Raw genomic sequence first — 70,214 nt, forward strand, 5'->3', positions numbered from 1 at the left:
CCGCCACCGGTGACGACGTCGCGCCGCCAGTGCTGGCGAAGCCGCGCCACGACGCTGGGACACCACGACGCCGCCGCGGCACGCCACCGCCACGCCGCCACGCCGCCGCCGCACCGCGCGCTTCGCCGCCGCTGCGCAACGCCGCCGCCGCGCCGCCAAGCCGCCGCTCCACTGCCGCCACGTGAACAAACGAACGATCGTGAACGAGAACGAACGAACGAACGTGAACGTAAATGTGAACGAACGAACGAACGTGAACGAACGTGAACGAACGAAACGTACGTGAACGAACGAACGTACGTGAACGTGAATGAACTTGAACGAACGTGAACCTAACGTGAACGTGAACGAACGTGAACTTAACGTTGTATGTGAACGTACGTAAACGCATGAACGTGCATGAACGAAAAGTGAACTTAACAAGAACGCGAACATTACTTAACGTATGTTAACATGAACGCACGTGAACGAACGAACGTAGGTGAATGAAACGTGAACTTAACGACAACGCGAACGTGAACGATCGTGAACGAAACGTGAACTTAACGAGAACGCGAACGTGAAATACAATATATGTTACTTTGTGTTTATCCTAATACATCTTTTTGTATGTTTTTAGAAAAGACGTTGTCGTCGCCGTCCCTCAAGCCGGAGTGGTCGCTAGCCCTCGAAGGAATTCGCGCAGGCAAGTGATGTAAATATATGATTGTTAGATTTTTAATGCAATTAAGACTATTAGATTTAATATACGACACTTAGACTTAGCAACATAATTAGAGTTTTAATACAATATTATTTGAGTTTTAATATAAGATTATTATAGTTTTAATATAAGATTATTATATTTGTAATTAGACTTAGCACATAAGATTGTGTAGGGTTCTAATATACAACAGTTAGACTTAGCATATATGACTATTTGAGTTTTAATATAAGATTATTAGAGTTCTAATGCAAGATTATTTGAGTTTTAATATAAGATTATTAGATTTGTAATTAGACTTAGTATATAATTATTGTCTAGGGTCCTAATATACGACACTTAGACTTAGCATAGTTGACTATTACAGTTTTAATACAATATTATTTGAGTTTTAGTATAAGACTATTATAGTTTTAATATAAGATTATTAGATTTGTAATTAGACTTAGCATATAAGATTGTGTAGGGTTCTAATATACGACAGTTAGACTTAGCATATATGACTTAGCATATATGATTGTTAGCATATAAGATTGTTAAAGTAAAAATGACCTATAGACTTAGCAACTATTTCTTGTATGAACAGATGGCTGATCGCGATGAGGAACAGATATTGTACGATACAATCGCGGAGGGAAGCAGCCAGTACTGGAACGAAGAAGAGGGGAACGAGGATCCAAACCAGTACTTGAATAAGGAAGGGAACGTGGAGAGGGATGCGGAGGGGAACCAGGAGGGGAACGTGGTGAGGGATGTGGAGGGGAACCAGGAAGAGGAGGCTAGTGGAAGTCAACCCTCCGCTGGACAGAAGAGGGCACGCGGGCAACGAGGTGCCGCGAAGAAGCTAGAGGGTCAGCACATCATAACGGAAGTGGACGAAGACGGCCGACCTAGTGCCCCGGCGGAAGCAGCCAAGAACTACGTACGACACAGCGGTTGGGTTGTGTGGGATAACGTGCCTGTCAGTACGGTGTACTGGCGCAGAACAAGGGCACGTGGAGATCATGAGAGCTTTGTCCTAGATTCGGAGAAAGAGATGTTGTGGACCACAATGCTCGAGACATTCACCCTTCCCGTGGGTACAGAGGACAAAGTGAAAAGGTGGACTCTAAAGAAAATGGCAGAACAGTTTCAGAGCTTCAAGGGAGATCTGTACCAGAAATATATCCTGAAGGCGCAGACACCGAACTTCGACACATTCCCAAAGCTAAGGGATCACTGGGACGAGTTCGTTGCATATAAGACAGGTCAACAAGGGCAGGCGATGATGGAAAGAAACAAAGAAAATGCCGCCAAGAAGAAGTACCATCACCACTTGGGGTCAGGCAGCTATAGCGTCGCGATGCCGAAGTGGGAGGAGATGGAGGCAAGCTTGCTTGATAGGGGTATCGAACCGGCCACCGCTAAATGGCTGGATCGATCGAAGTTCTGGTACTATGCTCACGGTGGAACGCTCAACCCAGTTGATGGCTCCTTGGTCTTCAGCGATCAGATACGCGAGGCTACGCGTCGACTAACGGACACAATGGAAGCCTTTTCTCAGGGCACGTTCCGACCCAACAGAGAGAAGGACGAGCTGTCACTCGCCCTGCAGACTCCAGAGCATCCAGGACGAACACGAGGGAAAGGGGTGATTCCTTGGAAGATTGGATTCAAGGAGGACATCCACACGTACAGGAGTCGGATGAGGAGCAAGAGAGATACCGAGGCGAAGATTGCAGATCTTGAGTACAGGGTACCGAGCTACGAGCTCAGCATGCAAGAGGAGGTGGCAAGGAAGGTTGATGAACGCATGGCCACACATCGGTCCCATGATCCCCAGCCGACCATTCCTCCTGCAATGGTGAGCCCTTCAGGAAATCGTAGCAGCTGCACCTCAACGGGGCAGGTAGGATCACAGAGCATGGACGCCATGCAAACCCAGGACGAAACCACCTGCCCGTTGATGACATCACTCAGCGGACACCATGTGAGCTGCATATTCCCTTCAAGAACTTATCAATAAAGGTAAGCTCGTAGTTTATAGATTTTAGATTTGTCCATTCCGCAAGTTGCTCCTTATATATGTTGATTACTAATAAATAACCTCTCACCACGTGAAGGTGGCGTCGGGCATGGCCATCCCAACGAACCCTTCAGGTACTTACCACTGCAGGCCGATTCCAGCAGGATACTCTAAGGTCGAAGTTGAGTTGGTCGAAGGCGCGTACGAGGACCTCGAGTTGGATTACCCTGGAGGAGACGGTGAGACGCATCTACGAAACACAAGCCACGCCATTATACTATGGCGCAAGCGGTACATCATCCTCCCTGAGCGACAAGCGGCGTCTCGTGCTCCATCTCCTCCAGCTCCGCCATCTCCTCCTCAGGCTCCTGCACCGACTCCTCCTCAGGCTCCTATACCGACTCCTCCGCAAGCTCCTCGTCCAGCACCTTCCAAGTCAAGGGGCCCCCAAGCTCCACCGCCTGCCCCCACAAGGGCAATGAAGAAGGCAAAAATTGACGCCGCCAAGAACAAGGACCCGGGGTACGATTGCACGCAAGAGGAGCTTGACGCTTATGTGGCATCAAAAGTCAGGAAACAATTGAAGCCTTGAAGTCCAGAAAAGAAGATTCCTATAGACCCGAGTGTCAGGAACTTCTTCAGGGGTATGTCTGCACCTGCCAAGGAGGCCATAAAGCTATCGGACTATGAGCGAACACTCAAGAAAGCATCTTCTGGGAAGTCCAAACCAGTCCCTCAGCTTGGAGAGCAACCAAACCAGGAGATCGAGCCGTTGGTGACCGGTGAAGATTTTGGAATAGAAGAATTTATTACTGACACCGGGCTAACTACGGATCAATTGCTACGAGGCGCACCAATCAAAAAGATGGAAGTGAAATACATGTACGAACTCGGTAAACCGCTTGTCAAGCCTGAGCAGCTGCAGTCCCTACCCACAAAAATGTACAAGTTCCATCAACTGTACATGGAGATGAGCACCACCGGTAGAGAGATGATCGGAGCGAGGATTAGGGACACGGACTTCTTGCAAGGAGATAACATTCTCTGAATCAATTTCAAGGGTATCTACGAACTATACCAGCTGGACGCCCTCGACGTCTCTATTATGAGTTGCTGGATTTTGTAAGTATCATTCAGTTAGATTTCTTATTACGTTTCCTTTAATTAATTAGGTCCTTGTATATAAGTAGACTATATATAATATATACTTCCTTCTATCGTTGTAGAATGGAGATTCAAAGGGCCCGACGGCGGGGTTTTTCGATACTGGATTCATCGACCCTCGGAAAGTAAACGTCGCAATGCTCGACCAGTATCTCTAAGCCACAGAGGACAATCTCGTCCATCTCCTGAAGGCGCAGCATTACAAGACGTTCATACTATTGCCATACAACACAGAGTTAGTTTAATTTTACTGTCTTCCTATACCAAATTTTATTTCCGTACGAACATGCTAAGTATTTCATATGTAATGCATCCCACGCACATTGCAGATTCCACTTGGTCCTTTTACTCTTCGACCTGGAAGCCTGCACCGTCAACGTATATGACTCAATGGATAAAAAAGAGTCTACGTTTGACAAGGTTTTCGAACTTATAGACAGGTAATGTCATAAGTTCCTATGTTAATTAAGAATCTTGTTATAATTAATTGCTACTACGAATCATAGCTTTAAACTCCATGTAGGGCTTTGTATCAGTTCCGTCATTTGGTCCGCGGCAAATGGAGAAAAAGACTTAGGTGGAAGTTCAATTTTCCTGTGAGTACACATGCTCTACATTTATATTGAATCTTCAATTCAAATGCATACAAGTGTATATTAATTAGATCTCTCGCCATTTATCATTTATTTATAGTGCGCAAAGCAAAAGTAGGGAACTAACTTGTGCGGCTACTACGTGTGCGAGTATAGCCACTGCCTTGCAGACCAAATCATCACTACAAGAGAGCTCGATGTACGTACAAATAAATTCAAAATTTCATTGCGTACGTATCGATTTGTTGTTTAATTACTAATTAATTTCATACATTCATATAGTTTATTCGCATGAGGGATAACCTGATCACACACAAGGAATTTATTGCGACGGTTTAAGAACAACTCATGGGATTTATCAACGAACAAATCCTTGATCCCAAGGGTGAATTCTACTACGACGGAAATACAATTCATAGGTCCTTAGCTTCTGAGATAACGACTACTACTACGTCGAAATCGTAGCTAGCTAGAACATCATAATGGATTGTAATTAATACATGTCTATTTTTCTATATGCATGTACACATTTTCTTTAATGTAAATATATATATTGGTCATATATATATATATATATATATATATATATATATATATATATATATATATATATAAACCATGCAACGACAGGGCCATGCAAAAAAAAAAGGTCAGCTCGTTCTTAAGATGGCTCAGCCTGCCACGTGGCTGAGCCATCTCTAGTTCCGGTTGGTGTTACCTCGATCTCGATCTTTAGTCCCGGTTATTTCACCCGGGACTAAAGATCGCTATCTTTAGTCCCGGATTGGTAATCCCGGTTTAAAAACCGGGACTAAAGGGGGATTACGAATCGGGACTACAAACGCTTTCTCCACCAGTGAGTGTCAATCTCAATGTGTCTTTTTTGTAGTAGTGACTTCCCCAATCCACCGGACGTGATGAATTTAACCCGCCCCCTTGATCCACGGAAGAGGCACAATGCGGGAGGTGATAGGTGTTGGCGACGGGTGTCAACGTTTGCAACTGCAGGTGCCACTCCGTACGCTCGGCCTAAAATAAGGGCAAAATTACAGTTTTTTCTTTTGATGTTCATATTATGTTCTCTCACATTTCTACTACTATTAATTATGATGGTACAATATAAATTCATCCAATCTCTTGGATGTAAAGATATTAATATGTGTTAGATTTATCTCTACTACGGGCCGCAAAGAGGCATAAGGAAATAAACTGCTAGGAGAATGCAGGGTATCGAACAAAGCTTGAACAGAGGTGGCAATTTAACTGGCAATGTGGGCGCGCGGAGTCATGGACCTTCTTCCCTCCGATCCTTACCCTTAACTTGAGCTTGTCGGTGAAGCTGAATCGGTTACTAAACCAAACTAATTATTAAACTCTGCTGATGAGTCTCACGGCCTTTTCCAGTTTCTCTATGCAGCTGACCAACAAATAGTGGTGTGGCTTCGACCATCTGAGGATCAGATCGATGTGCCGCTTTTTCTACAGAACACAGGACCATCTCAATATGTCTCATCGCATCGAATGTCCTATTTGGCGAATGACATGCAATGCATGTTAATTTCCTGCTAATTCTACCGTTCGCGTGTATATCGATCGAGCCCTGAAGAGAGATTAATTTAAGCGACGATTATCCGATCGAGACCAGTCGTTGCCAACGAACTCCTGCTCACCAAGTACATACGATCGAGCGAGTATATATATACGTACATTCATACGGCCTTGACGGCTGGGGCCCACACCAATCAACGCCGAAAAATACACCCCGTTCTACGTACACGCCGGAACATGCAGATGTATATACATACCGGCCAAAATGTGATGCAAATACAATAAAGTAATTAATAGTCGAGACGTCGACGCATGCATGCACGTTGCAGAGCTCGGAATTAAACATAACATGGCCTGTCAATTCTTAATCTCTCGATCACTGAATATATGTTATTCATGCTGAAGAATCTTTTTATATTTTATGTATATATATCCGAAACTAACAAACCATCATTATTGCGTTTGTGAACGAATGAAACCGATTAAACGAAAGCGACGGTGACGCACGCACGCAGCAGCTGCCAAACAAACATGTTAATACACACCGTACCTCACATGCCCTGCGTACACACACACGCACGCTGCTAGGTCGATCGATCAGCTCAAATTAGGGCGCGATTGCCTCGCCATGCAAGCAACTGCTCCTGGACGACAACTACCACGATAACGACTGTTCTTTTGTTCCTTTTTACTGTCTCCGTCCTAAAAAAAATTGTATTTTTAGCTCCAAAACTTTGTCCCACAAAAATTGTATTTGTAGTCATATGGGGCCCAGCAAATTGATTAATCTAGATAAGATTCCTAATGCGAGCAGCAAATTTTTGGTGCCAAATCCATTTGGCGCTAAAGCATGTAATTTGGACTGCTAATGCTTGTAATTAAGTATGCTAATTATATGGGTTAATTCTCTCAAACTTCCTTTTAATCATTTGTATATATGAAATGTGTGCATGCAGTGGGTTCATTAAATAAGGCTATTGTGGTCATTTTTCAATCATACTGTTTTGTCCTAAATTAGCTAGAAATGCAATTTTTATAGGACGGAGGGAGTAAGAAAAAGAACATATATAATTACTCGTAAATACGATTATCTATACAGAGTCAGAGAATTCGAACCAAATAAGCTACGTGAGTAGGTTTCTACTCGCAAATATACATGTCCAACTAAAGAAACCTAATCAAGTGAGCTACGCTTAACCCTCACGACGACGACAATTTTCATGTTCTCCGAGCTTTGAAAGAAAAAGGGTTAGAAAAAGAACACACCAAGTTGCTAGTTTAAGGAGCTTTCATGCAATTTAAGCCTAACACTTTCCATGGCATGTGCTGACAACGAGCTGAGGCGAGAGGCCCCCTGATTTGGATGAAGACTCATCCATCAACTTAATTTTTCTAATCCCTTTATAGCTGAAATGTTGGACTTGGCCTGAACTAGTCCATACACACACACACAGTGCGCACATATTTCTGCATGTTATACTAGCTGACCTGACAGCCTAATATACTGTACCTAATTTTGCTTTTGTGTTTGGGTCTAATTAATTAAAGTGGAGCCCTTTTCAGAGGGGGGGTTTGGATGCATCTCCAGGAGTAGTCATCGTCTTTAGCTATTTGGATCCACTTCTACTTGGAATAATAACACAATACCACATTGTGTGTGAATTTGTCTGCTCTCATGCATTTGAGGCCACTAGGCATGTGGGATGTTGTCCATCTTTGCGTGTCCTCGAGTTCACATATTTATTTGGGTATTAATTCATTTGCAATATGAGGCTCTGGGTCCTATCAATGTATGTGTACGTATGGGCATTGCTCCTGCCGTACAGTCCCAGACTTTGGCTGTCTTTGCAGCTTAATTCAATTTATTTTTGGATAAGTCGACCACAAGCAAATTAAATCATATGTCATCATATACAAGCATGCACGGTTAATTTGTGATGAGTAGCTATATATACAATTAAGTAGTGATGAAGAATGGCTGGTCAATTTCTTGACGATGGCTTGTTTGAACCGGATAAATTAGAAGCAAATTGTTCGTAAATTGGTGCTGATTTCAGTCCAGTTTCTCCGACGACGACGACCCGAATCAAGTGGAACTAATGTATCCCCCACTTGAGCGAATTCAACCAAAACAAAACAGAGAATTACGTACGCTGCTGCATTTCTGTTCTTCTGACTTTTGGGGGGAGGAAGAAGAGGAGGAATTAGCGGCTAAACTAATCATGGTACTAACATGGCCGGCACATGTGCTTTTGTGGCCACACTAGCTATACAAAAGTTATTCCCACTTTCATTTGACACCGACACTGGTAGTATCCTCATTCTTCCCCTTGTTGCAGGCCCAAATGATGAGCACGAAATTACTGCCAGTGATTGACAAACTCTGCTTTCAATTATTGGAGTACCTGCATCTTGCCTCTCTGCTGGACAAACATTGTAGGAGTACGCTACAACAAGTAAAATATGATACTGCTCTGAATTAATCTATTAGAAGTTTAGTACTATATACCTTCGTTTAAAAAGGAAAGAAAACTTCATTTATGATAATGAATTTGAACAAAGCACTACTTTGGTTTAATTGATTAGTGCAAAATAAGAGTTTATGTAAGTGCAAACATGTATACTCACTGTAACAGATAGCAGGTAGTAGTAGTGTCAAGTACACTAATCAATTAACCCAAAGTACATTCCGGTAAGTAACTGCTACAGCTACCACTTTTGGCAAAGATCTGATCACAAGGCTCACAAGCAACCTCAGCAGTTACACCTCCTAGCTAGCCCCAAATGGTTAGTTGGTTGGCAAAGTTGCTTGTACTAGTTGCTACTCTATCTCTCTCTCTCACACACACACAAACAAGAAACAACTACAGTACAAGCCCTTTACCAAAAGCAAGATTGGCTCTAGGCTCTAGTCTAGCCACAATGCACTTGCCAAGGAAGCAGCTGCAGGTAGTAACAAAGGTGAAAAGAGCGATATTGCATGCATGGTGGTGGCTTGGTGGGCAAATCTTAGGATACTACGATTCTACCAAACTGAAACGATACTAATCCTGTCTAGTATCCTAATTTTCATAGTATTTTAATATTACTATTTATTTTCACATGATCCTACGAAATCTTAGGTAGTATCTTGATTCTACGATTCCTACTATCCTACAAAATATTATTTAAAATAAGACGGATTGATAGTAATGTGAATAAATATACTCAAGTTTACATAAAAAACAATTAAATTTATCAAAATCAATATTATATGCTTTAACTTTTCAATATATTATATATTTTATATAAAAATATGTACTTTGTAAAATCTATGATTCTATCAAACAAAAAGGATCTTACATAGGGTGTGTTTAGTTCACACCAAAATTGGAAGTTTGGTTGAAATTGGAACGATGTGACGGAAAAATTGGAAGTTTATGTGTGTAGGAAAGTTTTGATGTGATGGAAAAGTTGAAAGTTTGAAGAAAAACTTTAGATCTAAACTCGGCCATATTACATATTATCTCGATACTGAGGCCATGTTTAGTTCCAAAGTTTTTTTTCCAAACTTTCAACTTTCCATCACATCAAACATTTCATACACACAACTTTTCTATCACATCGTACCAATTTCAACCAATTTCATCCAAACTTCCAACTTTTCTATCACATCTCTTTTATTAACTCCTATCAACTGATCCACCCTCACTGATCACTCTTGTAGAGTCTTGGTGCACATTTTCTCCTACTGCACTGCACTACCAAACTCTCCTTCGGCCCTCACCTCACACCTTCTGTGACTGTTAGTGGGCCCCACATTTGCAACCTTCTCTCTCTACCACTCTCTTGCGCAACTCCTCCTCTATCGATCTCCTTCCTATATATACATGCTCACTTGGACACAACACATTCCATCTCCCAAAGCAGCAGCAGCAGCTAGCATTATCAGAGAGAGAGAGCAAAGTGTGCTCTCTTCTTCCTCTTCTCTGCTACTAATCAAAGCTAGCCAGCTAGAGGCATCTATAGCTTGGGAGAAAGAAGAAAGCTGAGAGCTCTTTCTTGCTAGCTAGCTAGCAATGGCGGCTTCTGCTGCTGCTCCGGCCACCGTGGCGGCGCTGCTGGTGGCGGTGGCGGCGATAATGGCGGCGTCGCCGGCCGGCGCGCAGCCTTCGCCGGGGTACTACCCGAGCTCGGTGCACAGGGCAATGGCCTTCTCTCGTGACTACACCAACAAGTGGGGCCCGCAGCACCAGACCCTCTCCGCCGACCAGTCCTCCCTCACCATCTGGCTCGACAAAACCTGCGGTAATTTGTTTCATTAGATAACTAATTAATTATATTAGCAGCTAATTATTTGGGTTTAGTTTTAATTAATGGTAGTAATGTTCTCGTCGGAGGAAGAGAAAAATTCTTTAATATACATTGTCGTGTCACAGCGACAACAGTCGCCGGGCAATCCATGTGGGTCATTTGACGTGCCCAGACTTGTGTTTTTTCTTTTTGTTTTTTTGGTGACAGTGACAACACTGGCGTAATGTTAATGTGGGTTTTGTTTGTGCCTGAAACTCTGAAAAAGGAGGGTGGAGCACACATGGTTTTCTCTGTCCTTTTTACTGTTTCCAGTCGTGTGTGGTCCACGTCAGAAAATTAAACAGAACTCTTAACAATATCTCGTGTTTGTATGTCCTAATCTTTATCTAAATGTGGCAGCTTATAAATTAATTAACCAAGTTCACCTTTTAGTTTACGTGAAAGAAGAAATGGGTAATTTGTTGGTTAATCCTGCCGCTAATTGTGATGGTAATTGATGCACAGGGAGCGGGTTCAAGTCGAGGAAGTCGTACAGGAATGGCTACTTCGCCGCTCGCGTTAAGCTCCCCGCCGGCTACACCGCCGGCACCAACACCGCCTTCTACGTAAGCTTAGCATATTTCATCAAATCAGCCTCAAATTTCGACCCAATTTCAAACGAACAACGGGTGAATTCAAGCTTAATTTGAACACTATTGCAGCTGTCGAACAACGAGGCGCACCCGGGGTTCCACGACGAGATCGACATGGAGTTCCTGGGCACCATCCCCGGCGAGCCCTACACCCTCCAGACCAACGTCTACGTCCGCGGCTCCGGCGACGGCCGCATCGTCGGCCGCGAGATGCGCTTCCACCTCTGGTTCGACCCCACCGCCGACTTCCACCACTACGCCATCCTCTGGAACCCCGACGCCATCACGTAAAACCCGATCATAAATACTTATCAGTTTTGACTATTAAACGTTCGTCACTGACGTAAATTGATTGGTTGGGGTACAGGTTTTTCGTGGACGACGTGCCGATCAGAAGGTACGAGAGGAAGAGCGAGCTGACGTTCCCGGACCGGCCGATGTGGGTGTACGGCTCCATCTGGGACGCGTCGGACTGGGCCACCGACGACGGCCGCCACCGCGCCGACTACCGCTACCAGCCGTTCGTCGCGCGCTTCGACCGCTTCACCATCGCCGGGTGCGCCCCGTCGGCCCCCGCCTCGTGCCGCCCCGTCCCAGCCTCCCCCGCCGGCGCCGGCCTCACGCCGCGCCAGTACGCCGCCATGCGGTGGGCCCAGCAGAGCCACATGGTGTACTACTACTGCCAGGACTACCGCCGCGACCACTCCCTCACGCCCGAATGCTGAGCTACTTTTTTTTTACACTCGCTTATTTTGATTTATAAGTGGATTCACGAGGCCGTTGCCGTGCTGATTCGTGTGTGTTGTGTTCTTGATTTTGGGAAAGGTAACGTGGGTGTGTGTGGGCCGCTGCCCTACCGCTGCTGCCGCCTGTGAGGCCGGTGGTTGAGGCGTTGGTTGGTCGTTCGTTTCGTTGTTTTGGCATGTTTTTGCCAAAAGGGCACTCGTCGTTTGCTATTTTTTTCCTCTTTCTTTTGGCTTGTGTTTGTCCGTTTTCATTTCACATGCTTGCGTGCCCCAAAGGGGCAGGATTAAAGGTGAAGGTGCATGATCCGTGATATTCTCATGCCTGCTTGCTGTAAACACAGGATATATATATATATTTGTAATATTGATACGTCTCGTGTCGGTAATGATATTTATGAACCACTGGAATTAATGTGGTTGGTTTGTGTAACATTTGTTTTTATTCTCTCTCTCCAAACATTGATATATATCCATTTTCGTCAATTCAGTTTAAATAGAAGATCTAGTTACTTGTGTTCCAAGGTTGTGTACCATATTTCCCTGTCTGAATTTTGATGCATATGCCTCGGGTGACTAGAACTTTCGTACTACTAATTAATTATCGATCAACTAGTAACATTTTTCAAAACATCATTTGATTGATCCTGGATTTTTGGATGACTCAGTCCGATGGCCAGACACCTTTCTTCAACCTCTCTTTTTTCTCCATTTGCTCTATCTTCTTATCTACCATCAATTGAGCTTTATACTAACCCTGTACGTTTCACTTACCTATGTCTCCTCAACCACTACTGATTCTTTCCTCGATGATGACAAGCACCAAAGAAGTTAGGGCATTGGGGTGTTGCAGCTAAAGTACATATACATGGAGGCCTTGAGCAGTCGGTAAACTAGTGGCGGTCAGCGATGAAGACGATACAATGTGGAGAGGTGAGGTGGTGCCACCGGAGCTATGAGTAAAGAGGACCGGATGTAGGCGGTGTTGGCGGCATATGAAATTCAAAGCAACTAAGGAGTATATATTAGGCCATGTTCTTTTCTCCAACAAAAACTGGATAAAATTTTGGATACTCGTGACACGCTTTTCAAACTGCTAAACAGTATGTTTCGTGCGGAAGCTTTCTATATGAAAGTTGCTCTCAAAAATCGCATTAATCTATTTTTTAAGTATGTAATAATTTAAACTCAATCAATCATACATTAATACCACATCGCTTTGTGTAAAACATTTAATCTTTATCTTAAAAAAAAAAAGACCACCTTAGTACGAGATGGGTAATTGAGCACGTGAGAGTAGCTCTAGTGCGAATCTAAAACCAATTTCAACGCTAAAAATCCAAACAGTACAATCTATTTTGATACCCTAGGGATCGAATAACCAAATTTTTATTCGGCTTTCATGGACCGAACTTGCCGAACGAACACTAGAGCTGATCTAAAAATAGATAGATGCAGAGAAAACCTACCTATCAATTGAATGCACGTCCAACTGCCGCTATGACACGTGGACAACCTCATTGAAGCAACATTGATGTTGCTATAGCTAGATTTGCGGAATTTTCTGTTCTAAAACCCTATTTGCATAATATTCTATTGATTTATCGCTGCAAATAGGAAAATTTGAAAAGAAATAAAAAAGAGGTTGCATTGATATCGAGGGGACCAGGATACATGGGAAGAAAGGTGCACACGCGAAAACATTTGTTGACCATTTCCAGTGGCGGTGCCACTTGCTACAGTACAGGCGCAGGCCCTCATGTGTGGGCCCGGGCACGATGCTTCCGTGATACACTCAAGATGCTGTGACAACAGTAGCATCGGTATTATTGTTTCTTCTCCCTTCTCGTGAAGCAAACAGCTGCGACAGTAATAACTAGTATAGGGTTGTGTTTAGTTCAGCGTAAAGTTTAGATTTTAATTGAAATTAGAGATAATGTAACTGAAAAGTTATGTGTATGACAGGTTGATGGGATGAAAAAAGACTGAAGTTTGGATCCAAACTTTACATCTCAACACAGCCTAGATGAATATGATCGATTTTGGTTGGTATAACCCATGTCACGCACCTTGTGCTTTTGGGTGTACATATATATACATGCATTGGCTATGGTGTTTTGTCTGGTACACATGTGCAGTAGTCGTGGCATGTACTGTAGGTGTCTGTACTAGCTTAGGGAGTGTTTAGAATCATGGGTATAAAGTTTCGGCGTGTCATATCGGATATATAGACACATATTTAAAGTATTAAACGTAGACTAAAAACAAAACAAATTATAGATTTCACCTGTAAACTGCGAGACGAATTTATTAAGTCTAATTAATCTATCATTAGCAAATGTTTACTGTAGCACCACATTGTCAAATCATGTAGCAATTAGGTTTAAAATATTCTTCTCGCAATTTACATATAATATGTGTAATTAGTTATTTTTTTTATATTTAATATTTCATACATATGTCCAAATATTTGATGTGACAAGACGAAAAATCTTGACGGGATCTAAATACACCTTAGTAGGAAAACACTGTTCTCACGGGTACTGTTTTCTTCTGTGGTACTCCAACGAGCAATTATTGTCCGTTCATCGTCGATTGGACGGGTGTGATTTACGCAAAGCTAGTATATATGGAGTTTGCTCAATGGAGTTTGATCAATCTAAGTCAGACCATGTATGGTTTTTCTTGTTTTGGGGACGAAATGCAAGCCTAGGGAGATGGCGAAATTCGTAAAAATTGATTGATTTTGTTCAAAATTCGACAAATCCTGAGCAGTTTGGGTGACGAAATCAGACATCGTTTTGGTAGGTATCGTTTTCTTCTACTCTATAATATTATTACTTACACAGTTCGGGAAAGTAAAATCCCCCATCCACCGCCCAAAACAAAATATCATACATAACAATACCCTTAACCCTTTATCCTTTTAGAAGGTAAGGGTAAACGGACTATCAAAACAACCTTGCGAATGAAACAGTACAACAGTAATGGATGTTTCTTAGGGTGATCACTACTAGAGAAACAATTTTTCTTATTGAGAACTCTATAGGTGGACCATAATTGTTGCCGCCTGCAAAAATCGTTTTCCAGGGAAGTGTTTCACGAGCCACATGTGAAATGCATTTTCATATGCAACTCCTTAAGAAGTCCGCTTATGCAAATAGACTTATTTTTTTAGATGAGCATTTTAAATGGATAAATGGAAAAAATGTATTTTAGAAATCTAACTTACCTCCTATTTTTCTAGTCGACACTTCAAATTTTTTCAAGTCATCATCCTTATATCCTCACCTCTCTCGCATCCTCTCCTCTATATATTATCTCCCACTCCTCTCTCTCCCTCGAGTTCCCCTCTCGAGCGACGGCGGCAGGTGGCTAGCTAGTGGTCGGTAGCAAGAGGTGGGATGGCTCAGTGACCTCGTGTCGTAGATTGGATTGGTCAGGCAGTTTTTGAGACGGGGAGTTGACTCAGATATTAAGAGTTTTTTCTTTTTCAAGGATTATCCTTTCTCATCTATCTCGAAACAAAATACCCTTAAAATGAGGCTTTTCCTAATCTTACCTAATCTGTTCCTCCAACCAAACACGTGTCAGAGTTTCGAAAAAGATACATGCATGGTTTGGTATACAGCATATTGGGCCTTGGTAAGGGACAGTGACATACTCGTGTACATGGCTGGGCCTTCAGTGAAGCAGGCCGTACGTGCGCGTCAACGGCGGCGGCCGCCGAGACCTTCGGAATTGCCCTCTCGGGTGGCGCCAAATTGGAGGTCGCAGGATCGCAGCCTCGCAGATGATAAAATCACCAGCTACTAGCGCCCGCACGTACGTGTCGCGAACTCGCGCCACGGCCCCGCCGCTCGCCGCCGTCGAGCGACAGGCGTCCACCCCTCACCGCCTGCATGGCTGCCACTTCGCCTCCTCCTGCATCTTCCAACGTTGATATAAAGACCAGTGTCATACCACGCCAAGATTCTCGACCTCTCCCACCACCATGGCTGCTGCACCTGCACAGCTCGTCGTCCTTGTCCTCGTGGCGGTCGTCGTCCTCGTCGTTGGCGGCGACGGCGACGCCGGCGTCATCCGGCAGGTGACGGACGGCGGGTACTGGCCGCCGGGGCTGCTCCCGGAGGCCCAGTTCGCGGCGTTCGTGCGGCGGCACGGGCGGGAGTACTCCGGGCCGGAGGAGTACGCGCGGCGGCTGCGCGTGTTCGCCGCCAACCTCGCCCGCGCCGCGGCGCACCAGGCGCTCGACCCGACCGCGCGCCACGGCGTCACCCCGTTCTCCGACCTCACCCGGGAGGAGTTCGAGGCGCGCTTGACGGGCCTCGCCGCCGACGTTGGCGACGACGTCCGGAGGCGGCCGATGCCGTCCGCCGCGCCGGCCACGGAGGAGGAGGTGTCCGGCCTCCCCGCCAGCTTCGACTGGCGTGACAGGGGCGCCGTGACCGACGTCAAGATGCAGGGCGCGTGCGGCTCCTGCTGGGCCTTCAGCACCACCGGCGCCGTCGAGGGCGCCAACTTCCTCGCCACCGGCAACCTCCTCGACCTCAGCGAGCAGCAGCTCGTCGACTGCGACCACACGGTACATCACAAATCACATCACACGCACACGCAACACTCCTAATCTCATCTCTGAACTAATCGAGCTATGGCTCGTGATCGTTGAAGTGCGACGCGGAGAAGAAGACGGAGTGCGACAGCGGGTGCGGCGGCGGGCTGATGACGAACGCCTACGCCTACCTGATGAGCTCGGGGGGGCTGATGGAGCAGAGCGCGTACCCGTACACGGGCGCGCAGGGGACGTGCCGGTTCGACGCCAACCGGGTCGCCGTCCGCGTCGCCAACTTCACCGTCGTCGCGCCGCCGGGCGGCAACGACGGCGACGGCGACGCGCAGATGCGGGCGGCGCTGGTGCGGCACGGCCCGCTAGCCGTGGGTCTGAACGCGGCGTACATGCAGACGTACGTGGGCGGGGTGTCGTGCCCGCTGGTGTGCCCGCGCGCGTGGGTGAACCACGGCGTGCTCCTCGTCGGCTACGGCGAGCGTGGGTTCGCGGCGCTGCGGCTGGGCCACCGCCCCTACTGGATCATCAAGAACTCGTGGGGGAAGGCGTGGGGGGAGCAGGGCTACTACCGGCTCTGCCGCGGCCGCAACGTCTGCGGCGTCGACACCATGGTCTCCGCCGTCGCTGTCGCCCCGCCGCCGCCGTGATCGATTGATCGATATCGATCGGCCGCCGGCGATCTCACATTACCGATGTGTTATGTGAAGTACGGAGTACTACTGTATACTGGATGTGCTTGATTAAAGCTTTGCTTGGTTAGCGGTGGGAGACGTGGCGGTAGTAGGTGCTTAGTACTACGTTTTACAAATGGTTTTACATAGTTGGGTTGTATGTCGATCTACTACTAGTGAATACAGAATAACAAAAAGTTATGGACGTGTACATTAAGCTAGGGTATATTGAAGTCATCTTCAAGGGCTTTATTATTAAACCAACGCCCAATTGTGTTGTGTATCAACTATCAAGCACTCATCGAGTTCACAATAGATTTTAAACATTGCTACCCCTGCAAAAAAAAAAAAAACATTGTAACACAACACACTAGTTCACAGAGCATTTTTAATGTTCTGGATTGGGATGGATTGGGACCCATTTTTAGATTGCAGATCGTCGGGAAAAATCGTTCTCCTATTTTTAGGCATTTTTAGGTGCGGACCTAGGCCCGGAGGAGAAAATCTCAATTTTTGCATGTGAGCCAATTAAGATCTACACATAAAAATAATTATTTTTGTGTGCGGACATTTATGAGACCCGCAGGCGAAAAAATAAATTATTTTTTACACGCGGGCCTCTTAATCGTCTACACGTAAAAATAAGCTATTTTTGTGTGAGGACCTTAAGAGGTCCATATGCGAAAATTGATTTTCCCATGCGGACATCTTAAGACCACCGCACAGAAAATACCCTTCCTCTTTTCTCTTCTCAACACTCCACCTCCCTCCCTCCTTCTCCTCTCACAGGCGCGACTCGGCATCCCGCGAGCGACGGTGGGAGGAGCGGGGCCTCGACCGCGCGAGCGACGGTGGGAGGAGCGGGGCCTCGACCACCCTGCTGTCGTCGCCACCGCCGACGAGGTGGCCGGGATCCGATAGCGCGACGCCTCTCCGCTGTTCAGATCCGACGGCAGCGCCCCTCTGCCGCCCTCCGTAGCCCGGATCCGACAGTGCTGCCCCTCTTTCGCTCTCCCCCACGCGACGGCGGCGGCGACGAGGAGGAGGTGGCCGGGATCCGGCAACGCGGTGTCTCTCGGCCGCCCGTATCCGGCGGCGGCGCGGCGCCTCTCCGCTGCTCGGATTTTTATTTTCGTGTGTGGGCAACATAACCACCCCGGACGCTAAAATGCGATTTTCGTGTGCGGGTGCGTCACCCGCACACAAAAATTACGATTTTTCTAGACCCCTCAGTGTATTTAAATTACGATTTTCCTAGACCCCTCAGTGCATTTAGAGATTCATTTGTAAAAAAGTTTTTATTCTGAGAAGAACATTCAAATATTGGATTGAAATTTCATGATTTCGAGCGGAAAGTTTATGAATCTTTTGAATTTATTTGGAATTTCATATGTACAAAGTTCCTTCGCAAAAGTTTCTACATTTGAAAATTTACGTGGATAAAGTTTCTGCGTGTTTTTGTGCACAAAGCTTCTACATTCACAAAATTACATAGATCGATAAAGTTTTTGCACTAGAAATTTATTATTACTCCGAATCCGATATTCGCGTGCACGTGTTCACGCGTGAGGATTCTCGGACAGTTCGGGACCCACACAGCCACACTCCAAACCGCACAGGCCCAGTTTGGGCCCAAAAGAACAATCCCTTCCTTGAGACGTCACCGAACTTTGGGCTCTATGGGCCTAACGAGCTCCACTGGGCCCAAATCACAAATGGGCCCATTTCCTCCCACTCTATAATTTTTTTCATTTTTAATTTTTTATTTTTTAATATTTACATAAATATTATAACATCTAAAATATTTACAGAAATAACCCCTGCCGCCCATGTGGAGTTTTGCCGCTCTCTGCAAGGGCTGCAAGGGGGCAAATGCAATTATCGCCCTGCCAAAAATACATTTTTATAGTTTTTCTTTTCATCTTGTTCGTCCCTCATGTCAGGTCTACTTCTGTAAAATATTTTCGTCGTAACAATATTTCTTTCTGTAAATATTAAAAAAAATTAAAAATGAAAAAAATTCCCCACTCTAGGGAACGCCGAGACTGAGAACGCCCCCTTTCCTTTCCCCCTCCTCTCGTTGGAGGCGGCCGGGGAAGCTGGTGGGCATATGGAGTGCGCGGCGAAGGGGCTGGTGGCGGAGCCGTGTGCCGGCGAGGCCCGCCGGCGCTGCGGCGGCTGCGGCGCCGTCGCCTACTGCTCGCGCGCCCACCAGGTAGCGCCCGGTGAAAACTTTCTACCTTTTCTGCCCCCCCCGTTAAATCCGTCCAGCTGTTGCAGTTCTAGGGAGGGTTTCGAATGGCGGGCGTATGCGTATGCCTCGACCAAATCTGTGTTTCGTAAGTAAGGATTTCTGTTGGGATTTCCTGGAATCCCGGTAGGTGAGAGTATCCTAACGTTGTGGGTGAAGCTTTGAGTTTAATCTGAAAATTTTAAGGAGGAGTTATTTGTATTTTACATATATTTTCTTTGCAACTGTGTAGCTATGTGTAACTTTGAAACCTACAATTTGCAGACTGTGCATTGGGGATTTCATAAAGAAGAATGCGCAAGGCTCGCAGAGCAGATGAGCCGCATCGATATGCTGAAACAATTTCCATTCACGTTCTCTGTGGAATCTCCTGCTCCGGTACTTGACTCATTGTGATCTCCATTTTTTTTTTTTGCATCTGAAGTTCTCTCCGTGCATCTAAAGTTATTTTTCCCCCTCTGTCATAAAATTGTTTCTACCTATGCTTCCTGAAATGATTTGGTTACCCCTTGTGAACCTTGTTTTGTCCCTTAGTAGTATTATGTAGCTCTCTCTCACACTTACTGTTCTTACAGAATCATACATTCCCTAGTCTAAGATGTTTCCTTTTGGAATCATTCAAACTTCACCAAAAAGGACTCTGGAAATCAGAATGCATATGTGATCCAGAGGTTACTTCAGTCAAGGACTTAAGGTTTGCTTTTGCCCTGAGATCTCATGATCTCAGCTACCAGCCAACTCGTTAATTCTATAACACTAGTATATTTGCTCGTGCGTTGTAACAGATCTCAAATAAATATGCCATAAGTTCTAGGCTTACACAAATGCATAATAGTTACCCCCACTTTTAAAGCATTCGCATCAGATTGACCTATGACCATATATTTGTATGCTCTAAGAACTCAAACCTCTGGAAAACTATACGGTTAATGATATCAATGTCTTGTTGTGTATTATACAAACTACCAGGCTTTATGTCCTTTAATTTTTACCTAATTTTAGTCTCAGCTAATTTTACTTTTATGCTCTTTCTGCATATTATACAGCAAAACAACTGACTGGAGTATGGGAAGCGCCCTCTGCCCATGCACAGGTGGATATCTCATTGTAATGAGGTGGTTGGCACTATTTTCATTTCATGGCTCCTAAAAGCATTTGATTTTGTGTACAGAGCCTGAACATAATGTATCCACACCCCTGACAAGCTGGAAAGACTACTATAGGTGGAGATCGCTTCCTTTGCAATCACCTGTTGCTGTTTTACTTCACTGGGTATGCACACCACACCAAGTTTTGAGAAATATTTGGTTGTACGATCGTAGATATACGATTCTCTTGTTTGTTTTTGACGAAAATATGATTCTCTTGTCAATCCAGACCAAAGGTTCGAATTCATTTAGACAGGTGCACCAAGAAATAATCGTGTTACTTATGCTATGGAAGGACAGAATGAAAACAAGATGCAAGCTTGTATTGTCAGTATCAATAAAAAAGAGAATGATAATTTGTTCATTATCTACTTTGAGTGATGCGGTCATTGGTTTTTATAATTTGACATACTTCAAATTTACTGATTGATTTCATTATTTTGCAAATACATCCAAGCATGCTGTGCTTGTGCTTGCTATATTGCCTATATATGCAATCTTCTGCTTAAAAAAAAACAGTTGGCTACTACACTTCCTGTACGTGGGATGTTTTCCTTAAAATATTTAATTGAAGCAAATGCCAGCTTGGCAGAATTTGCGTTATTAAAAATATGGTGATGTTTCCTATCATGTCTTCAGTCTTATATCTACATTACTAGCTATTTCTTTGAAAACTTCGGCAAAGAACCAGTTTACTGAAGCATTCTTTCCAGTTTACATTCCTGGTCCTCTTTTGTTGAGAAAATCGCCTTGATTTCCTTTGTAGATTCCTCTTGACCATGTCTCTTAATATGCTGTATACTGCATTTATAGCTCATATCATACATGTTGAGGTTATGAATGTGTATTGTGCATTACTGATTATTTTGAAAGGAGCATCACTTTTTTTACTAATATCTGTTTACACCAATGACTAGTATATTTATCGCACTTCCAATTTTGCAGCCACTTACTTTATATCATTGCGTTCAACTATCGCACCTCCAAACCTCAAAATATGATGGCCAAGACACTCTATGTATTCACTATTTAGGTAAAGTATATTGTGCAACTCTCTTCTCTGTTGAAGTACTTATATACATATGTAGGAATCCTTTTCTAGTCAGTTGGTCATTTGCTGCCATCATGGTTTTGGGCTGAACTATTTTTCGAGTTTTAAGATTATTATTATATGCCACAACTATTGAGGGCAATTAACTTTCTGGCAAAATTCTTGTAAGTGTTATGTCACTTGAACGCGCATTTCACACAAAGTAAAGCCGCTTGTTTGTGCCCACTGAATACTACTGGACACAAGCCAGTTCTTGGATTTGCTCGATGCAATTGTGTCTAATTGCCTATACATAGTTTTGGCTGGCACAATGTTCAGGGTCATTATCAGTAAATGTATGAGCACAGATATCAATCATTGACTAGTAAACAGTCTGGTGTGCACTGTGCAGTTCAGGACACTAGTCTTGTCTATCTGCACTCATGTATTTGTTGTTAGAATGCTTCCTGTTGAGCTTCCTTAGTCTGTTATTATGGAGATCACATGAAGCATTGATAGCTCTAGGTACTGTCACATGAGAGGTTTTGTCTTCCATTGTTATAGAACAAGAGGAATTAATTCAGATGTACTCTTGGAGGCCCGTGTACATTTATAGTTGTATGTTTTATTGATTAAGATTGCAGGGAATTAACTAATGATGTTTCTTCTTCATGCCTATTTCTCTAATTAAATGTCTGAAGGACCTGAGAAAGAACTACATCAGCTTGCGGTGTTTGGGGAACTACGTGCACTATTTCCAGGTGTCCATATTTACATTGAACTTGTGGGACCAGCAGTTCCAAAATCTAGGTTAGCAACAGACGCTGTTTTTCCCCTCCAGTGTTTCATGAAAAATTTTTCAATTGTTTTTTATTTCCTGGTGTTCGCTCACAATTTGACTGGTTTACCTTTTTCATTTCATCAGATCTTATACCTTTGTATCAGTTAGTTAAATAAAAAACAAATCTAGGTTGTTTTTACTGCTGCACTAGTAGGCATATTTTGGTGACTTACTACATCTATTGTCAAACAGATGACGTTCTAGAATGTGTGTAGTCAAAATTTGAAATCTTAAATCATTAATAGATGCAAAAATCTCAGGATTTTCTATGTGAAAATGATATTAGTAGATTTGTCATGAAAAGCACTTTCATATATTTTAATAATTTTATAAATATATAATCAGAAAAAGTAATGATAGTTAAAAATAATGAAGGTAGTATTTATTACTGTGATCCTGGTTGAACATGGTTGTACATGTTCCATTATCTGTTAAAAATGTATAGTTGGTTATGTATTCTTGCTTTCCTGATTTTGATATTATACCGGCTTACAGGGATGGAGAGCTTGTAACTATTTCAAACTATGCACATTGTTGTGATGAGAGCTGCTTTTGTAAATCTTCCATTGGCTCCAAAGATTTAAGTTGCAGTGCAGTGACATTCAAACTACGAAAAGGGCTGTATCATGAGAGATATAGTGATATTGTGAAGGTTCTATGCACAGTAACTCTTTACTTATTTATAATGTGAAGCTACCCATCATATGTGTATCAAGCCTTTTTTTATTTGAATGTGAAGTGTTTTTTATAATGTGAAACTATAAACTTTCCTACTTGCTACATGCAATCTGTCATTTTGTAATACCCAATTCCATGTGACAAGGGTATTTGCGTGTATTCCCTCTCACAAATCCAACTAACTAGGTTTAGAGCTACTAGGCTTCTTAATATTACTTGATCATGTCATTTGTAGCTTGAATTTCTTAATCTTCTGTTCAGTGTTTTCGGAAATACTTACTGGAATGTTAGTTGTTATGTACTAGAAGTTTCATTGATGCCATATATGATGCACTAAATCACAAAGAGAAATTGGCATTTAATTCTATTGGCATGTGTATTGTGGTCAGGGAATACTAGAAGCTTTGACTTTTGTACTGAATATATATAATTAGCCCACCAAGCCAATTCATTTGGGAATTAATGATCGAGTTATTTTCATTCAGGATTGACTTTCTCTGCTAATACTTTGTTTCTTGGTAGGATTCAAAGCCTCATCTCATTGTTGCCCCAAATGCTGGTATAGCTGCATATCCTAGTTGGATTCCAACTATTGTAAGTATAAATGTTCTTGATTAGCAACCTCCTCCCATTTTGGATATGAGCATGATTGGCTATGAATTTCCTTGTGATACTACCACTCTTAACTTCACAAAGTTGACATTGTTCCAGCTAGTTTCATGCTAAAGCATACATCTGGAACTTAAAGTGTATTCTTCACAAATCGCAAATCATCCCTTTATCTCAGTTGATGATATTCAAGTAAAAATCGATGCGTTTAATTGGTCATCTTTTCTTCTCTAACCCAGACAATTTTCAACAGACATGTTATCTATGGAAGAAAGTGTTAGCATTATATTGTCCTCATGTGAACTTAAATTAAAAATACACCACACTATGACAGCTTTAACTGATGATTGCCAGTATAACATAGTATACTCTATGTCTTAGCTTGTAACAGACTTCCATTTTTTGTGCTCATTCTATTCAATTTTCATTTGAAGGAAATAATTAGGAAAGTTGGGATTCCTGCAATTTTCACGGACTTCTGTGAAGAAGCTGCACATCTAGCTTCGTCCTGCATTACCTCCATAACTGGTCAACCCCTCAGAGTCCCAGTATGTGTTCTGTTTTTCCATCGTTTCCTTTCTGATTGTAGTTATGGAGTATCAAACTAATACCATCATCATCTATCATCTCCTCTCTCAGATTCAGGTAAATCCTTTCAGGCAACCGGTTGCAGTGGATAATAGTGCACTATGCTTACCATGCTACTCCAACTGCTTTGTTTTTGGGATGCAGAATTGCGAGTTTGTATCACCATGAAATGTTCAGAGATTCAACTCTTAACAAATAATATCACTAACTTTTTCAAAGAAGGCAAGGATACCATGAAATATTTTCATGGACGAAATTGCCACCTGTTTTTATTATTTAGTCTTTCAGAATAGATGCCTTGGTTACTTGTAAGAATGTAAGATGCACTCATCAGCTCATGCTTGTAAATACAGTTGTCGTATAATTGTAGACCTGTAGTAACTTGTAAGATACTACATATATAATACCCTAAAGTTGCAGAAAGACTTGCTAGTAGGTAGTAGCAATCCCATGCTGGACATGGTGAAATATGGATCAGTTATCAACAGCTTTTGTGCCAAGGTACTAATGAGGTAGTGCCGAAGAAGCTTGTTGGAGACAAACTTTCTGCAATAGTACCATTCATATGGTGAGTTTTCTGCTTTTCATCTAATTCAGTACCTTTAGTTATCTAAATGTCCCTATCACTGCATTTCATTCTAAAACTGACGCTTTCAAATTTCTTGTGGATGAGAAGTTTAGATCTAACTTTGATTCATAAATAGAATGACCAGCGTTAACATTTTTTTTGTCTATGAGAATCATTTCTTGCTATTCTTTGTTCCAAATTTTGGAAATATTCCCAATATAAAGTAAGGTTCTTATGGTTTTAATGATAAAACGGTTAAGTTTTTTGGTCTCATCTTGCAAACTTTTCTTCTCATCCACATAAAATCTGCATATATGATGAAGCAGTCATAAATCCAATTACACACACTGCCTCATATAAAAAAACTAGCATTGCACACGCCACTGCAGTGAACACACTGTTGCATATCCAAAACTAAAATTCCACACGCCACTGCAGTGAAGTAAGGAGTCCAATCACAGAGAATCCTATATTACAAAAGGATAAACTCATTTTCTATGTTAGTTCATCATGTTCAGTACTGTTGAGGAGAAAGCTTGCTGAACTCCTGCTTCTGCATTCTGATGTTATGCCCTTTCCTGGCATTCCCATCTGCAATGAGAACATCATCTATCCATGAGACAATATTGTAGGCTAAACTTTCCAGCACCCTCGAGTAGCTTTCAAGTATTGCCTGCCCAATGTCCTGTAGCAAAGTAAAATGGAGACACGCCAGCATTAGCAATGATGAATATTCTTTGATCCAAAGGAGATGGCTCAATCAGTTATTTCGTATATGTTTGTATGTTTGTACCATGTATGATAGTTCTAAATATTTTGTATTAGCATTCAGTATACTTCTGTCTCTTAAATTGTAGAATAAACACACAGTACACTTTTATGTTTTTGCTTCCAACATTAATCATATCTGGTGTAAGGAAAATACAGATGAACTCTGAGATAATCTGAAATTTGGGTATTTCTTATGTATAAGCATTACCTTGTTGTACTGAATCTTGCTTGTGTCCAGGGTAGTCTGTGACAAGCCTGGAAACCTCTGCTTCAAGCACAACAACAAACTCCTAGCCCTACTTGCAAGGATCAGATTCTTGTCCCCATCAGCATTCAGCTCAGTAACATTTTCCCATTTTGACACCACATGGGTCATGCTTGCTTTTCTCCGCCATACGTACATCGCAGCCTCAACACGGTCTGCAATCTCAAGTGCCTCATGTTCTGAGCTCAAGTTGAGGAAGTTGAGGAGGTGGTCTGGTGAGAACTGATCCCCTGCAGACATGTACCGGTATATGGCATCACCCACGCCAACCTTCCCACTCTGTTGAGTAGCAGAAATGCATTTGTCAGGGGGAAATGATAATTTCAGTAATCAGGACCATAGAAAGACCCAGATCAAGCAGTTTCTCTGTACCTTTGGCAGTGTTTCTATGTATGACAGTGGAACCTGCATTTCAGAGAGGATGCCGCTGTTGATCTCCATGGCCATCTTGTGGATTTGGCTTGCTTGGTCCCTCTTTTGTTGCAGCTCGCGGTGCATCCGATCAGACAGGCCTGACTCTGGGACACATGGTTCAGGGAGCCACCACTTGTCCTCGCTGCGCTGAAACTTCATGCTGTCACTGAAGGACTGCTTTCTCTGATCTATGTACCAGAAATCTGTCTTCTCAAAGCTATCCAATATTTCCTGCAAAAATGTTGTGCAATTATTGGTCATACATTGTACTACAAAAGTTGTTCGAAAGGAGCCTTCCGGAATTCCGCAAATCGGGACTTTACCAGGAGCATAGTTTCCAGTTTTTCAAGTGCTGGAAGGTTCATTAGTATGTCTGATCTTGGTGAGGTTGCCATCACCTGTAGAAAACAGAAATTTGTGCCTAAGTAGACATGCCATGAAGATGAAACTTATCAGAGTGTGAGACGTGATATTCTTGCAATGGAATTACATCATGAGTGCTTCCATCTGGCATGGCCTGGACTTTTGGTGAGAATTCAACAATGTATTCGCAGATGGAGAGGAGGCAGTCCATCTCCCTGTTCCACATCGCCTTCTTCTCAGGAGGCAGTGGCTGCAACCTGTGGCAGGTTCCAAACACAGTTGCTGCAGCCAAGAACAAGCACAGAGGTCAACCCACTGTTGCCTGCATCAAAGACCAACTTAACAGAAGATTCATCTGCAATTCTCAGAACTACCATATAGATTGGTGATGGCATTGGAGATGGCCACAGCCGTGCAGACACCCTTCCCACTCCCAGACATGTCCTCTCCAAGAAGCAGCTTGGTGTACTTCTCCTTCATCAGCTCCATCTCTGAACAACACCCATCAATCAACCACCAGAAACACCAGAGGACACTACCAGAAATCAAAACAGGTTGGCATATCTATACCTTCATCCTCCAGGGACTTCTCGTTCACAACTTGCTGCAGCTTCTTCATGCTGAGCTTGCTCACCGATGGCGAGAGGCGTGGTGCTGTGGACGTCGTGCGGCTCATGCTTCTCCCTCGTGGCGGCGATGGCGTATAGTGCTCCTGCTCCTCGCCACCGCCATTGTCGGAGAACGACGACACACGGAACAGCGGTCGCGCGTAGTCGCGATCGTAGCCGTGTTTGTGGAAGCCAGGGAAGCCTGAACCTCCACTCATGGTTGCAGCTGTTCTTGCTGCCTGCTTCTGAAGACCTGCAAGAAAGACGATGAATGGGAATGGCACAAGAATGGAGGCATGCCAAGAACAGAGAGGATAGGTACCTGGTGTTATTGACTTGCTTTCCCTTTTTTGGTGATCATGTCATGGCTGTCACTTACAAGTGTATGGAACAATAATAAAGGCATAGGGGCTATCTTTCCTTGACATGGGCTGTTGCAATCAAAATGGTTTGCAATTATGCAGGCATGTGAGCGATTTGCCCCCACAGTGTAGGACAATAAGGTTGGATTGGTTGGATGTCTTGCAGGTTTGGTGAATGTGTTAACTGTCAGGAAGGTACAAAATTTTGGCACTTGGTGCTGTCACATTGTACCCAGATTTTGACTCACATTTTCGGTGACCATCTATTTCTTCAATTTAAGTAATTGCCTCTCAAATTGTCTGGTGGATTTGGAATGTATTTATTGCCTCCATTTATTTGGAAATGCATGGTTGTTTTTCACCGAAAGAGAGTATGCAGTGTATTCATGTAATTACTTCACAAAAAGACATCGAGTAGCCTATGAATGGTTGGGACTTGGGAGTTGAAACGAATGGTGAACATCTTTAATTTCTAACCCATACCTAAGCTACATTTATTTATTTTTACTTCAGTTTCCTTGCATAAATGACATTGTCCTCTATTCCAGCTCATGGAGGCTGTGTCGGCATGTGAACCACGCTACACATATGGTAATGTTTTTTCCACATTTGATCTGCCAATGTATCGTAGAGAGATGTTATTGTCCTGGATTCCTCCTGGTTATAAGCAGGGTTCAGACAAGACAACCAGCACAAACCGGTTTCCCAAAAAAGAGATTATAAATCCAAAGTACGTAGTACTACTCTATGCAAATATTAGATGTAGAATACCCATAAATATCAGAGAAAAATTCAGGCATCTTCTACCCTAAAGTCTCTATGAAAAAAAAAAACTCTTTTTGTCTGAAAAACCAGCGGAAAATTTGCTCTGAACCGGTTCTTGGATCTGAATCAGCAAGTTTTTTTTTTTTCACTCCTTTGTTTTTGTAACCAAAGCCTATAGGTCATATAAATATGATCCTGTGGGCAAACAATCTTCCCAAATACGTTCTGGGACCAAAGGGATGATGCTTCTCAAACATGCAATCCATAAACCGGTCCATTTGATTCAGAAGACTTCTAAGCAAAGCCACATCTATCTATGAAACTTAGTGCTTGCCATGATCGTCTATCATGATGTATTTTAAATGCTACCTAGGCAAACATAATGGCTGTCACGTAGTAGGATATATAAGAACAGCTCAATCTCTGGACCCCGAATATAAAATAGGGAAGGAGTGGAAGCCCAATCTGAAGAAACTAACTAAAATCTCTTACAATCTTGGAAGACACATGAAAAGTAGGAAAAATCTCTCACGAGCTCATTAGAAAGAAGGAAAAATCTCTCACAAGCACATTTGAATTCTACACGTACGAGTACAATATATCAAGGGATGATATGATCTATTTGTAAGAGATTTTGGCTTTGAGAGCCAGTTATTATTATTTTTTTTGGGTTCTCACAGGTATTACAAGGTGATATTGTCTGGTGGCAATAATCAAGAGGTATAGTTCTATGTCTGTTTTTTAATATATGGCGTCATTGTTTTTTTATCATTCATTTTATTTAAAAGTTGTGTGCAAATATAAAAAATTTAAGTCATGCTTAACGAACATTTGACGATAAAAAAATCATAATGAAATAAATGATAATTATATAATTTTTTTAATAAGACGAATGACCAAACGTTTATCGACGTCATATATATTAAAAAATAGAGGGAGTACTAAGGAAGATAGATCGTACAGGAATAGCAAAATTAAGGAGCCTAAAAACTGAAATCGCTAATTCGCGATCCGTCAGATTATTATTATTTTTTTTTGCCAGCACGAATTGGGCCGGATTTTCTATTTTGCGTGTTTAACGATTGGGTTTTCTCTTTTTTCCCCCCTTTTTAAGTCCATGTCCATTTTCTTTTGGGCTTTTGACCTTTTCTCATTTCAGGTTTCTAGGGTAGGTAGGCTGAATTCAAATGTTGGGCTAGGCATGCCGGCCTCACAGCCCACGTACCTTTTGTTTTTCTTTTCAAATTTTCTTGTGAATTCGTATCAAATTTATACGTACGTGTACAAAGTTTATATTTATTACGTATACTAAAAAGTTTGTAAGAGATTTTGGCTTTGGAGCCAGTCTATTATTTAATGGTTCTCACAAGGTATTACCAGGTGATTTTGTCTGGTAGCAATAATCAAGAGGTATAATTAATATGAAGGTAATGAATCTTACAGGAACAGAAAAATTAAGGAGCCCAGAAACTACTACTGCCTCCGTCCCAAAATATAACAACTTTTAGCCCTTATGATTTGTCCCAAAATATAACAACTTTTAGCCCTTATGATTTGTCCCAAAATATAACAACTTCTCCACCAACATTCTCTTCCTAACCAATCACAACCCTCCACCATTCACTTTTCCCACCTACCTCCACTACTCATCCAATCACAACTCTCCACCACTCACTTCTACCTACTTTCTTAATAACCGTGTCCAACTCTAAAACTTCTTATATTCTGGGACGGAGGGAGTATCTATTTTCGATGTTGAACTCGACTGATTATGTACATATACCGTAGCAATCGTTCAACCATCGGTCACACTTGTGCAATTTTACCAAAGGGCTGAGGTGTTCACTCGTTTCGGACTTATCGAAACATCACAATAGTTTGTCAAACTCGATTCATATGTACCGAGATATTTCACTCTAATATTTTGTTACAAATTACTCTTATATTTTGTGACAAATTACATGATCATCACAACAGTTCCCATTGGGATTACCTAATTTGAATTGCTACAAATTTTGACGTACTAGCATTACAATGTCCAACAGCCCAACACATCCCATTGGGTATGTGCATCCTGACTAACATCATACTCCACTCCACTTCCTCCAATAGCCAGCACATCATTTGAATGCTTAAACCATACATGGCATGCCTCAACTCAGCCTCAGTTATTGCAGAGAGGCAGTGGCCGCTTATTGCGGGCTAAGCCCTGGTGACTATGCGGTGGAAGGGTTGTAAGTTCGCAGCGTTGGTGGTGGTGGTGGTGGTGGTGGTGGTGGTCAGCAGCGGTGCCAAGAGGGGTAGGGGAGGTGGTGCTGGTAGAGCAGGTCAACGATAATGGCGTGGAGGCGGCGGCTTGCTGACAAGATAGGCTATGATGGTAGCTCAACAGAGTCTTCCAGCGACGACGCCCATGGCGGCAATGACTCTTCGACAAGATAAACTATGACAGTTTGACAGTTGTTGTGGTTTAAAATGACAACGACGTGTTAATGGCAGTCTTCTGGTGATATAAGCTTTAGCAGCTCAGCGGAGTGGTGATAGATCACCACTTTTGGCGAGATAAGCTTTAGCAGCGATGGAATATGTGGAGTAGATTGGTCAAGAGGCGTGAGTTTTTTCTTGGCAACTGCAAGGTAGTTGGCAGACTACTGTTATCCCCTTCCTTTGCTCAATGGTGGATCAAAGGAACTTTTGTAGTTGATGCAACGATAGTGAGATGGTGTGGAAATAGTAATGCAGGCTAGCCCCGCATCTCCTTATAGTTCTAAGTGAGGAAGAAAAGTTTAGGGTTAGTCTTCTAGTTTTTGTTTCCGGTTGTTTGTTGGTTTATGTTTATCGGTTATGAAATTTAGAATGTCAGCACTCGTGTAATCTTTGGCTGTTTTATATCCATTTATGGAAAATAGAGGCCGGATTTCTATCCATTATCTAAAAAAACTCAGCCTCTACTTCATTGAGAGCCTCACTTCCCCAGTTAACCTCAAGCATGCAGATGCAAGTGGTGCAACTTAATCCCCTTATTTTGCCCATCCTTCATCAACAATCCGCATTGAGAATTTCGAAGAACTAGTCCTCTATGAAAAGGGATGCAAATTGTGGTACCAAACTCCTAATCTAAGGACACATGGTTCATCAAAATTATAGGCAACACAATTTTTTTAATTGTCCATCATGACATCCTTCTTCCATTATTATTCCATTATAGGATAATAAAACTTTTTATGGTGTTTGGTAGCTACTTAGATATTCAGAGATGAAACAATGTAAACCATTCATTAAGATATGGATAAGGTACGAAATAAAGTTATTCTAGTTTTATCTCATTATTCATTGTCAAGGTACCTATTTAGGTTACGACAAATGACATACGATTAGATTTTACACATCGAATAATAGATTCACTCTCACTTTGTTAACAGGCCTCCCGGACCGTAGTTTCAAAAAAGAAAAACCAATCCCAGCAAATCAAAATTTAAATTTTCTCTACTCACTATAATACCATCTATAAACAAGGCTGTTGTAGATCATAGATACCATCCATTTTCATTTTCGTGATAGTATTTATTTCCTCAATTTACATCCCTCCCAAAACATACAACCACTCCACCAGTCCATCATCAGTACTAGTACTAAACTTGGAAAATAAAGAAAAAAGTGAGCAAAACATTTTTCTTAACAGAAAGCAACCAACCGCAGTCCACAGCACACGTGGGACTCTGAACAACTTCTCCTCTCTTGTCTTCTCTTCTCTTCTCTTCTCTTCCATGCCAAAATTGGATTTTTTATTTTGCTCTGCCTCTTTCTTTCCCCCACCTTGACCTGTAGTTGCCGCCGGCCGGTCATCCTCCCTGAGCTCACCTTAATCTTGCCTGACCTCCAAGAAAAGTAGCTAAACGCTGCTAGCTACCGTGGCCTCACTCTCTCTCGCTTCGCTTCCCCTGAGGCTTCACCTACTCGTCGTCGTCTCCGATGCCTTCGTCCTCCCCACCGCTCCGAGGTAGTACTACTAACAAAGGCCGTACCTTTGCCTTCCCCTCTTCAGTCTTCTTTCTTCCCCGTGGAGGCTTCCCTTGCTTTGTGAGTTCTTGTTTCGATCTCTTGCCCTGGAAGTGAAGTTTTTGATTGGGTAGTTTGTGGGTGGTTATTGAGAGAGAGAGAGAGGCGTAGAGCAGATGCGGCAAAATCGGTGGTGTTTTGGTAGAGAGGTTCTTGATTTTGGATTATGCGGTTGCGGCGGTTGGAGGATGGATCCCTAGCTTAATCGATGAATTTCTTGGGGGCCGGGAATTCGATCTTTTATTATCCCTGAAATTTCTGTGTAGTGTTTCTTGTTTTCAGATATATTTTTCAGTACTCTCTTTCTTGGTTTTTGAGGTAGGTAGTCCGCCGTCAATTCTTATCATGGAATTCCTCGGTAGAAACACCCAAATTCCAATTTGTTTTGTGATCGAATTTAACAGCAATCTCAATTAATTGTTAGAATACTGAACCCGGTTAAACTCTTCTTGGAACCTCCCTGAATAACCCAACATTTTGTTTTTTTGCAGGCCTTCCACTGTTCAGTGTCTCACCTCTGAACTCTGAAGCTCCACTACTGTGATGTCAATCGCATGCTGCTTGCCGGTTGTCGAGTGCGTCTACTGCCTGGCGTGCGCACGGTGGGCGTGCCAGCACTGCTTCCACACCGGAGGCTATGACAGCGAGACCTGGGGCCTTGCCTCGCCGAATGAGTTTGAGCCGGTGCCGCGGCTATGCCGATTGATTCTCGCGGTGTATGAGGATGACCTTGAGCACCCGCAGTGGGCGCCTCTAGGGGGATATGGCATTGAGCCACGGTGGGTGGTGCACCGGAAGACATATGAGCACACTGGTGGACATGCCCCGACATACTTGTTGTATGTTGATCACCACCATTCGGATGTCGTGCTCGCTGTCCGTGGGATGAACATGGCGAAGGAGAGCGACTACGCCGTGCTGTTGGACAATTCGCTTGGCCAGAGGAGGTTCGACGGCGGCTATGTGCACAATGGGTTGCTCAAGGCTGCTGAGTGGTTGTTTGATGCTGAGTGTGATGTGCTAAGGGACCTTCTGGAGAGGAATCCTGGTTACACGCTCACTTTCGCAGGCCATTCTCTTGGTTCTGGTGTCGTGGCGATGCTTGCGCTGGTAGCTGTGCACAATAGAGACCGGCTGGGTGGTGTTGAGAGGAAGAGGGTACGGTGCTTTGCCATGGCACCTGCCAGGTGCATGTCACTCAATTTGGCAGTCCGTTATGCAGATGTCATTAACTCAGTTATTCTCCAGGTGAGATTAATTCCATCATTTTTTTTTTAGATAATGGAATAGAATCCCAGCCTTTGCTCAATGAGCTACAGCCAATTATTACATCAATTCATAGAAATAAAAACGCATGGCAAAAAAGTCATAAAAACATAGGCCTAAAAGGACAGGAACACACTCAGTACTAAAAACCAACGCAAGAAAAGATCACAATTAATTCCATCATTAGATGTTGCCAACATGTGTTTATATACCTCTTTTCCAATTGTAAATTATGTACCTCATTTGCATGTGATTGTGCATGAAATTTCATAGGTAAATTTCTTTCGGAAGTAAAACTGTAGGAAACACTTTACCATTCCCACCTGCTTTCATAATTTGTTTGATCAACAAGTTCAACTGAAATCTGTTTTCTGATTCATATTTTATTAGAACAGGATGATTTTCTGCCTCGCACAGACACTCCTTTGGAGGATGTATTCAAGTCACTTGTCTGGTAATGGAACTTTTTCTTATGTGTAGTGAACACTTGAACTCGTATTTGTAGAGATTTATGATCTCCTTAGTCTATCTTTTCAGGGTACCTGATGTAGTCCTTTGTATACAGCTTGCCATGCCTTTTATGTGGAAGGTGCCTTATAGACACGTGTATACCTGAAAGTGCGATGTTGAGAGATCCAAGACGTCTCTATGCACCAGGCCGCCTTTATCACATTGTTGAAAGGAAACCATTCAGGTACGACTTCCAGTCAGTTCTAACCATACAAGTAATTTTATTATCTGTTAACACAAGAATAACTATGCAAATATATTCACTATATGCTTATATTCATCTTCATAATAACAATATAATATACTAACTGCAATACACAACTAAATGCTCAGGGAAAATATTCTTTCAGTTTTTACTTTTTCTAATTTTGATACCTCAAGTTTAGAATAAATATTCCATTGAACGCTTGCTGGTTGCTGCAGATGTGGAAGATATACCCCTGTTGTAAGAACAGCTGTTCCGGTGGATGGCAGATTTGAGCACATTGTGCTATCTTGCAACATGATTTCTGATCATGCTATTATCTGGATCGAAAGAGAAGCTCAAAGGGGACTAGATGTAAGTCTGAATTTGTTGTTCTCTTCTTGAGTATTCTACCATGACAAACAGATAATTGTTTCTGGCGTGTAGAAAAATGGTAACTAATTCTAGTTCTCTTACATCCATACTGCAACCTATGGATCGTCATTATTTATTTCACAGACGTTGGAGCTTAAAAGTATTAGAAACAAACTAGGAATATAGCCCGCGCACATGCGCGGGCATCTTATGAGATGTTATTTTAAATTGTGTTAAGAATGTTTTATGTGTGGGTGACTTTTCTTAAAATTTTTCTGACACTATTGTAAACGTGTTTTTGTCACTAATTTGTTTGGGATTGCGTTGATGGAAGTTTAAATTCTAAATTAAAATTAATTGGAACTACGCCGTTTTGAAACTATGAGAAAATATGGTGTCATAATAATGGAGCTGGTTCTTATAAAACTATGATTTGCACTATGTGTATTTACTTTTTAATATTTAGCATATCTTATCTTTTTTATGTTTCTATGCTTTAAGTAACAAAATTGCTTTTATACCATATATGTATTTATGAATTTTAGGATATATTAAGTGAATATATTTTCTATTAAAAAATATGGTTAATAGGAATGTTTCATCTAATTAAAAAAACTTCTATTAATTTGCTTCTATTCTCTTCTCTTTTTTTTTTCATACGTTTTCTTATTTTCTTTGAAAAATAAAATTGATTTGAAAGAATAGCACAATCATATAAATTTAGTTAGTATGTGTAAAGCGTTTATAAATGTTTAAGTGCCATGGGCTAAATTGCACTTTTGTTGGATCAATTCTTTTTATCAAGTATGTTCTACTGCATGCATTCTCATATATAAGTTTAGTATGATTTCCCCTAATAAAGCAATCTTAGTATGAAGTTCCCATATACCATGCGTACTTAATAGAAAGCAAAGAGAGAAAACATGACTTGTTAATAATGTACCATCAAGCTAGCCTTCCTTTTAATTGATTCATATTAACGTAATTTGTTATTTATATATACATATGGATCAATAAAGATGGATTAGATACACTTATCCTGATCTTTCTTGCGGGAGACATGCACATGTACGAACGACATTAGAAGGAGAGGAGTTTTGTTTCCTTTGAGATAGATCAAATGGTTTCACCAACTTAAGTTATCTATATTTACAAACATAATAGTGACCCAAAGTAATGTACTTATTAAATATCTATTTTTTAATTAAAACTTTTTATTATTGCATATTGTTCTGTTAAAATATATGTGCTGTTAAATAGATCGTTAAAATATCAATATGCTTTTCCCTATAAATGTGTTTTATTTCTTTTACTTACTAAATATAGTTACTTTGGGTCTTGAATTATAAATTTTGTGGTAAATAATCTAATGATGAATTATGTATTTTCTATATAATATAGTATCAGAGGATGGAAGGATGTATGGCGTAAGTACGTGTACTGGTGCACGTAAATGATACGGATTTAAAGTGGGTCCACCGTATTTAAAGTTGTAAATGATACGGATTTAAAGTGGCTCCACCGTATTTAAAGTTTTCCTTTTTAAGAATTATTAGATATTCCTCAAATTTATTAAAATGCCACATGGCGACTTAAGAGCGTTTGTAGGAGTTTCACGTGGCGGCTTGAGAGCGTTTGTAGGAAGTTTAATGGACTTTTAGTATATAATAGATAGATAACGTTAGTATTCATCTCTGGCGCCTTGTTTTAGTATCAGCTCTCTTAACCATCGACACAAAAAAATATTTAGTTTTTCGTCAACTGTAGGTTCTGTCATGAGCTTTTCGTTACAGAGCACAAATGATGTGTAGACTAACAGTCTTGTCATTTCAGTTGATGCTGGAGAACGAGAGAACCATGAAGCCACCTGAGACGCAAAGAATGGACGATGAAATCGCCATCGAGAGGGATCATGATGAGGAGCAGAAGGCGGCATTGAGGCGTGCCGTTGCTCTAGGGGTCGCAGATGTTAATGTGCCATCAGCATATGGTACATTCAGTGAAAATCTGACTCCTGAGGCTGATGAGGCCTCTCCGGTATTGCCCGACAGTGGACGGCGAAGGACGGTCTGGGATGAGTGGATTGCAAGGATATTTGAGAAGGATGAATCTGGCAAAATGATTCCACGAACATGATTATGGTAGAACAGGGCATTATGCTATGAAATTAGGAAAAAAATAATAAATAAGTATGCAGGCAATATAATCTGAGCCGATTATTATTGGCATCAGTTCATCTTCCAGCCTGTTCAAGTCTGTTTTCAAAACCTTGAAATGGTGATGGAAGGAAATAGGAATTGTCGGCAGAGCAATGATGTGAAATCTGATGCAGTTTCAACCTCAGAAACAAAGATCCTAGTAGATGATATGGGGCCTGTTTGGATCCGAAGGGCTATTTATTTAGGAGTATTAAACGTAAATTACTGATAAAACCCATTCCATAACCCCTAGGCTATTTTGCGAGACGAATCTAACGAGGTATATTAATCCATGATTTGCCACAGTGATCATCCGCTAATCATGGATTAATATAACTCGTTAGATTTGTCTCTCAAAATAGCCTAGATGTTATGGAATGGGTTTTGTGAGTAATCTACGTTTAATACTCCTAAATAGCAAGATTCCAGAGGGATATTTAATAGCTCGGAGGAGCCAAACAAGACCATGGTCGCACAGATGTAAATGACTCCATCCATCCTAAAACATAGCAACCTATAGTTTAGGACCAAGGGGGTAGGAATTAACAAAAGGGAAGGAATATAGGTGAAAATTGATATAGGAATTAGCAAAATGGAAGGAATATAGGTGAAAATTGATATAGGATTACATATATTTGTTATCAGAAAATGTCCTTTATACACACAATTATTAAGTAATTAGTTGTACAGTAAGCTATTAAGGAGAGTAAGATTTGTATGCAAACCATGAGATAAAAAAGAGGGGCATCCTATCTTTTGGTAAATTTTCAGCCAGAAAGTACGAACTTTGTTATTATCAAGACAGTGGAATGCTGCAAATAGTCTTCTCTCAATCTTTAGTTATTAAGCGTACCATTTGTTCTTTTAGAACTCATGAACTTTATTGAAGGAAATGCTTAAAAGCACAGTACATGAATGATGTTAACTTCTCCACAAGGAGATTACAAAGGTTGCCTAAGGTTGGGCAACTTGCAAAATAGCAGGCAAAGCATGACAAGAAAACTATTATGACAAGAAAGTTATTAGGAGAAGAGGTTCTTGCTTTATGTCAGCATGTTTATTGGCCTCCCTTGGAATCCATCTGATTGCGATTTGTTTACCTGCAGATAAAGCATGCAATTCAAAGAGTAATGATCTCAAAGACCAATTGTCTTGGTTGAGCAATGAAATCTTGCTGCTGTAAGGTTGAGACTAAAGTTTTATTGTCTGACAGAAAAAATGTATGCTGTAACTGTAAAGCCAAGCAGAATTTTGTAACCTGAAACAAATGCTGCAAGATCAACAAGAGGAGAAGTAAAGCTCTTCGAACGTGCTTTTATTAAGGTTACTGCGTGTGAACCAGGATCATGTATAAAAATGCCAAAATCTGATATATTAATTTTCCAAGAAGCATCAACATAACAAAGAGTACAGTACCTGAAGGATAATCAAGTTAACATAAGGAGAATGTTGTTCAGTTTGTGTTACCTCCGAAGAATCATGTTGTGTTTGATGAACACTATTATAACTTTGCACCATGGAGATGGTTGCATTACAAACCTGAAAAGGCTCCCAATTTTTTGCTTTAAAATTATGATCATTCATAGCTTTTCAAATTTGCCAAAGCATAATAGCAATTTTTTGAAGGGCATTATCTGTGGACATAGTAGCTAGGAGGTAAGAATAATATCATACATAGATGTCATCAAGCTAAGGGCATCCGTTTTATGTTGAAAATCAAAGATAAACCAAACTAGTCTACTAAAGCAACAGTGAAAAAAGATATGAGTTTCGTTTTGTTGTTGACCGCATGTGGAACAAGTAGGTTCAATGTCCTTGATTCTAGAATGAAGAGTAACAGCAGTAGGTAAAGCGTTTCTGAAAAGTCTCCAAAGAAGAGTTTTAACTATAGGAGAAATTGTCTTATTTTTCCAAGCAGATTTAATAAGATTGATAACTAAGGAAGGAATAGGATGATGATTATAATGGAAAGACTTGAAAACTTCTTTGTAAGAACTTTTAGTATTACACTCAGCAGAAGAAGTGTGAATCCAACAAAGCTTATCTTCTGTATCCTGATGAATTACTCTTACATGGGATATAGAATTTGTAGCCTCCTTAGCAAAGACTTGAGAAATTTTATCAAAGTCATAATTTTTGTTTTGACCCCACAAGCCATCGAAGGTAAATGATTAGGAATATTAGTCGGATTTAAGGATCATGAATAATTTCTCAAATAGAACACTAGGGTTGATTCTAAATAGAAACCTAACCTTTAGAAATTTGCCCAATACATAAAGTGAAAAGGTATTTTCGGATTTTAGAAATGGAAGACCAGAGAGTTGACTGGGAAACATTAAAAGAAGCTTTCCAAAAGGAAGCATTGTTGAAATATTTGGTTTTGAGAATAGAGGAGACTAGGCCCCGTTTTTTTTTCTTAACTCCAAACTTTAACTTTCTCGTTTTCCGTTAGCACACCTTTTAAGTTGTTAAACGGTGCATTTTTTTTTAAAAGTTTCTATATAGAAGTTGTTTTAAAAACAAATAAATCTATTTTAAAATTTATAATAAATAATACTTAATCAATTATGTGCTAATGAGGTTTCTCGTTTAATTGCATAACATGTACTTTGTACAGATAATTGCTTAAACGGTGAAGAAGTGATTTAGGTGCTGACATTTTTCAGTTGCAAGGCAAGTCCTACCTCCCTCTTTCTTTGATCACTTTGAACCTATGTTTTGAAGGTTATTAAAAATGTTGGCAAATCTTGCATGTCGATTGTACATTAATAAATTAAAATTTTGTTAAATTTGTTAGACAAACTCCTATTATTTGCATTATCACCTTAACCCCACATATATCCATATCGCTCATTCCTAACCTTAGGAATCATATTCTATTACTATTACTACTTGGAATATGAGTTATATTGTCACTAGTTTACTATATTGCTTAGCCATATTTAGAATGGTTTTACTTTATCACTTGGACTTATATTAAGATGAAAAATGATTTTATTAAGATTCTGAACAGAGTTGAATAAATGAAGTATTTGACAAATAAAATGATGAAAAATATGAATTTTAGGTTTGGGTCTCAAGTGGTGCACATATGATGCACAAAAATCAATCTCCAAAACACCACACGTGGAACGGAGCCTAAATCATTAGGTTTAGAAACAATTCTCCAACACAGACTGTTTGAGTGAGAAGACCTCGATTAAACAGCCAAAAGGACGGACGGCCATTTATCGGTTACTCCGACCAAAAAAATAAAATAAATCAGGAAACAGTCTCTGCTTGCTTGCGTAAGCTGACGACAGCCACGACCCAATCTTCGCTGCGGTTGACTTTAAATTAAAACGACGTGGACGCCAACAAGCTCTCGTTTCCTCCGATCGACTAGCCGGCGTTGGAAGCCACGCCACCGCCGCCGCCATGATCGCCACGGCGGCGCTGCCGCCCGCCGCGCGCTCGGCGGAGGCGCTCGCCGCGGAGGTCGGCGGCCACGCCCACGCGGCGGCGGACGAGCTGCGGGGGCTCGCGCGGAGGCTCGACGCCGCGGGGGCGGCCGCGGCGGGGGCCGAGGCGAGAGAGGCCCGCGACGCCGGCGCCAGGGCGTGGCTGCGGGAGATCCTCGACGCGCTGTACGAGCTCGGGGACGCCCGCGACGACTTCCGCCGCGCCGCGGAGGCCGCCGCGGCCGCGAGGCGGCAGCGGGAGGAGGGGAGGAGATCGGTATGGCCTTCTTCTAATCTTTCGATCCCCTTGATGAATTGTGAATTTGAAAAATGCTTCTCTCAAATGAATTTGGGAATTTGAAATGCTTTGCTCAAACGAATACATGCGTGCTGCGGGCTGCGGGCTTCTAGTTTGTACCTCTGCGCCGATAGAGCCATTTCCAGTTACTACTTTTAGATCCTGAAACGCATTGGAAATTTCTTAACATTTCTATGAAAATCTTTGAAATGTATCATGCAGTCTCAGTTCTTGCTTCAACATATGCCTTGATTGACTTACTTCACACATGCAATTCTTTGGGGAGTAATTCGTTACTTCTAATATCACACAAGTGCAAATCAAAAGTTTAGCCATTGTTGCAAGAACAATATTTTAGGTGCATAAAGCCTTGTCAAACATTATTTTAGATGCAAGTGTGGTGCCATCAAAATTCAGCCTACTGGTGCTCATTCTCAGCTAATTTGATATTATACTTCCTGATGATAACCTCATGTGCTCAAGCCCTCAACTGATAACATTTCCAAGAATGAACAGATATGAAATATTAGCATCTCCATGTTTTCTTTTGATTTCTTTAAACATTTTACTCTTTTGATCGCACTAACTGTAAATGCAATCTTACTATCAACAGTTTCTCCACTGGTTTACGATACCACCAAACCTTTATGGGATGCGATACAAGACTTTAAAAACCAGTATCAACAGTCTGAATATGAAAATGGATGGCATTTTACAGAAGGGCTCTGAATTAGGTCTTCTATCAATCGATCAGGAGATCCTGAATGAAAGGTCTGAAATCTCTTTGGAAGTGATACCTGATGATTACATTGTGGGTGACATTGAAAATGAAGCAAACAAATTGATTGATATATTGACAGACAGGAAAAGTGCGAAGACACTTGTTGCCATAGTTGGTGGTAGTGGAACAGGCAAAACTACACTGGCATGGAAGATACATGATGATCATCGCACAAGAAATGCTTTTGGTATGATCGTGTGGGTTAGTGTTTTCAATGACTTTGATGATATTGGATTGTTGTCTGCAGTTGTAACTGCTGCTGGCGGAAATCCTAAAGAAGCAAAAAACAGGACGCAGCTTGAGTTAATGCTGGCTTCCATGCTTAAAGAAAAGAGATTCTTGCTGGTGCTCGATGATGTGCGGGGTCATCAAATTGAAGAAAATTCCCTAGAAGCTCATTGGCATGTTTGTGGTCATGGAAGTAGAATTTTGATCACTACTCGAGATGAGAATGTTGCAACAAAACTAAATGCTTCTTACATCCACCAGGTAAAGGAATTGAGTTTTCAGAACTGTTGGTCCCTGCTTTGCTGTAATGCATGCCTTGATGAGAACCTTCATGGAAACACTTTAAGGAATATAGGGATAATGATTATCCAAAAGTGTAAGAAGATTCCAATGGCTGTTAAGATTATCGGTGCTGTTCTAAGAAGAAAGGAGCAAACCCAAGAATCCTGGCAGAGAGTTTATGAGTTTGAAGGATGGTCTTTCGATGACCTTCGGGGTGATGTTCAAGGCTTAACTGGGGCCATATATTTGGGCTACCATGATTTGCCGTCTCATCTGAAACAATGCCTTCTTTATTTGTCACTCTTTCCTGAAGGCTCTACCATCAGGCAGCAGTTTGTTTCTCAACTGTGGATTTCAGAAGGTTTGATTGATCGACAAGATGACTGTAGTGCTGAAAAGATTGCAGAGGAGTATTACGAGGAGTTGATATCAAGAAATTTTCTGCAGCTGGAGACTGGAAATCGCGATATAACTAGGTGCACAATGCATGATCAAATTAGATCCTTTTTGCAGTTCTTTGTTAAAGATAAAATTTGCTCTGGTGAAGTGAAACCTGGTACCAATGGAACTTCTAGTGAAGGACTGAGACATGTGTGGATTAGCGGCACCAGTACAACAACTAACCTCGAAGAAATAGCAACTGTGACCAGCTTGAAGACAGTTATTCTCTACAAGAACCCATTGAGAAATCAAGGGTTAGACAAGCTATTTAAGGGGCTCAAATATTTGCATGTGCTGGACCTTGGTGGTACTGAAATTAGGTACATCCCAAGGACACTGGAATTTCTTGTTCACCTTAGGCTCCTAAATCTTTCATTAACCCGAATTACAGAACTTCCAGAGTCCATTAATTATCTCAGAAATCTACAATTCTTGGGTCTCCGGTACTGCAATTGGCTACACACCCTTCCGAAGGGAATTGGCAACTTGCATAGATTACAAACTCTCGATCTTCGAGGGACTAGTTTGCATCAAGTCCTGCCAAGTTTGGTACATCTGAAGCAGCTCTCTACGCTGCACGGTTTCACAGTAAATCGAACATCCGTACCTGAGGATGATCCGAGTGGGTGGCCTCTTGAACACCTAAAAGATTTGAATGCATTGAGAAGCCTGCAGATACTGAAGATGGAAAAAGTATCAGACTTTTCAAGGGTGAAAGAAGCAATGCTAGAGATGAAATCTCAACTTAAGGACCTTGAAATATGTTGTAGCAATGATGATAGACTGGCTGAAGCACGAGAGGATGATTCTAGGACGCTGAAACAGATATTTGATTCACTTTCTCCTCCACAGTGTCTGAAATCTCTCAAAATAGTGAGCTATTATGCAAAACACTTTCCCAATTGGCTTCCTTGCCTCACAAATCTCCAGCGGCTTGTTCTTAGTGATTGCAAATTCTGTGAGCATATGCCTGACCTGTCCAAGCTAAATCAGCTGAAGTTCCTTACCATAACTGGATGCTCTAAGTTGCTTACAGTGGAGCAAGAGTCCGCAGGTGTTACACAGGCATTTCCCAAGTTGGAGCAGTTGCACCTCAAAGATATGCCAAAGCTAGTATCATGGATAGGATTTGCATCTGGTGATATGCCCTCCCTTGTGAAATTTCGTCTCGAAAGTTGTCCCAAGTTGAAGTGTCTCCCAGAAGGCCTCAAGTACTCCAGAGTCCTAAGAAGTGTGCAAATACGACATGCTGATAGCCTTGAGGTCATTCAGGACTTACCTGTGCTAAAAGAATTGAATGTCCAAGCCTGCAATGAGCTCAAGATAGTCTCAAACCTTCCATTACTCGAAGTGTTAACAATCCGCAGATGCCCTAGATTGGATGATGTCAGTGGTGTTCACTATCTAAGTCATGTCTGCATCACAGATAAAGAACTGAGGAAATTACCAGATTGGTTGTCAATACATGCACCAGTGCTTCAGACATTCAATATAGTTGGCGTATCAGAATTGCTTGATAGATTACTTCCCAATGGTGAAGACTGGGAAATCATTCGTCAAATTGACAAAGTTTATGCTAACTTACTTGATGAATCACCATTCTTCACTTACACAAAGAGCTCTGGTGATTTCCATGTCGATCAAAGAATTGGAGAAATAAACAAACCACCTGTTGTGTTAGGACATGGAACTGCAGCCGGAGGCTTGAGCATTCCTGATCACTCTGTTGAGATAAGCTCTCAAATTGGTGTGTCTAGAGTACCTATGAACCGAATATCCACACTGAGGCGGGTCGTAAGGAGTTACCTTGTTCCATACCTTATCATGGTTATGGTTGCTATGCAATTTCTTTCGTATTATCTACACAACAGGTCAACTAGGGAGATCTGGCTGGTTCAGACCCTTTTCATCTTCTTCGCGACAGTGTTTTTGCTTCTGCTTGTATTTCTGGACTGATGGTTTTCTCCTATCAAAATTGGAGAGATGAGACCAGTGAAGAAACAGAGTTTTTTTTTTCTACCATAATTGGAAAATGAGACAGCTGGCCCAAGAGACAGATAGTTACAATGAACTTCATAATAGTGGGCATAATCATGTATCTCCTACAGTTGGGGGTGTGCTGCAATTGATTCATGCTTGCTTGGTGGAAGGAAACAATGAAAACAGTGCCTTCAACAACAAAAATCAAGAGAAATGTTGCCTCAAATATTGAAGTTGTGATGTGAGATTTGTTAATAAAAGGGTGCAATATCTTATTGGCATTCTTAAACGAGCCAAGAAAAACAGATTCTGCCAGCCTCTCGCAGTTGGTTTGATTTGTTGTATACTTGTATTGTATTGTTGTATGCACAGTTTAGGTTCTAGTGCTCTTTCATATATAGTTTGTAGTGTTTGACTTGCCCTTTTTCAAAGAGATCATAGGGGGTTGTGATGCCTACAAAAATTGATTTGTTTTGTTTAGGGCACAGAAATTGATTTGTTGTATATTTGTATACAAAAATAAGGGTGAATAAACAATTTGTTCCTCCCAAGTTTAGCTCAGGGATGAATTTGGTCTCACATATTTGGAGGACATGTTTGGACAAAATAAAACATTAAGAGTCAAATTGACTGTGGAGCAAAACTTAGGGGGGAATAAATTAGCCATTCTCCCTAAAAAATAAAACAAAACCATGAGAGCCTTGCAATTAAGTTGTCATCTTTTGTCCTGTGTACTTTCTGTTGTTCTTCAATGTTGAATTCGATTCCGTCGATAGTCGTGAGCAAATATTGTATGACATTGGATATTATTACCCGTCATCGTCACAGTGGTTTTCAGATTTCATATGACGTCCATATGCGTAGTTTTAATAGATAAATCTTCAGTATTTAGCTTGCTGCCTGTCAACAGTTATTTTCTCTCTATTGCCTATAAGGCTTTATCATAGTAAGCAAAAGTACATGAGCAAAACTAAATCTCTTCATGGAGTTTTCTGTAACATTCTTTTTCAAGTTGCTCACACACCTCAAGTAAAACTCTGTAAATTTTAGCTCACAGATAACTCAATAATACAACAATTAATGTGTCAAATAGGATAAAGATGTAGTGACAAAACATAAGATTTTACAGTCATATTTTAAACCATTTCCATATGGTGGAATTCTTTTTCACCAATACATTAGCTTAGATTTTTATAAACCGTGCCAATTCAAGCAAAACCTTAATATTTGAAAGCTGTAAGTAAATTGTGACAATCAGTGCAAGTTTCAGAAGTTACCATACAGTAGAGCCTGGAACCATGAGAACAGAAACAATGAAGGTACAGAAACTTGAGCTATTCTTTTCATCACAAAATATGGAGTCAAAGAAAAAGCACATTAATCAATCTCTTTGCTCCACATAGCAAAAATATATTACTTTACAATACAAAGATGCACTTGTTCAAACAAAGTATATGATCTTATTTTATTTGCTCTAAAAATGAGGTAGAGGCACACAAACATTTTTCTAGTGGTGTAACCATTGACAAAAGTACATATTACATAGTCCAACCTAATGGGTGCAGAACTAATTGGAACTTAGAAAACATTGAAAAGAAAGGAATATGGACTAGTTGAAAAAATTTTTCAAATAGGCTACAAGAACAAACACAGGTACAAGATGAATATTTTGCTAACAAAATGGTACATCAGAAGGTCATGGAATAATCATCAATATTTACTCTGCCTGAACTGACTGAATTCAATGTGAAGAAGCATGTGTGGTTGACAAGAAAAACAAGTGGGCAGCAACAAACAGAAGAACTGCGAAAAGTTCAGTCCTCACCCATGACTGACTCCTGGATCGGCCTATTTCTATTCGCTTGTTTCTCCTTATATTTTCTTCTGGTACAATAACATCATTGCTTGGCGTAATAGAAGGCATAACGAAGCTCTGTGAACTGTATAAAGATCGTGCAAGGGACCTTGCGCTTCTATGGAAGTTGCTGTTACTTTTGGTGTAAGAGAAGTAGAAAGTATCATCTGGCAGATAGGCAAAGACATGATCGGCATGTTGAATGGCGGACCAATATGTGCTACTGGCAGAGGAGCATTTATCTAGTAGCTCTTCAGTCCCAATTATATCCAATCTCTTGAGAACGAATGGCTGTTGTGGCTGCAACCATTGTGGCAACTCAGTTGAATTTCTGTCATCTGAATGCACAGCGCGTAATGAAGGGACACCATGTACCACTTTCAAAACCAAGCAATGCACAACTTTCAAATCTTCAAGACTTTCGAGATTTAAGATCCTCTTCAGTTTTTTGTTCCTGTGAACTTCAAGTTCTCTAAGTGAAGGCAGATTCTCAATTGTTTTGAGGCTGTCAGCATGATCTATGCGCAAGCTTCTCAGTGCAGTACAATGCTCAAGCCAGCGAGGAAGTGAATCCAGCTTGGGGCATCTTTCAAGCCTGAAATCCACTAGTGAAGGCATATCTCCTTCTTCGATACCTGACCATGACTTCAAGTTGCTCATCTCGCTGATGAGCAACTGTTCCAGCTTGGGAAATGCCACTCCATTATCTGGTTTTCCGCGAAGTTCAGGGCCAATGGTAGCTGACAAATTAGAATCGATTATTGCAAGGTATTTTAGATTACTCATCTGGCCCAGAGATGGCAGCTGCGAGCAATGTGAACAACCATCAATGGTTAGCCTCTGCAACGCTGATAGACCCGGAAAGGATAGCCAAGATGGAAATTCATGTCCATAATAATTTGCCATCTTGATAGACACAACAGAAGGTGCTGGTGCCAGTTCTTCAAAAACATCTTTAATATTCTCGGCTCTACCCATCTGTGTTGTTTGCTCATCAATGCTGCAGCATAACTCAAGCTCTTTGAGGTGACGCTTTTCCCGCAATGCCGATTGTTTTGCACCTTCCGCATTTAATTCCCTCTCTATCCGTAACATCTGGAGGCTTGTCAGCTTAGATAAGGAACTCAGCTCCTGAAAAGGCCAGCCACTTTTATGTTGCGCACCACTTGGGCTTACAAGGAAACCTTGTAGGCAGTTGAGTTCTCTCATCTGGGAGAATTTAAATGAAACAATATTTAGTCCAGCACCTGACATGTCAAGGCTTCTCAAGTTTTTTAGCCGGCCAACAGATTCTGGGAGAGAATTAAGACGAAAGCAGTTCCTGAGGATTAAGAAGTGCAACATCCTCAGATTCTCAATAGTACCAGGAATTTCTCTAATTTGAGTGTTGGCAAAACTAAGATATCTAAGGTGTGCCATCCGTCCCAAACTCGCAGTAACACAGTCGATCTGTGTATTTCCAAGGTCTAGAACTCTTAAGTGTGTGAACTTTAGGAAAATATCACTCAAGGCCCTGTCATTTAGCGTACTCCCAGATAGGAGAAGTGTCCTCAAGTTCCTGAGCTTTTTAAGACCATTTCTAATGGATTCTACACCTCCATTTGCAACAGACAAACGGCATGGTTTGAAAACATCACCTATATCTTGAGGGTTGCCAGTAAAGTTTTCATCTTGTGACTGAAGGAGTGCAAATGATCTGAAAAGATGAGGCATCTTTGATCCCACCACATCGCAAGCTTCATTCTCTGGGAGAAGAAGGCTTCTTCCTAACAATTCATCGTAACATCTTTCAGCTTCTTCTTCAACTGTTGCAGAGTGCCTCTGTGTTGAGTTTGTCTGGGTCACAATGAATCCCTCTGCGATCCACTGCCGGGTGATGCACTGCCGCTCGATAACAGATCCCTCTGGGTACAACGCGCAGTACAGAAAACACCTCTTAAGGTAATATGGCAGTTCCAGGTAGCTCATGTTAATAGTGCTCCGTATCCTTGCAGAAATGCCGCAGAAATCGCTCGAGTAGACTCTTCCCCATTCATCTTCCTTAGGATCCACATCTCGTAGATGGCATCCAATCCTCCTTATTGCCATTGGAAGGCCATTGCACTTTTGCACGATTCGTCTTCCCATGTCCTGCATGTTGCCAGCGCTCTCATCAAGAAAGGCCCTTGTACGAAGCAACCACCAACCATCATCCTCATTCAGCATCTTCACACGGTGAAGATGGATGGCCCCCATCCTCCTGGCAACACGCTCATCCCGGGTTGTCACAAGGACTCTACTGCCAGGAGCGCCATGTTGGGCTTGTATCTCTAGCCGCCCATCCCAAACATTCTCTCCCCATACATCATCAATGACCAGCAGGAACTTCTTATCTCGTAAATATGATAGCAACAGTGCTTGTTGTTCTGCAATCTCTGCTTTACTGAACATCCCGTCAGACCACATTGTTAAGTGCTGCAAATCTTTGGAGACGTGTACCCATAGCCTGGTATCAAACATGGCTGCTGCCTTATGGTATACTTTTCGAGCAAGGGTAGTCTTGCCTACTCCAATAGTTCCTATGATAGCAAACAAAGGACAAGTAGTATTATAGTCTCTGGTTAGCAGCTGTATGAGATTATCGGAGTCATTCTCAACCTCTCTGCCTACGATATCAGGCTCAAGATGTGGAGCAACATCAAGATCTAATCTGATTTGATCTTCTGCCACTGGATTCAGATGGAGCAGTGTACTCTCTGATCTAATGCTCTCCAGTTCCTGATTTAGTTCATGTATATCATTTGCTATAATGTAGTCAACAGCGACATCTCTGCAGCACTTAAAAAGTGATGAAGGATTGCACTCCTGCACAGAGATTGTAAATTTAATTCATGTTTGAATAACCAGATAGTGCAAAATATGAAGATAATATGAAAAATGTACTACAGAATTTTCTCCTTGAGACTGGAATCAGCAAGATAAGCACATTAGGCTATTTCCTGGTGAATAATATATAAATTTATGCAATGCAAATTAAGATAAGGTACTATCTTTACTCACGGTCCATATGCCAATTCCAGTGATCTTGGCCTCTGGACAGGAAAAAGGAAAAGAGCACTACCAGTTCTACTGACTAGGACTGGTAGATGTCATACCGATTAAGAAGTGATTTCATACTTTTTTTATGTGGTCTTAATGCTAATGATTTTATCATTTTAAAGGACCAAAAACAGTAGTTTTATAAGAAAAAGCACAGTAGTTCTACCAAAAAAAAAAGACGAATCAAATAAAAATAGCAAACCTGAACTACCAGCTAAGGTCTGGTAATATTTCAAATAATCTTTCTGTCATCCAAACTATCAACAACATGTGGCCACAGAAGCAGATGATAGCAGTACACATATATGTTAAGGTATATTTAGGATATGTAGCCCAAATTGCCTTTGATTAAATATTAGTTCGCTACCATAGGAACTATTGGAGTGTTTGTTGCCTTTCATTAAGTATTAGTTGTAGAGAATGTTGGTTACAACAGAGTGAATGGTTGTTTCTGCTAGACACATGTATATTCAGTACACTGTTCGTTGTCTTACATGTCTTAATAACCATTCATATATTTAGAGAAACTCAAAAAAATGGGTGTACTGAACACTGATACTAAATCTGTTAAAAATTTCAGCAGAAATAACACACTAGTTTCCTATATATCTGCAATAAGAAACTGGACTGAGTCTGAAATGTGTCCAAAAGTGCATCATATTGTTTCAACTTTTACATTTGTGGTGATTGATTGGACGCTGAATAATGCCCATTGCCTCCAACCCCATCTAAAAGTTGAGGCTATACACATTATGTTGGCATATTTGAGTATCCTTAGACAGCAGTGAGCCCTCAAAGGATCAAAGCTCACAATATTCAAACACATTGTATGCAAGCATTTCTTTTTTTTGGACAATCATTGGAAATGGTCTTCAATGAAATTACAAATCTAAATAAGCTAAAAATAATTATCAACAAAAGCAGAAAGGAAAATAACAATTTGGAGAAATATGTTCCCGGGGTTAAAACAAAATTGATGAAGATTTGAGAAATATAACCTGTGGTTGGAACATTTGGAGCCTCTCTTGTTCAATCCTGCAGCGGTCAATTATGTTTTCTGCCTCATAAGCTATTCCTCTCAACTGCTTCAACCAATCCCTTGTGGTTTCATACTGCACAACTGTCTGCTCAGCATCCCTGATGATAGCCGACATGGTCTCAAACTTCCTCTTAAGCTTGTTGATTTCATTTTTGACGCAGAGCACTTTGGCGATCTCGTTAGCAGCTAATTCACCAAGTGACCTGACAACATCCTTGGTGTAACCAGCTAGAATTGTCTCCATCAAAACTCACTTGAGACTTTCTCTACAGAGAGTCAAATCATTCATGCATTATTTCCCCGCAAAAAGAATCATTCTTGCATTAGAAAACAGACATGCAGTAGCTTCTAGCCTTTCTGTTGATGTTCATCAATTATTGATTAGCATGTGACAACTAACAATTCTTTTTTTGAAGGAACTAGTAAAATTGATGCAATAATTAAACAAGCTACATGAGCATTAACACATCAAAGCAGGACAGCAGGTGCAGAGCCACAGCCACATTGCAAGATGCAACAAATGCACTACCATCCGAGATACAATCCTCAATTCCTCAACCAAATTTATTTGGCCAATCCATAGCAACAAAAAGCTAGGTATAGGTACATCAACAAAGGAGAGAGTTTGGAGGGGACACCTTTCGAAATCTTGAAGCCCAGCTCCACCTGCAAACCGCGCCAAGAAACAAACTTGCGCGACGCAGCCGAATCTGCAGGAGGAGACAAACGGATTGGAACCAAGAAAAAAGAGGGGATACGACGCAGCAGCAAAGATCAAAGATTTCAGAGAAAAAAATTAAAAAAGAAAAAAAATTCAGGCACACCTGGAACCGGAGGATCGGAACGGCGCGGCCGGCGTTGCGCAACGCGGCGAGCAGGAGCGGCTCTTCTGCAATTTCCATTCGATCGCGTCGCCTCCTCGCGCCGCGAAAATTCTTTAATGCTCGGGGAAAGTTCTCCGTGGAGGGGAGTGGCCGGCCGGAGCAAGCTGTGTTCCTGCTGGTTGTTGCTTTCTTTAATTTCTCTCGGTTGACTTGCATATACACAATTAATTTGCAGTCCACCCCCCTCTATTTGGCAAAACTGCAAAAGGAGTCTAATTTGTGAATAAGCGAATTTACGGCCCCCTTTATTAGCACACCGCGCTACTCCATATATCCCATAAAAAAATAATCCTAACTATAAATCTGAACACGTACATCATAAAAATTGAGCTTTTTATGTGAGGGCATATCCGGTGAAAACGAGCTAAATGTTAGAAACTCGGGAAAATCATACCTAAAGTTTTGTAAATTCATAAAAACATTACTAGAGATAGTTATAGATATGAAAACATTCTCATCAAATCTCAAATCTAAAATCAACTTCGTTTGAGAGAAAAAAAAAGATAAATTTCAGGTAAATAGTGTCGTGTTACTATTCACCTAAAATTTATCTTTTCTTTACTTCCAAACGAAGTTGAGTTTGAACTAAGATTTTGTGAAAATGTATTTTATATTTAAACATATTTCTAGTAATTTTTTCATGAATTTAAAAAACTTTTAGACATGATTTTCATGAATTTCCAATACTTAGCTCGTTTTCACCGGATATGCTCCCATTATTCAATCTATCTATATTATTCAATCAACCAATCAATCTATTTATCTGTAAGGAACCATGGCACCACATTCATTATGGAGGCTATAAAATCTCACATTAATTGAAGAAAAATAAAAAAAATAAGTTTTTAGTAGGAACATAATTTAGAATAGTTAAAATTAGGAAAAAATATATATATAGAAAGAACAATCCATATAAAACACAACATGAGATTAATTAAAATTCAAAAAAAATCAAAAATGAAAATAATAATAATCAAAGATCAAGTAGAAATACAACTTACAAATAATTAGAATTTAAAATAAAAATAAAAAATATTAAAAGATCTGGAACACATCACGAAATTAACTAAAATTCAAAATAAACATTAAAATAATTCCGAAATTAGAAAAATAAATATGAGAATTAAATTTATAAATAACTAAAATTCAGAACAAAAGTTTCCATATTAATCAGAGAAAAACAAAATTTAAAGTTCAAATTCGAATGCTATTTAGAAATAACTAAAATTCAGAATAAAAATAAGGTATATCAAAAGGACCGTTTATCTAAAACACAACAGGAGATCAAAATTTTGAAATAAAAAATAAAATTAAATATAAAATTACAAAAAGAAAAATTGAGAGTTAAAGTAGTAATATAATTTAGAAATAACTTGAAAATCATAATAAAATATAAGAAATATTTAAAAAAAGGAAAAAAAGAACCATATAGAACACAACATTTTTAACTAAAATTTAAAATAATAAATAATATATTAGTTGTCGATTCGACAACTGCGTCACGTCGAAAGACGCGGTTCTCTCAAGAGTGGTTGGAAATAAAGACAATTGTATTGCTTAGTAAAAATTTTTTAGATCCCCTGTTACCTAGCCCTAGGGGGCTACTTATATCACTATTACAGACTCTCTCTTTAGGGTTTAGATTTTACAGGGGAATTTGTATGGTTACCCTTATGATAGGGACATTATTATGGGCATATAGTGTCTTTTGCTTGTATGGGCTCCTAATGGGCCAAGTGACTCGGCCCAGTCCTTGGCGAAGCCTCCGGAAGGCGTGTCGGCTCGCTGGACGTTCTCCTGGCGAGGTCCGATATTTGGTGAAACCTATGCCCTCCGTGGCTAGGCCTACGCCTCGCAGCCTTCGACCGTATGTCCCTCCAGAAGGGTCCACCTTTGGCGAAGCTTGTAAACTCCATGCCACGGCTTTCGCCATGTGGCTTTCGCCTATGCTGTCTCTTTGACCTTTGCCGCTTGCCTCCGGCCCGCGTCTTTGCTTATGTCCTTGGTTTCGGTAGGCCCGGCCGAAGGTCCTCGTGGTATACCCCCAACAATATTATATTACGAAGAGGACAAGTCTAGAGGCAGCAAAGGAGTGGGGCAATGTCGGATAGCAAGACTTCTAAAATCTATAAAAAGGAAAACTAAACAATGATTAGGTTTGAGTTTTAAAATCCTAATGATACTAATAAATAGTAGGGGCAACATGCTGGCCATTAAAAAGTAAGGTGATGGAAGTTTATAGGACATCTAAAACTATAAAAAAAGAACCCCAATAATAATTAGGTTAGATGTTTAAATTCTAAAAAAAAAAAGAGGATGGGTGGCGGGCAAGTCGTAAATGAGTAGGGTGGTGCCTGTTGACGAAACTTCTAGAAATTAAAAAAATGAATCCTAACAATAATAATATTATTATATGTTTAAAACCCAAATGACCATAAATAGGAGGGGTATCGGATGAACCGTAAAGGAATAGGTTGTCGTTTGATGGAATTTCTAAAAACTATAAAAAGGGAACCTAACGAGACCATGAACTCTATAAATTACAAGTCAGTTTTTAAAGGTCTCAAGGAGAATAGAAGCCATGGCGACCAAGTAAGCAAATATAGGGAAGGAAAATGAATAAAGGGTGATGGTTTGTGTGACTTTCAAAAGCTATAAAATTGAAAATCTGATGATGATAAGGTTTGATTTTTTAAAATATTCTAAGAAAACGAGATAACTATTTAACAAATGTTTCTAAAAAATTATATGTAGAAAAATTAGATAATTTTGTATCGGTGCTAGCCACGCAATTACATAGGCCACCTGCTAGTTATGATCACATGAGTATTAGAAATTAATGCGTTGGGATATGTTGAATAAAGTAAAACTCAAGCAGATAATAAGTTGCAACCCGTTTGAACTAAAGTTGCAACTTTTCTATATTATGTTATTATGTAAGTTTAGTCTACATTTTGTGAAATGATAGTGCGTATACATATCTTTGAGGTCCTCAATGTTTTAGGAATATTAAAAGCTTTATGCAATACTAGCTAAAGACCCATACGTTGCAACGAATATTATAAGAGATGAAAGTAAAAATAAAAAATTACAAGTTTATATATATAGCATAGTTAGTTGGTTAGGTATATAGTGTCACTACTGGAGAACTGATCATTGCTGGGTGGAGTAAAAACTATATTAGTCCCAGTTTGAATAGGAACCGGGATTAAAGATCATCTTTAGTCCCGGTTTAAAAGCCCAGGGTTACTTTTTGTTCTTTAGTCCCGGTTCAATAGCTGTCAGGCCCCCCAACAAACTTTAATCCCGGTTGGTATCACCAACTGGGACTAAAGATTATATATTTAATCCCGGTTGATGATACTAACTGGGACTAAATATCTCTCTCCCATTTCATCGGCATCTCTCGCTCTCTCTCTTCATTATTTCCTTATCTTCTCCTCCTCCACTCCTCATCCTCCGTGATTCACCCTTTCATTCCTAGAGCAGGGTATCTTCAATTTGAGTAACCAGCTTGCCATCCTTCTCAACCAACAATTGGAATGGAATTCATCCCGATAATCCTTAGTTAGCTGCCCTGAAGGCGATCCAAACAATAGCAATATCAGCTCATGGGGATGACCCAGAATCTCTTTCTCTGCTCCGTCGAACCAACCTGCTACCATGTAAACAACTATACCATGACTAGTTGAATTATATTTCCACTTAAGCTCTTTTTTTATTTTTCTTCAATTAATGTTAGGTTTTCTAGACTCCTCACGGAACGTGGTGCCGTGATTCCTCCTTTTAATGTTATCTGAATATATAGATAGATAGATAGTTACATAGATAAGAAAATTGTTTTTACCAATGTTGATAAACAACTAACTATGTATTATTTGCAAGTCTAGATTAAAAAAATGTTTGTTTCAAAAAAAAACAAGAAGCTAGAAAAAGAACATTATAGTAGGAGTAATTAGTTATATACTGATGCTCTAGTATAAAGGAAACAGTGATTTATAGACGTAAGAAAAAGATGAGTCAATTAACAAACGGAGATAGCCCCAAGTAGTATATCATTACTTACCCATGCATAATAAGTCTCTAAAGGCATCATGCTCCATGAAACATCGGCGGGCATCATGCCCTCCTTATTCCGCATATCCAATCGTACCTGTGGATGCCTAAGGAGGTCATAGACAACAATAAAATCTTCAGTACGGACAGCGCTGTGCAGCGCGGTGTCACCTTTGTCGTCCTGCAGATTCAGGATGGATGACAACTCTGACGACCTGCGGACAACATGGCGAACCACTACATAACTCTTGTTCTCAACGGCAGCATGGAGGAAAGTTCGTCCTCTCGCATCTCGCAGGGTAGCACAGTCCGGGCATTTCTCGAGCAGGGCCTTCACGGCCTCCATGCTGCCAGCCGATCGACGCAGCAGCGTGTATGGGGTACTGCCCTTGGTTGTCCGGCTGGTACGCCGTGGACACGTTGGCATCCGGCAGCAGCCTGGTAGCCGATGGCACTGCCGACTTCGACCCTAGGACGGCAGCCCAGCCATAGATGCGGCCAAGTGAAGAGGGGTGCTCCCGTTGTCATTGTCCCTCTGGCTACTGAGCTGCTGCATGTCGACGTCGGCCGTCGTCTTCAGTTTCTTATTCTTGAGCCATTCCAAAACCATAGGCAGAGCCTGCAGTGCTGCATCATGCATGCAGGCAGTTGAATATATGTATATACTGGGATCGATCATTTATTTTCTTCCCTTAGCTTGCATTAATATTTTATTATTTATTTATTTTCTTACTCCCTCTGATTCACGGCCATAAAGAATAAACAGTTCATATATTTTGGCCTTAATTCCCAACGTCCACAAGTGTACCTAATAAGATGAGTGTATGCTCCGCACTCCCTTCGTCCAAAATACAAGTTATTGATAAAGTTTTTTACATGGTCTCATATACTACACTTTGACTAATTAGTTTAATAATATGCTACCAATAACTATAATATTAGTATAACACAAAAGCACTTCCAACTATCAAATCTAATGGGACATGGCATACATGACACAAAACATATAAGTTGTTATTTGAATTATTAGTCAAAACTTATTAAAATTATTTTTTTAAAAAAATATGAGTGTCTTATATTTTTGTACAGAGTAAAACCCTTATTTTTCTCGATGTAGTAACATAATAGGGGAAAGGAAAACAATATCGTTTATTTGACAATAACTAGTATGGTGGCCCACGCAGATTGTGCGGCTCGCACAGTTATATTTTCTCACATATCACATTATATACATTTTATTATTAAATATGTTAAAATGGAAACATTATTTGAAATTATGTACTAACTTGGCTAAACTAACCGATATGTAATTTTCATATTGTATTGTATACACATGATAGTTATTAATTATTTTTAATTCCAAATTCTAGTTATTTCTAAATTGTATTTTTATATGGACTCTAGACCCCTATTTGAATATTTTTTATTTTTTTATCCCAAAGTTTCGTTATTTATAAATTTTATTCCTATATGAACGCTAAACCCTACTTTCAATATTTCTTATTTTGAAATCCTAAATTTTAGATATCTTTTAAATTGTATTTTTTAGACTCACAATGCACGTGCACTCACCCCCTACCACTGAAAGCACAACGTCGTTAAATCCTGGAAAATTCGCTCCCATGGGGAGTCGAACCCAGGACCTCAGGTGCTACTGAGGCTCATGTAACCATTACGCTACAGGCCCTTTCGCTTTTAAATTGTATTTCTATATGTACTATAGACTCCTCTTATAATATTCTTAGTTTTTTTATTTGTAAATCATATTTCTATTTGAACTCTACACTCTTCTTTCAATATCCCTTATTTTTAAATTCTAAATTTCAGTTATTTCTAAATTATATTCCTATATGGACTCAGACTCTATACATGATAGTTACTCAGTATTTCTTAATATATATATATTTTTATTTCTTAATTTCCACTATTTCTAACTATATTTTTATATGGACTCTAAACTCATTTTTCTGTATTTTTAGTTATTTCTAAATTGTATTCTATATGGACTCTAGACTCTTATTCCAATATTACTTTTTTTTAATTTTAAATTTTAGTCATTTCTAAATTATTTTTCTATATGGACTCTGACCTCTACCTTTAATTTTCTTGTTTTTTTAATTTTGAATTTCAATTAGCTCTATTTGTATACATGTGTGGACTCTAGTCCTTCTAATTTTCTTGTTTTTCTATTTTGAATTTCAATTAGCTCTAATTTTATACATGTGTGGACTCTAGTCCTTCTCTTCCAATATTCCTTTTTTTAATTTCTAATTTTTAAGGTTGGAAGACCTAGTTCAAGAAAAAAAATTCTTCTACATATGTGTAGAATGAAAGAGCCTCTAAAACAGCCAGTGTTAATTGATTGGTTACAAACTTTGTAAATTCTTCGGCTCTGTTTCTTCCTTCTTTGTATGATGTAATTATTTATTTCATTTATAAAAGCTAAACTGTTGGGCAAAGCCTGGCAATAATTCCCATCAAAGAAATTTAGTTATTTAAAACTTGTATTTCTATATACACTTGATTTATTTACTTTTCTCGGATTAATATGAGATTTTCTAGGCCGTGAAAGTGAACGTGAAGGCTCGTTTTTCTATTACTTTAATAAGTTAATAGATTTTCCATTATAGAGCAACAAAGAAATGTCTTTATTTTGTGCCCGTGCATAACCCATCAACAATTCAAGACTCATTATATGTACGGTGCCACATTTTTCATAACTATAGTCAAAATCATTTTTATACTATAAATTAACTACATTTATATTGTAATTATATTACAATTACAAATAATTAAATTATAATTTTTCAAGTACATGTTATATAAATGAATTTGGATTAACGTAACTGGTAATATATATACTTAAAGGTGGGAAGCTATAAACATACTTATGGCAATCATACATAAGAAAAAAAAAATACTTATAGCAATCACATAAGAAAAATGTGATTAAAAAAATATGGCGCCATATTTTTAGCAAAATTGTTGATTGTTATTATTACAAAGTTTCAAAGATGAAACAAATTAACAATAACTTTTTTCCATGAAGGTCGTTTATACTCCCTCTGTTCAAGGTATAAAGGATTTTGACCCGAACTTTGGAATAATAATATTTGTTGAATAAATCACCTCACACAATCAAATTAATTTTGATCTTACCATAAATTATCCTCCTACCTCCAACCACTCCTCATTTAATGAGGGGGCATTATATAGTCTTCTCTATTAAACCTTAGTTACTCTAAACATGTCTCCAAAATCTCTTCTATCTGTATGGTCGAAGGGAGTATGCCCTCCTAAATGGCTGAGGTTTACCCATCCTCTCTTACTATAAACGTCTATTAATTCCTAAAGCTTAACATGCAAAGATGCCACATTATCATCCACTAACAATTATTACATTTAAGCATCATGCAAGCATGTTATATTATCTATAATTTAATAATTTATTAAATTTTAGAGATTTAAATGTAAGCATGTTAAATCATCTCACATAATTCATATAATATTTCAATATATCTCTCCATTATTTTTTATAATATCTTATATGTAGTTCATCCTCATTTAGTTTATGTTATTTTTCTTTTCTCTCGTTAAATCATATCACATCAATTATTTATAATCCTTAGATGATTAATCTATGGTTCAAATTATCCCTCTTATTTTCTTCTCATTAAGCCATATCATCTCATTTTTTTAGCCATTAGATGTATGATCTATGTTATATTCATTCTCATTCTTTTGTTCTCTCATAGAGCTATACCATCTTACTTTTATATTTGAATCATTATTCTACGTACTATTGAAATGTAAATCACATCAACATATGTAAACTTATGTTTATGTAAGCTTATATTGTTTAAGCTATTTTACACATTATTTTTTATACATCATAGTAAATTTCCGCAACAACGCGCGGGATTTCACCTAGTTTCCAATATTCTCATGCACTTTGCTGTCGCTGTTGCTTAATTTCAATAAAAGAAAAAGAGAAGGATTTGCTGACCTTTTAATTTCATACTTCCTCCGTTTCACAATGTAAGACTTTCTAGCATTGTTCACATTTATTTAGATGTTAAACGTTGGCTAATATGGTTGTTTGGAGAGTCTAATTTAAAGAGGCTGTTGAAGATGCTCTAATACTATTCTATTGCTGCATGTCGGTAGACGGTAGAGCCCGATCACCAGCCTTGGGTCGCTGGACCTAGCTCCGTCACTCCCTATACCATTGCCAACTTTAGATCAAATTCTTCAAATTAAAATGGCATAGAGTTTTTGTAAGAACATGACCCTTCTTGCAGGAGTGCATGAACAAAGAGGGAAAGAGTAAATAACAGACATCTGTAGACTGTATATGTATATGTATATGTATGCATTTTCATGCATAGATCAGGATGTATGCTTGTGGAGTGCGCATGGTGTTTAATTCTAACTCCGGCTCGGCAGAGGGCACTGCGTTGCTCGCCAGCTTGCCGCCAGTATGTGGGACTGCATGTGGCCATGCCACCACGGGGAGATGGCGACTATTCGCTTTGGCAGGAAGCGGGACACCGAGGAATTCCGCCGCCGACAAGGACGAATTGCGCCGTCGGCAGGGCTCATCTCTCCCTCTCACTCCTGAGCTTGACTCGCACGACGGCATCAACAGATAGGGATTGATGTAAGGAACTACTCCATCCGTTCTAGGTTATAAGACGTTTTGACTTTAGTCAAAGTCAAACTGTTTTAAGTGTGATCAAGTTTATAAAAAAATAATAATATTTTCAGCTCAACACAAATTTATTATGAAAATATATTCAATTATTGATTTAATGAAACTAATTTGGTATTATAAATATTACTATATTTATACATAAACTTAGTCAAATTTAAAGCAGTTTGACTTTGATTGAAGTCAAAATGTCTTATAACCTGAAACGGACGAAGTAACTACTAAATTGCCCTTAGAAATTTTTAGCATATTCCTATCAAATCTTTGTAAATACTTGCAGTATAGTATACTGCTATTATATTGTACCGTAAAAGTTCAATTTCGGTTCGAAATTTCGCCCCCCCCCCCCCCACCGGCAAGCAAATATTTCGAGAGAAATTTTTGGATTTTTTTCAAATATTTATGAAGTTAGTCATAATTTGTTCAAATTCAGTAAAAATATGTTAGAATTTAAAAAAATCGTTCGAAATATCAGAATATTTTTTTGAAATTTCTGAAATTTCAGAATTCGGTGCCCACAGAAATTTTCTTCTGAAATGGAAAACCCTGGGCTACGCTTGTTCTACGGGGCACGTTCTCCCAAGACGGCCGGACCTTATGTGAAAGGGGTGAAGGTGGTGGACGGTGCAGCAGCTCACCGTGCTTTGGGTTGTCGGAGGAGATTGACCGGCTGGTTTCGAGGCAGTGGTGAAGCAGAGCAGATGCGTAGCCGAGCAAGGGCTCGAGTGCACACCAGGTGCTCGACGATGGGGCACCCGCCGGTGTCCTTCTCCTTTCCCAGCTTAGAGAATGCGGTGGAATGGCTTGGGGTCGCGGTCTGGAGCAAGAAATGCTAGACCAGCTCCTGGTTGGATCGGAGCAGAGAAACGCCAACGCGGCGCGGGTGCACTGTGCACACCAGGTGCTCGATCCCCTGGCCTGGTTGGTACGTAGTGAGGTGTTTGGGGGCGAGGATGGATGGAGCAAAGCTCTGTGTATGCGAGGTTGCGAGCGAGGGAGCTGAAATAAAAGGATGAGCGCGAGCGTGTTAATAGGTGCTGGCGTGCGGTGCGGGCGGGGTCCTTTGCTCGGCAAATTCATCGCGCGGTACTTGCGAGTTGCGACGGCGGAGGGCCGGGCCAGCCTTTGCTAGTGGCTAGCACGCGGCTACCGGGATGGTATTTCTTTAGTATTCTTTGTTTGGGGAATCTAAATAATTTCCAGTTCTTTATTGTCAGAACTTTCCGTCCAATGTTTGTATTTTAGAATTGGAAGTGGATTTATGCGCATAGATATGAGTATATACCATACGAATCTTAGTCATGATGACTGAACCACATGCTATGACGGTATGACCTTTTTCTTTGTTTGTGTGATCTGGATTTCATTTTTTTTTCAATCTGGGCGCCTTACACACGTTCATTTTATATGAATAAGATCACGTGTTCTTTTTTCAGGCAACAAACGAATATGTGTACCGATCGATACATATTCCCAAGGCAAAATTTGTTATATGACACTTTTGTGCTCTTTGCTAGAGGACACAGTAAGAAAACACTTTTCTGCTAAAGGGCACCGAAAAAAAGTGATAATTAGCTGCTGGATACTCATGGCATTATTTTATTATATATAGAGAAAATGGAGAGAAAAATAATGACGAAAGTATAAATCTGCCCATGTCTCCATGACTCCATCGGGGAATTTAACTATTTGCCACTTTTAAGTTTGTCATTTATCCAAATGCCCCTCTTAGGTTTGCTCTTAATAATTTGTCACTACAGAGAGGTGATTTCTTAACTATTCACCACTTTTGCCTACGTGGCGAGCCAACGTGATGTGCCCGCATGGAAAGCGACGTGGTCCCTACCCGTCAGCCCCTTCCGTCTCCTTCTTCTCCACCTCCGGCCGCCGTATCTCCTCCACTTTGGCTCACCTCGCGCCTTGTACAGATGCTCGTGCGCCGACCACCTTCTGCGACGACAGCTGGCAATCGTGGCGGCGGGGTAGGCGGAGGCGGCCGCGGGTTCTTGCCATCGTCAGAGCTGCTCCACTTGCGCGAGCTTCTTGATGACAATGAGGAGGAGAGGACGCCATTGAGGAGGACGACGCCGACCGCGACACTGACGGGGCCGCCGCCGCCGCCGCTTCCTTGAGCCCAGAGGCGCGGCGCACGCGCACCGGCGGCGCTGCTGGTGCTGCTCGCGCTCGTCGTCGGGGTGGGTGATGCAGGACGTGGGGCTCGGGGATGTGGCACCGGAGGAGACCACAGAGGCGGCGGCGCTCACAGCCGAGCTGGGCTAGCTCAGGGCGAAGATGATGGGGTTGCGATGGCCGGAGGTGGAGAAGAAGTAAAGGGGAGGTACTGACGGATGGGGACCACGTCGTTTTTCGCGCGGGCACGCCATGATGGCTCGCCATGTGGGCAAAAGTGGCAAATAGTTAAGAAATCACCTCTCTCGAGTGGCAAATTTTTAAGCGCAAATCTTACGAGGGCATTTAGATAAGTGACAAAGCTAAAAGAGTAAAAGTGGCAAATAGTTAAATTCCCCGACTCCATCAGCCCTCAACGCCTCAACGCCCCCAACGAACAGCAGGCAACAGTGGTGGGGCCGACGCCGATGCTGTCATGCATCGCTCTGTGCCTGTACCTGCTGCAAACTCCTGAGGAAGAAGCGGCCAGATGTTCAACTAGCCACCATGTGCGTCACACCCACAAACGCGTAGAAGGCAAAGGAGTTGACAAGGCCGAGCGCTCCCTGTGTGTGTCCTCGCGGGTGGCTGTCGTCACTTCCTCGTGTTGTCGCCGGACGTCGGCGTCGTCACAGCTCTGCAAGGTGTCGCCTTTGTTCTCACACTGGAGCCAGTAGTCTCATGTATCTCGAGCTCAGTCAGGCCACACTACACGGTGTCAGGCCTGTTCTACTTTCCTGGCATCGTCGGGACGTTCGACTTTCGAGTAGGCGCAGCAGGACTTAGGGAGGCGACGCGGCGGAGGAGAGTATGTATGAGCAGGCGGTGGCTGGGCCGGAGCAGGTAGTGGTGGTGGAGGACTGGAGGAAGCTCTTGCATGGCGTGCGGATCTGCGGATGATCACGCTACTGATGAACATCAGTGCACGGTGGGGATGACAGTGGGCAACATACCTCGCGGATGCCAACAGGGCAACAGGGAGCTGCATGCGCGGGCGCGGCTGGTGGGCTCGTGGGTCGGCATCGCCGCGCGCCCCTAGCGCTGCCGCCGTGCATGGCCATCAACGCGTTAATAGGGCCCGACGACCTTTAAAATTCTAATTAAGAAGTTAATGACAGCAATCAAAAGTTAAAGATGTATACTAGTAGTACTTAACGTCTTAATAGGGTTCTTCCATTGCATAAACCTAATCAAAATCTTTAATGAAAGCAGTTGGCCCATGGGCAAACATGCCTTCAATGAAAGTTTCTCTTTCCCCATTTCATTCGAATATAACAAAATAATCTGAAATTTTTATATTTTGGTCCTTTTTGAAAACTTATTTTACAAATGGACCCCTAGAAAAAATTAAACCAGAAATGGTCCTTTTCAGACGCTAGAGTGGCTGGCGCCGTCCCTCAACATGGCGGCGCCAGCAACACTGGCGCCACGCCCGTGCCACCGTGGCAATAGGGCCGACGTGGTTGTGCTGACTGGGAGGGGTGGGGGCGCCGGCCACACTGGCGCCGCCCCACGCACCACGGTGCCAGCATGGCTGGCGCACCCCTTCAGCGTGGGGCACCCCCTTAAACCCGCATGGGCCCCACCATCTTCTTCTCCCCACCCTCATTCGCACTCATCTCTAGCCCGAGCTGAGCAGCAGCAGCTCACCCCCTCTCTCTCCCCCTCACCTCTCCACCTCAAATCCACTCCATTTGAACTCGTTTTTCGCGGGATTTTTTGTGGAAATCAAAGAGAAAGGTAGACTCCTCCATTCCCCCCCCCCCTCTTTTTTTTCGTTTTTATTGGTTGAATTTGTAGATCAGAGGGTAACCCTAGAACCCCTTTTTTGCCCAAATTTGTGATTTTTAGCATTTGTTCTTGGGATTGGCTTGTTGTAGTGTTACATGTTTGCAATGTACTCAATGGTGTCACGAATTTTTGAACCATATCTGTGGTAATGTTAATTTTTGGATGGTTTGGTTGGATGGATGGATGAAAAATTAGGGTTGAGGCATGAAAGTAATTTTAGTTTGATGGACTTGATGCTATAGCCTATAGGTTAAACTTTTAACCATTAATTATATGAAGGGGACACAATTTTGGTTGCATTATAGAAATTGATTATAATTAATTAGAACTAGGTTGGGTTGTATGACGGAGTATTTGTAATATTTCGATGTGTAATGCACTTGTAAACTTGTTGATAGTTGTAGGTGGATTAAATATATTTTTTTTGGAGTAGTAGCTTTGGGACAATTTAAGTTATGCATTGGTTATAATATGTCGGTTTGGACTACGTTTAGGAAGGAAGATTTAATTTTTTGTTGCAAAGTTACATTTGATTTTTTGGTGTAGATGGATAGACTTGTTCGTGTTTACTACGGTGGTAGAGTGATGGAACCTTATGTTGGTGCACATGTTGAGTTTGAGGATATGTCATTGAAGACCATTTTGTTTCCCACCCACCCAACTCTAGATGAATTAAGGTCACGAGTGAAAGAAGTTCTTGGATAGACCGAGGATAATGTGGAGATTCGTTTTTATGGGAGATACGATGTTGGTCAAGGGCATAAGTATATATTAAATGTGATAGGTCAGTTGGAATGGGAAGTTTACTTTGATTTGGTAAAAGAGTCTCATTTTAGATCTCTAGAGGTGTTTGCATCAAAGTTAGTACGTACTGTAGAAAATTTGGATCTAAACAAATCTCCTTCTTATCATTACGTTGAGAAGAATTTTGTGACATATTCTTCTCGTCGTGGAGAGGGTGCAAGTAAGACTGAGTTGGTATGAGAAGACTTAGAGGGGGAAGGAGAGAAGAAGAGACCTTTGTTTGGAAATGATTTAGGGGAGGCAGGACCATCAAAGAGATATTGCGGTAGTGGTGATGTGGATGCAGCGAGGGAGATGAAAAGGGAGTTAGTACAAGAGGAGCTTGATCTAAGTGAACATTTGTCGGAGAGTGTGCATTGGTCATCGTACGGAGGCAACCCTGAATACCCGACGCAAGTAATAGCAAGCCAATATGTGAATCCAGATGATTACTTTGTTGTCAAATTGAGTGGTGGTCACGATTCTGTCTCAGTAGAAGTCAATAGAGAGGAGGTTGACGAGGAGGCAAGTGTTGAGCAATATGATGTTGAATTTGCTAAAGACTCTGATGATGACCGTCCATTCCCTCCACTAACTAACAATGACAAGTTAGCATTAGAGGAATGTCGTGCGTTTGAAAAGGTGTTTGGGAGGAAGCCGAACATTCCTGAGTTTAGGGACCTAACACATGCCCATGGTGCAATACTAGATGGCGGCATCAACCTAGATCAGTTGCCAGAACCATTCCAGATGGATGGTCTCAGAAAGGGTTTAGAGTTCCCATCTATGGTCGCATAGAAGCTATGGCTCCAGGAGTACGCCATCGTGCACCATCGTCCATACCGTGTTGTCAATTCTACTGCAAATAGGAGGAACACTGTTAAATGTGAAAACCCACGGTGCAAATGGAAGGTCCATGCAACTAAGAGGTCTAGTGGCACGCAGAGGATATCACGGGTTGGTAAGGCACATAGTTGTGCTACTGCCGAAGGTTCAGGGAGCCACCGGCAGCTGACATCTAAGTTCATAGCAAATAGGTTATGCAATGCCATAAAACTGCAACCTACACTCTCTACTTCTGCGTTAGCTTTGTATATATTTGAGGTTTTCCAGTATAGGGTGAAGTATGGCAAGGCTTGGAGGGGGCACTAGAGGAGGCTATGAAGCTCATTTACGGTGAATGGGGCGAAGCGTATGTCCGTTTGCCCACTTTGCTACAAGCCATTAAGCAGAGAAATCCCAGTATGGTCTACCACATCGATACTCATCTTGATAGGGTTGTCAATGTTGATGGAGTGACCAAGAAAAATTTTATGCGTGCATTCTGGTGCTTTGGTCCTTCCATTGAGGCTTTTAAGCATTGCAGGCCAGTACTAGCTATAGATGCGACCTTCCTAACTGGGAAATACGGTGGTGCCTTGATGACTGCATTATCAATTGATGCGGAGGACCAACTTGTACCTTTAGCTTTTGCCTTGGTGGAGAAAAAGAATTCACGATACTGGTGCTGGTTTATCGATCTTGTCTGACGGGTTGTGGTTGGGCCGCACAGGGAGGTTTGTATTATCTCAGATCGACATGCTAGTATAATGAATGCCATGAGGACTCCTGTTCCAGGATTGCCACCGGTTCACCACCGATGGTGCATGAGGCACTTCAGTGCTAATTTCCACAAGGCCGGTGCGGACAAGCATCAGACAGAAGAGCTCCTAAGGATATGTCAGATTGACGAGAAGTGGATATTTGAGAGGGATGTTGAGGCACTAAGACAGCGTATTCCCGAAGGTCCTCGTAAATGGCTTGAAGATGAGTTGTTGGATAAAGATAAGTCGTCTCGTGCATACGATAGAAATGGCCGCCAGTGGGGTTACATGACAACCAACATGGCCGAACAGTTCAATAGCATGCTAGTTGGTGTTCGTAAGCTTCCAGTGACGGCCATAGTATCATTTACCTTCATGAAGTGCAATGATTACTTTGTGAACAAACATGATGAAGCAGCAGTGAAGCGAGTCCAGTCAGGGAAGCGTTGGTCCTCCAAGGTCGCTAGTAAGATAAAGGTGCAAAAAAGTAAGGCGAACAAACACACTTCAAGGTGTTTCGATAAGCAGAAAAAGACATACGAGGTCACAGAGAGGGGTGGTATAACGCGTGGTGGTGTTAGATTCGGTGCAAGAGCCTTCAAAGTTGAAGGTGAGGGGAACTCATGTTCTTGCCAAAGGCCATTGCTCTGCCATATGCCTTGCTCACATCTCATCCACGTTTATCTTATTCATGCAATTGATGAGGAATCTCCCAACCGAATGCTGTATCAGTTCTCTTCAAGGGCCGTTGTGAACACATGGGCAAGTCGCTTTGAGCCATACCTCGACCCCACATAGTGGCCACCGTATGATGGTGAAGAATTTGTTACTGACCCAGATTTGAAGATTAAAACAAGAGGGAAGAGGAGATCGAAGCGATTCAAGAACGAAATGGACTTGGGTCTTGGTGGTTCTAGAAGGAAACCACCTTCCGGTGTTCAACTTGATGCTGCGCCGGTGCAAAATAGATGCTCGTTGTGTCACCAGGAGGGTCACAAGAAACCTAAGTGTCCTAAGCGTCCAAAAAAGAAGTCCAAAAAAAAATAGAAGTGTTAGGGAGGTAAATCTTTTGTTTTCCTACTTAAGTCAATGCATGTTTTATTCCTGTCTATTTAATGTCTTATATTTTGGATTCTCGCATTCATTTTCTTTTAAGTTATGTCATGTTGGTAACTAACGGTGAATTTATTACTTTTTCATGTAGGATGGCCGAGGAGGGAGAACCGCCGACTTACCCAGCCTTGGAGGAGTACTACGAGGCCCGTCATCGCGGGGCTGCGATCGAGGCGGGAGGGTATGAATTGGCATTGATTCACTTGTACCTAAGTATCGGTAGCGTGTGTTTGACATTATATTAACTAATTGATTTACAATTGCTAATGTAGGTACTTCAACCGCTCCGAATTAGAGCTCATGCCCCCCTAGTGTTTGACGATAGGTACATCCCGTACCTAAGGACAACCGGGTTGCTCGGGGTGGCCTTGGTCGTGAGCAGAGGAATGCCAGTGTTTAATGCTCCTGCATTGACAGCACTTGTGGACAGATGGAGGCCTGAGACACACAGCTTCCACCTCCCAGTGGTGAGATGACCATCACTCTACAGGATGTAGCTATGATCTTGGCCCTCCCATTATGGGGGCATACGGTGACGGGCAGGACAGAGAATCCTGGATGGCGTGCACAAGTGGAGCAGCTGTTTGGCATTCCACTCAACATTGAGCAGGGGCGAGGGGGTAAGAAGAAGCAGAATGGAATACCCTGTCTTCGCTGAGCCAGAACTTCTCACATCTTGACGACGACGCTGAGCCATGGCGTGTTGAGTGCTATGCCCGTGCATACATCTTGCACTAGTCACACCCTAAAAATCCCAAATATATAAATTGTTGTCTAAATTGGAATTATTAGAATGTATTTTAAAAGCCTAGAAGAGAAGATCTAGTTTTAAATAATAAATTCCAATATAAAATGGGGCCAGATAAAATTTCATTAAATACTTTGCTTAATTCTATAATTCCTAGATTTTTCTGGGATTTATTTGAGCTAAGGAAGTATTTTTAATAAATGGAATTGCATTTCATGAATAATTTAAATAGAAAAAGGTTTTTAAAAGTCTCTTTTGGCTTTGGGCCGAAAGTCGGCCCAATCCATCTCTCTCTCTCAACCCAAGCCGGCCCAGTCCGCAGCCGAGCCGCCGCTCGCGCGCGCGCGTCCGCTCGCTGACAGGTGGGGCCCGCCTGTCAGGTCGTCGTCTACCTCCGGCCGGTCTCTCCCGAAACCCTAGCGCCGCGCCGCCGCCGTCTCCTTCCAAATCCGGCCGCGCCTTTCCTTCTCCGGTGAAATCAATAGAGGGGAAATGATCTTCGGGACCTCCTCTACCTTTTCCCTTTTGGAAACTTCATCTAAATCGCTTTGGAAATTCGTGGATTCGATCTCGAATCGGATTCGTCTCTCTCTCTCTCTCGAACCCTAGACCTTTCCTTCGCGTCGCCGGCCGCCGTGGGCCTTCGCCGCCGCCTCCTTGCCCCTATAAACGGATCCCCAGGTCCGCCGCTACCCGTCGCCACCCTCGCCTTCGCCTCTCGTCGCCAGTAGAGCCCTAGCACCGTGTAGCTTAGCGCCGCCGTCGTCGCCGCTGCTCCAGCCGTGCGCCGTCGTCGCTCTAGTCGTCGTCGTCGCTCGGGGAGGCCGTCGTCGTGATCGCCAAGCCGCCGCCAACCTCGTCCGCCCCTCCGTCGTCGCCGTAGACCGCCGGAGCACTGTCGCCGTCGTCAAGCCGAAGGTCGCCGCCGCTTCTTCCTCGTCGCTGTCGCCGTCCGTTGATCTTCCGCCGCCGCTTTGGTCACCGGTGAGTTCGCCGTGCCATCCGCTACCCGTAGGTGCCTTCCGTTCGTGCCGTCGCGCCGTCGTTCGCCGGCGAGCTTGCGCGCCCGCGCCGCCGCTTGTGGTCCGTCGTCGTCGTCGTCTCCCGTGGTCCGGCCGTGGACCGATCGATCTCGGCCGTCCGTTTTGGATGGATCGATCTCGGCCGTCCAATCTTGTGAACCGTCGCCGTGCGCCCGGTCCACCGCAAACCCTAGCCGCTGACGCAATAATTCCCTTTTCCTTTTCAAAAATAATTCATTATTGCGTCATAATTCAATTAAAATCCATATAAGTGTTTTAATCCGATTTAATCTTTAAAAATTCATAACTAATTCATCTTAGCTCGGATTTAGTTGGTTCAAGTCTCTAAATTTTTCTAAAATTGAGATCTACATGTTAAAAATATCCACATGTACTGTTCATGCTTGTTTATGTGCTGTTTTGGTGTCTTTGCTCTTTTCTGTTTAGATTCCGACGTTCCCGGAGAGTCTGAGTTTGCGGGAGAAGATTTTGAAGAGTTCCAAGGCCAGCAAGGCAAGTCACACAGATCCCAAACAACCCTTTGAGCATGTTGATCCCGTTTAAAGCTATTGTTTCTATTCAACTATTGCATTTATTTTCGAATGCCATTGGGTGGAATTAACCTATTGTTTGTTATAGCCCTTTTGTCCTTGATTACTTTATTCCTTGATACCTTGGGTTATTCTAACTTGACTAGTTGGGCTTTATATATTGGTTCAGCTAGATATTAGGTATGATTGCTTAGCCATGCTTAGAAACTTTAGCACACGATGCTTAGGTATATATTGGTTCACTATTATTTAATGATGGCTTACTGATGGCTCACGATGGTCAATCGTGATTGGTTAATTAATCAAATTGCCAACTAAAACTTGATAATGGTGGGTTGTGAGCACATGGTTTTGATGGTCGTGCTCATGACAATTAAGGACCGGTTCACGAGTTTCGGTTGTGAAACATTAATCGTGCCAACCACAAGCCAGCATGGGCAACGGCTTTACCTTTTGTATAGCATGGTTCATTGCGGAGCACCAGACTGAGAAGTGGCGGAGATAAGCCCACGGGGGTCGCTGGGGAGTCCATGCCTTGTTTATAAGGGGGTGATTATGATCCAGGAACGGTGCACTGTGGTGGATTGTGTTGTGTGAGGGGTACTGTCA

The 70,214-nt window shown here is 41.5% G+C and overlaps 7 protein-coding genes and 1 pseudogene across 9 annotated transcripts; 5 read left to right on the forward strand and 3 right to left on the reverse strand.

Annotated features, from left to right (window-relative positions):
• Positions 1-9,904: 9,904 nt before the first annotated feature.
• Positions 9,905-12,114, forward strand: LOC127780614 (probable xyloglucan endotransglucosylase/hydrolase protein 32). The gene is made up of 4 exons (XM_052307546.1): positions 9,905-10,300; positions 10,811-10,911; positions 11,008-11,225; positions 11,306-12,114. Exons 1-4 carry the CDS (start codon positions 10,072-10,074, stop codon positions 11,661-11,663), a joined length of 906 nt encoding a protein of 301 aa, XP_052163506.1. The 5' UTR covers positions 9,905-10,071; the 3' UTR covers positions 11,664-12,114.
• Positions 12,115-15,327: 3,213 nt separating this feature from the next.
• On the forward strand, positions 15,328-17,124 carry LOC127780613 (probable cysteine protease RD19D). Its single transcript, XM_052307544.1, has 2 exons — positions 15,328-16,266; positions 16,353-17,124. The coding sequence occupies exons 1-2, from the start codon at positions 15,676-15,678 to the stop codon at positions 16,893-16,895; spliced, it is 1,134 nt and encodes a 377-aa protein (XP_052163504.1). The 5' UTR covers positions 15,328-15,675; the 3' UTR covers positions 16,896-17,124.
• A 1,847-nt stretch (positions 17,125-18,971) lies between these two features.
• On the forward strand, positions 18,972-25,790 carry LOC127780612 (uncharacterized). Of its 2 annotated transcripts, none has more exons than XM_052307543.1 (12): positions 18,972-19,134; positions 19,435-19,548; positions 19,746-19,864; positions 20,217-20,263; positions 20,342-20,442; positions 21,264-21,351; positions 22,050-22,158; positions 22,685-22,841; positions 23,390-23,461; positions 23,911-24,024; positions 24,116-24,632; positions 25,642-25,790. In XM_052307543.1, the coding sequence occupies exons 1-11, from the start codon at positions 19,030-19,032 to the stop codon at positions 24,230-24,232; spliced, it is 1,143 nt and encodes a 380-aa protein (XP_052163503.1). In that variant the 5' UTR covers positions 18,972-19,029; the 3' UTR covers positions 24,233-24,632; positions 25,642-25,790. The 2 variants fall into 2 exon arrangements, with proteins under 2 accessions (XP_052163503.1, XP_052163502.1); XM_052307542.1 differs by having other exon boundaries at positions 25,647-25,787.
• Positions 24,908-27,489, reverse strand: LOC127780611 (rop guanine nucleotide exchange factor 3-like). Of its 2 annotated transcripts, XM_052307541.1 has the most exons (8): positions 27,376-27,489; positions 27,016-27,306; positions 26,820-26,936; positions 26,573-26,727; positions 26,406-26,480; positions 26,041-26,313; positions 25,612-25,947; positions 24,908-25,317 (listed from the first exon to the last, which is right to left on the reverse strand). In XM_052307541.1, exons 2-8 carry the CDS (start codon positions 27,269-27,271, stop codon positions 25,147-25,149), a joined length of 1,383 nt encoding a protein of 460 aa, XP_052163501.1. In that variant the 5' UTR covers positions 27,272-27,306; positions 27,376-27,489; the 3' UTR covers positions 24,908-25,146. The 2 variants fall into 2 exon arrangements, with proteins under 2 accessions (XP_052163501.1, XP_052163500.1); XM_052307540.1 differs by lacking the exon at positions 27,376-27,489 and having other exon boundaries at positions 27,016-27,341.
• Positions 27,490-31,916: 4,427 nt separating this feature from the next.
• LOC127780846 (uncharacterized) lies at positions 31,917-36,896 on the forward strand. Its single transcript, XM_052307822.1, has 6 exons — positions 31,917-32,180; positions 32,731-33,487; positions 33,901-33,959; positions 34,071-34,199; positions 34,439-34,574; positions 36,408-36,896. Exons 2-6 carry the CDS (start codon positions 32,783-32,785, stop codon positions 36,708-36,710), a joined length of 1,332 nt encoding a protein of 443 aa, XP_052163782.1. The 5' UTR covers positions 31,917-32,180; positions 32,731-32,782; the 3' UTR covers positions 36,711-36,896.
• A 3,299-nt stretch (positions 36,897-40,195) lies between these two features.
• On the forward strand, positions 40,196-44,773 carry LOC127779042 (putative disease resistance RPP13-like protein 1). Its single transcript, XM_052305719.1, has 2 exons — positions 40,196-40,489; positions 41,124-44,773. The coding sequence occupies exon 2, from the start codon at positions 41,163-41,165 to the stop codon at positions 44,196-44,198; it is 3,036 nt and encodes a 1,011-aa protein (XP_052161679.1). The 5' UTR covers positions 40,196-40,489; positions 41,124-41,162; the 3' UTR covers positions 44,199-44,773.
• A 423-nt stretch (positions 44,774-45,196) lies between these two features.
• On the reverse strand, positions 45,197-51,207 carry LOC127779041 (putative disease resistance protein RGA3). The gene is made up of 4 exons (XM_052305718.1): positions 51,019-51,207; positions 50,833-50,904; positions 50,154-50,460; positions 45,197-48,921 (listed from the first exon to the last, which is right to left on the reverse strand). Exons 3-4 carry the CDS (start codon positions 50,436-50,438, stop codon positions 45,964-45,966), a joined length of 3,243 nt encoding a protein of 1,080 aa, XP_052161678.1. The 5' UTR covers positions 50,439-50,460; positions 50,833-50,904; positions 51,019-51,207; the 3' UTR covers positions 45,197-45,963.
• Positions 51,208-55,037: 3,830 nt separating this feature from the next.
• Positions 55,038-55,830, reverse strand: LOC127780230 (ankyrin repeat-containing protein At5g02620-like; annotated as a pseudogene).
• Positions 55,831-70,214: the final 14,384 nt, after the last annotated feature.

This window comes from Oryza glaberrima, chromosome 7 (assembly GCF_000147395.1).
Source record: "Oryza glaberrima chromosome 7, OglaRS2, whole genome shotgun sequence".
Taxonomy (NCBI): Eukaryota; Viridiplantae; Streptophyta; class Magnoliopsida; order Poales; family Poaceae; genus Oryza; species Oryza glaberrima.

Coding starts and splice junctions, on each gene's coding strand:
- LOC127780614 (XM_052307546.1), top strand. CDS start 10,072: ATGGCGGCTTCTGCTGCTGCTCCGGCCACCGTGGCGGCGCTGCTGGTG. Junction 10,301..10,810: donor CTGGCTCGACAAAACCTGCG/GTAATTTGTTTC, acceptor ATTGATGCACAG/GGAGCGGGTTCAAGTCGAGG. Junction 11,226..11,305: donor TGGAACCCCGACGCCATCAC/GTAAAACCCGAT, acceptor GTTGGGGTACAG/GTTTTTCGTGGACGACGTGC.
- LOC127780613 (XM_052307544.1), top strand. CDS start 15,676: ATGGCTGCTGCACCTGCACAGCTCGTCGTCCTTGTCCTCGTGGCGGTC. Junction 16,267..16,352: donor TCGTCGACTGCGACCACACG/GTACATCACAAA, acceptor TGATCGTTGAAG/TGCGACGCGGAGAAGAAGAC.
- LOC127780612 (XM_052307543.1), top strand. CDS start 19,030: ATGGAGTGCGCGGCGAAGGGGCTGGTGGCGGAGCCGTGTGCCGGCGAG. Junction 19,865..20,216: donor ACTTCAGTCAAGGACTTAAG/GTTTGCTTTTGC, acceptor CATATTATACAG/CAAAACAACTGACTGGAGTA. Junction 20,264..20,341: donor CGCCCTCTGCCCATGCACAG/GTGGATATCTCA, acceptor TTTTGTGTACAG/AGCCTGAACATAATGTATCC.
- LOC127780611 (XM_052307541.1), bottom strand. CDS start 27,271: ATGAGTGGAGGTTCAGGCTTCCCTGGCTTCCACAAACACGGCTACGAT. Junction 26,728..26,819: donor TGCCATCACCAATCTATATG/GTAGTTCTGAGA, acceptor TCTTGGCTGCAG/CAACTGTGTTTGGAACCTGC. Junction 25,948..26,040: donor ACATAGAAACACTGCCAAAG/GTACAGAGAAAC, acceptor GCTACTCAACAG/AGTGGGAAGGTTGGCGTGGG.
- LOC127780846 (XM_052307822.1), top strand. CDS start 32,783: ATGTCAATCGCATGCTGCTTGCCGGTTGTCGAGTGCGTCTACTGCCTG. Junction 33,960..34,070: donor GTATTCAAGTCACTTGTCTG/GTAATGGAACTT, acceptor CTTTGTATACAG/CTTGCCATGCCTTTTATGTG. Junction 34,200..34,438: donor GTTGAAAGGAAACCATTCAG/GTACGACTTCCA, acceptor TGGTTGCTGCAG/ATGTGGAAGATATACCCCTG.
- LOC127779042 (XM_052305719.1), top strand. CDS start 41,163: ATGCGATACAAGACTTTAAAAACCAGTATCAACAGTCTGAATATGAAA.
- LOC127779041 (XM_052305718.1), bottom strand. CDS start 50,438: ATGGAGACAATTCTAGCTGGTTACACCAAGGATGTTGTCAGGTCACTT. Junction 48,922..50,153: donor TCCAAATGTTCCAACCACAG/GTTATATTTCTC, acceptor ATCTCTGTGCAG/GAGTGCAATCCTTCATCACT.